Source organism: Akebia trifoliata, chromosome 12 (genome assembly GCF_017979445.1).
Source record: "Akebia trifoliata isolate Shusen 1 chromosome 12, ASM1797944v1, whole genome shotgun sequence".
Lineage (NCBI taxonomy): Eukaryota > Viridiplantae > Streptophyta > Magnoliopsida > Ranunculales > Lardizabalaceae > Akebia > Akebia trifoliata.
The window spans coordinates 23,851,030-23,923,118 of record NC_141386.1 but is presented as its reverse complement, the minus strand read 5'-3'; the positions used below and the strand labels follow the sequence as shown (position 1 = coordinate 23,923,118).

The following is a 72,089-nucleotide window of genomic DNA, read 5'->3' as shown; positions in this document are numbered from 1 at the left end:
AAGAGTAAACATCCTCAACTTGATTTCCAGCCTCAATGAGGGATTGAAAAATGGGAAGGTACTGAGGCATCAAGTACTTGGCATAATTTGGAGTGAGATTCATGAGGATAATCTTAACTTGTTTCTTTTCTTGAGGTCAGTCCCACAATTGAGCGGCTTTAGCTCTCCATCGAATAATAAACTCAGTGAAAGTTTTCCCGAGTTTTTGTTTAGTAGTTTCTAGGTCTCTTCTTGTGAGTTTAATATCCGTGTTGAATGAATATCGACCAATAAACTCTTTCATCAATTCATGCCATGTTCTTACCCGAGATATGTCTAATGACATTATCCAGTGTAGGGTAGGACCTGTAAGGGTTCTTTGAAAAAGTTGAGCCATCTGTTTTTCACTCAGACCCTGAAGTTGCATTATACCGACATATACTTTTAAGTGAGTCTTAGGGCATCTAATACCGTCAAACTTTTTCATATCTGGCATTGTGAACTTCTCTGGCAGACGGAACATGGGAAACAAGGTCATTGCTCCTAATCCAAGAGTAGATCGTCAGGGTCTTTAATATTCTTCAAATCAGTTTCAACCTGAGTTATTCGATGAGCTAAGATAGAGTCGACAGGTAAATGATCATCTTCTTGATTTTCGACAAAATCAAACACATCCTGAGGTTCTATAGCTTTATCTTTTACCTTTTCAATTTTCAAGAATTCAATTTATGTTTGGACTAAAGCAATAATCTGTGCTTGAAAAGATTCTAAAATCTAACGGAGCGCAGCTTCATCCATAATACTCATTTTTTCTTATGGCAAAAACTGACTACTTGGCAATGGTACTCTGGAAAGATGACTCTTTTCACGAACCCAAAGTGGTACAGATGGAGGTTTAGAGTGTTTGGGACCAATTATCACCTGACTGGACGTAAACCAAGGTTAACCGTTGACTCTTAACTACATAATTAAAATTTTGATATAGATTAGCCCAAGTCCAGTGGGAAATATCGAATCTAAATGCACTATAAGTCTATAGTGACCAAGAAAGTGAAAAATGTTAGTCACGGCTCTACCCTTGATTGGGATTGAACATTTGATCAAACAAATTAATTTGATCTTAAGATCGAATCTTTTTTATATAAAGTGGTCTAGATCTTTAAAAGTGAAACCAATTAGTCCAACTGATTTGGTATTGATCAATTTGATCCATTTGTCAATTGGGCCAATTGGTTTAATTGGTTCAAATTGATCGGTACATTTCATCGATTGGATCGGACTGATATTGTGGATCTAGTTTGAACGGTCTGGATCGGTCCGCCCACTTACCTGTTGGTTGGATTGATTAGAGCAACCCTGAAATACCCACGATAAGTTCGAGTCGTGATCTATAGGAAGGCTTCTAGACTCTAAGTTTACTATGTGCAATGTAATTTATCTAGCCACTCTTGCTCAAGTGCACCTATATACCTTTCGAGCGTACTCAATCACATGGTACGTGGTGACTTGGTTTCATATACCATATAGGTGATAATCTAAAATTTCAACTCACTTCTCTGAAGCCAAAAATAGTCAGTTTGATCCCCAGTTGAGAGTTGGTGCAAGATGCTGAGCAAGGGCCCACTTAAATACCTATCATCTAGAATAGACGTAGTCTATCCCCCTCGTACAATAGGGTACAACAGGACAGAATATTTCTTAGGCACTGGTTTTGACCAAGATGTGCAATTGATGTACTTGGATTATCTTTTATATACCTATGAATACGAGTCAAGAGTTGTAGCTTTTGTAATTGGTTTGGCATCCCACGAGGGGACCGATCACGTACTAGTACTACGTTTGCAAACGGGACATGTAACTGTGTGGCTTACAATAAGTCAAAAGCTCAAGTCGCTCCAACCTGGGTGCATCGATATACCTTTCAGAGTTACCTGATCAGACGGTACTGATGCCCCAGTTTGATATATCCTAAGGTACGTGACTGGAGTTTGATTTTCATGAATGACGTCGCATCTCCGAAGAGACCGAGCCACTAACTAGTGCCACGTTGACTATATTGGGACATGCAAGTGTGCAAAACAGTAAACGGACAAGTGGTGTGTGCAAAATAGGATAGGGTGTGCCTAGGGCATTTTTCAAACCAATGGGCATGAATATTAACCAAAACAAATATCAATCCAATCACATCATTAAGATCAAAATAAGCACATCAGGCATATAACTCAATCAAGATCATGGCAATGTTAGATAGGTAACCAACACAAAGACTAATAATCGGATTTGATCGTTGAAACCAACATACAATTCTTAGTCCAAAACACAAATATTTTTCTTATATGGTCCAATCAAGGATGCTTTCGGGTAACCCACGATAGATCAAGATTCTAACAATTATCGGATTGATGATAGATGATGGTTGTAAAGAGTGATGATCGCTCTTTTTAAAAAAATCAATTGACTTTTAAAAATAAAAAATAAATAAATTTTTTTATATTAATAAAAAAATCAAATTCTTTTTTTTTAAACCTATTACTGAATTCTATTTTATTAAAAAAAATTGAAATCTATTTTCGTAAAAAACTTTTGTTTTTTAGAAAAAAAAAACACTATCCACAAAGTTGAACAAACACGGTTATAAGATTGAAAGTTTGAAATTTCAAGTCTTTTACTCGTGATGAGGAAAAAATCTTGGGGCATGGAACGGGAGAGAAAGAGAGTTGTGCTTGAGTCTTTGGGCTGGTGGTGTGTCCATTATTGAATTATTTCTCGATGTAGATATGCTCGTACGTCTGCCTATATGAGATAATAAATGGGTCACACATGGGCCGCAATGAGATTGGATACTCTTGCTGGGCCCACTACATTCCTTAAAAGAACCCAAAACCTGGACAGTGGGGGAATAAGGAGTGAATGATCCCTATAAGTCATTGCCGTCTGAGATCTCACTTCTGAATAACTTGGAGCATCTTCTCATGAGAGGTAAAAGGTTAGCCACAATGATTGGCTCTTTGAAGAAGTTTCTTGAGAGCTCTTCTCTCTATAATAGTTGCTTTTGAAGAAGTGATTCCAAGACTTGAGGCTGCTTGGTTGAAGGTCTTGAGTTCATTATTTTCATTAGAATTATCGTAGATTTTCTCTCCTGGAGCAATTGAATCACTTCATCACCAATTTGCTTTTTCAAAGAATATTCAAAGCATCAATCGCTCCGTAGTAAGTTTTAGCACGATACAAACATTTTCCTCAAAATTCTCGAGCAATTACCATCATTGTCAACAACGAGAACTCTCATCCCGATCGGGAACCGATCTGAGACAGAATCGTTCACTTTGCAAGATCTAACTGCTAGCCGTTGTAGTCAAGATCGATACTTGTAATTTATGCACAGTTTCCATCTCCAAACCCCTAAAAAAACAAGTTATTCTCTGTTTTCCAAACCCAAAAAACTTCTATTAAACTAATGATTTGAAATTTTCAGATCATCAGCCATGGCCAAAAATTCCTTCGAATTCCATAACAAGATCTAACATCAAAATCACCGTTATTTCATGTCGGATCTGAAAAATCTGAACCTCAAACTCACCAAGAAACTCATTAAACCACTCATTCGGCTTCGAATCCCACTTTTGAAGTTCTTTCTTATCCGATTTGGATCAAATTTGGGATGAAATCACTGTAATTACTTCATTGATCTTCGATACTAGGTTGAGAACTGAGGTTTTTCATATTGACTTTCACTCAATTTCTTATTAGTTGTTGTCAGATTCGATCCAGTTAGGGCAGAATCATAGAGAGATGAGAGGGTTCAAATAGTTTAAAAAAATGAAGAGGGGTGAATCTAGCCATTAGGGACAGTTAGGAAGAGACGTGAAGGTGAAAGACTTTTTTTTTTTATACCCCTTATTCTCATGTAAGAAGAAGATAAAAAAAAGTAAAAAATATTTTTTTTTAATCACACACCAGCCATTTAAAAAACGTTGTTGTTCCTAAAGCACATATTTTATGAAAATTTTTCTTCTCTTTTTTTTTTTTAAACAAACAGCCCCACACCATCCTGAAACTTTTTTTCTTTTAAAAAAATTACTTGTTGCTATTGCTAACAGCATGTTGCTTACTCAATTTTTTTTTAAAACAACACACCATCCACCCTTTTATTGTTTAGTTAGCTACAACATAACACAAGCAATAATAAGAATAAAAAAAATGATTTGAAAAATAAGAAAGAGGGCTTGAACGCAAGAGAACAAATCTTTATTTTTTTTTCTTTGATGCCATCCATTATGTGCAGAATGAGAAAGGGGAAGAAAAATAAAAATAAAATAACCACACGGTGAAAAAAATTGATCACTCCCCATCCGAACCACCATCATTTCGTCCTCAATTCATATGTCAATTTGAATATTTCATTATTTAGGACTGTTCTAAATGACTCCCGATTGAATCATAAAAAAAAAAATATCTATCAAATCAAAATATCCAAAATTGAATTAACGAATACCAAGAAAGGAAAATACAAACCCAAAAGATAATCCAAATAAAAATGGTTCAACACCCATTATTTTAGGCCATTACCCTTTTGAAATCTTGCATGATTTAAGGTCATTCCGAATGACCCTTTAGGTTGAACCATAAAAAATGTGTCAAACAATATATTCAATATAACGATCAATAGTAGAGCCAAAAGAAAGATAAACCATAAAAATAAATAAATAAACTAAAATAAAAAAAATAAAAAAAGGTCTCTACTGGCAATGCTTCCCATACTTGGGGCTTTTTAAGTCTAATCCTCAATGATTCCCCAGTGGAATCGCCACTGAAAGCGCCCTCGATCCGCTGGATGCGCGGATCCGCTTTTGACCTTTGAGGTTTGGGAGTCGCCACCTAGTTATTACGGTCTAGGAATCGAATATCGACTCTAAAAGACCCAAAAAAAAACTAATCTACGAAAAATAAGAAACTAAGTCTGGGGATCACGTTACAGAGTTGGAAGGTGTTAGGCACCAACCCCGCCCGACAAACACCAGTATCTACTAATTTCCAAATATAACAACATTGCTAAAAAGACCTAATAAAAAAGTTAAATATTTACCTTTATGAACACAATGGTCTTGTTCCCTCAAATCGATAGAATAGTTTTTCGTAGAACACTCCTTGCTTCGTTTTGTCACCAGATTCGTTTCGGATCTCCAAAATAAAGTATCTCTTTCTAGATTTTTTTAATTTTTTATGGATTTCTAGGGTATTTTGGAAGGATTTCTAGGTATTTTTTGAGCTGAAATTGGGGTATGAATGTTAGGTAAGGAGTTGGGACTTCAAAATTAGGGTTTATGGGAGGCTAGGGAAGCTTTTTGACCTATTTTCTTAAGGTTTATTTTTTGATACGAAAATAGGTTGTAAGAACCCTTATTTATAGATTTTTTTAAGTACTTATTTTGATAAAGTTGGTGTTTAATTATAATTCTTTTAGAAAGAGTTATTGTTTAATTATAATTATTTTAGGTAAAATTATATTTTAATTAAATTTGTTTTAAATAGAGTTATTGTTTAATTAGGATTGTTTTAAATAGAGTTATTATTTAATTAGGATTATTTTAAATAGAGTTATTATTTAATTAAAATTCTATTAAGGTTTTGACTTTTAGTCTCACTTGATTGACTTTAAGATTTTGACTTTAGTCCTACTTGATTGACTTTAAGATTTTGACATTAGTCTTACTTGATTGACTTTAATCTTACTTGATTGACTTATAAGATTTTGACTTTAGTCTTACCTGATAGACTTTAATTTTAATTTGGATTTCACTTTACATTAATTAATATTTTTAGTTTTTAATTTTAGAATTTTTAATTATTAAAATTATAAAATTACCATTTTACCCTCGGAGAGAAATTTTTGCGTTTTAAGTCGATTTTTGATGTTCTACGATGTTTTAGAATCGATTTTTCATAAGAAATTAAATGGGAATATTGACTTGTGTCATTTATGAAATTTTTTATGCGAAATGGTCGTGAACTTTATGAAAGGCATTTTTGTAATTTTATCAAATTTTGTGAAAATTGACGAAATGATTTATTTAGTTTCGATTTGTTGTTTTATGTGTTTGAAAGGGTTTTCCTAAGCTTAATGTAAGCTCTAGGGATGTTTTGATGTTAGGAGTATTTTGGTCATTTGATCATTTTTTAGTGATTTTTACCGTGAGGCTTCTTTTTGTCGGCAAAATGATAATTTCTATGTTTTTGGAGTTATATTTTCCTAGCGTAGCGTGGTTTCTAAGGTTTTGTTTATTTGAGATACCTCATCCGAATTTTTGAAACATATCTAGTAACAAATAAAGCATTGGAATGATCGTCCATCATTGGGAACCGTTGCAATCGGGTTGACGAGTTGATTAATCAGGCGAGTGCAAAAATGGGTTGTCTACATCGACTGTCGAATTGATCCGTTGAATTGGGCTTTGTTGAAAAAAAAAATTCGACGACTAAAAACCATAGAATTTCATCAATTCGATGACTTGAGACCGTCAAATCTGGTATTTTACCATAATTTCGATGGCTTGAGGCCGTCGAATCTGGGATTTTACCATATTTTCAACCACTTGAGACCGTCGAATTATTTTAGAACTCAATCAGAACACTTTAATGTGCCCGAATGCCTTTGTCTTCAACTTATACCTGCAAAAAAAATCACACATTCATATCCATATCCCATCCACATCCACATCTACTATCCCATGCCATCCATTTGCATCACATCCCATCCACTCTCATCTCCATCTATTCACATCCCATCCAACCAATTAGTATTCAATTATAGTATCAAAGAATAATAAGATTTAAAAAAATGATTTAACATGTTACAAACAAAAATTACTTATCTAAGTAATATAAGTCAAAGTTATATGTGAAAATATATTATAAAAATGTTAACAAAACATGAGTTTCTCAAAAGACATGACAGTGGCTCCTAGGCCATCTAATACCTCACCACAAAGAATATCAAGTAAAGTCCCCTAGGGTCCAGTTCTATCCATTAGCTCCACCGAAGAGTTAATGATCTCATCGATACAAATTGAATAATACTCCATATCTGGTTTCTCAGGATCTACTAGTGCTCATTTGACGTAGATTATATTCATTCTAAAGTTTATCAATATGCATACCATACCATTATTCAATGATGGTAATGGTTCTGAGATTGGCTCTTTACCTCCTCACCTATTAGGAATTGTGGAATCTGATATCGCCTATAAAATAGAATTATTGTTTATGATTAGATATGTAAGTTGAAATCCATCATTTGTATGAATTAAATATTAATGCAAAATTAAATGATGAATCTCCAAAAGTAAAGTGTTTTTACATCTTACCTGAGTAGAAAGACCTCCAACGTCAACTGTAGATGATTTTTTCTTCTTGTGCTTATTCTTCTTCTTCTTTTTCTTGTTCTTACATTTCATTAGTGCATGAACTAGTTGAGTTAAGTTAACTATGCCACTTTCAAACTTATCCGTATAATTCCAACTTTGAGTTGTATAACGTAATAAAGTCTTTGAAATTCCATCCCTCTTAAATCATCCTTTATCTTTTTCATCTTTCTCAAACACCTATGCACAACTACGATTAATATAATATATGTAAATAAAAAATCAAACTTAAATAATACAAGTCATACATACGATGGAAATATGATCATGGTTGATATCTTTATGGGAAAAGTTAATATTTTTAATAAAACTATTTAATTGACCCTATAAAACAATGAAAATATCACGATGATAAGTAATTTTTTCAAAATAAAAAATAAAAAATTTGACCAAAAAAATGACATCCCTTACAAGGGATTTGACCAACTTAGAAGTGAGAGTACTATTATTACTCCTCGTATGACTATCGATGAAGAGCTCTATTCTTGTGGGCTACCGACCACCCATCTTATATTTTTTCTGTTTAGACCAAAAATGTGCCACAACAGATCTTATAAAAGTGAATTTAAAGAAAATCCTCAAATCAATAATGTGAAATAGGATTTACGCCTTCACACACACACACAATTGGCCAGAGTGTGAAACAGAAAAACCTCCAATCCCAAAGTTAAGAATTACAAACTTTAATTAAGGTAAAACATATATCTAACTAGGACAAATTTTATTCATGATTATAAAGTGAATGCACCCCTACAATCTATACTTGCTAGTAGAAAAAGATGGCAGCTCATGCACCAATATCACATTCATGTAAAGTAACAAATACAATACATCTTTATCATCTAGTTAACCCTCTTTAACTGTATATTTACAGTAAGTGGTCATCATTCAGAGGTAACCATGTCTTATAATAATCAAAACTTAAGGAGTAACTCTGTACCAACACCCCTTCCATAAAATTTACAGGGTATTGTTATATGTTTTACTAAAACAGTAACCAATTATTTAATCTTCATAGTTCATTTATTCACTTAAGAGATCCCACATCTAAAATAGACCCACATATATATGAAAATGGACATAAATCTGAGTTAATTGACTTATTTATTTTCATCTAAAATATAAAACATATATATATATATATATATGCTTGTACAAATATCACTGTGAGTGCTAACTCTTTTTGTAGACCATAAACACAGGTTAAGGGCATTTATGTCATTTTACATTTAATCTTTCATACAAAACATAGGTGAAGGTAGGAATTTGTTATGTTGTGCCTCGTCAATAAAAACTTGCCTAAAAAACCAAACTAATGGGCAAGTTCAATCCTCTTTGAGCAGATGTAGCTATAAACGATCACTACAAATATACCAAGGAAAAAAGAGAAAAAAATTAACCATAAATAGAATGATCACACAGTAATTAATTCTCAGGAAACTTGCAGCATATTTTATTTGCAGCGACATATAAACTAGAATGTAAACTAAGTAAGCTTACTATGCAAATGTGAGTACCTCGTAAAAGAAGGTTGGACCTGTTATGCGCCAAGATAATTTAAGAAATAACAGATCAATTGAGTCTATCGATGACCAAGCCGAATATGGCAAATCTATTTACAACCATGTCATGTCAGAAGTCTAAGTACACACTATAGGAGGAAGACACAACACCATCTTTCAGAAGGGTGTTTAGGGGGGGAATGATTTGGGGAACCAAAATTCCTCACCTTTAATGTTTTTAACAACCTTAACATGCAAGAAAAAATGTCAATCCCTGGTGAGTGTATCATTGAAGATTTATGATAAATATACCTATTAGCTGTCATTACGTAAAACAATAAAATGGCGTTAAGGATTAATCATTAATAAGAAAATTCACAGCTCTAGTCTTTAGTTTGAAATAAATGTGAAAATTACTTAAAATGTTAACTAGTTGTATGAGGAAAGAAGCCCCGTACTGACAAGAAATAACACTAGGGAGTGGTCTCAATCAATCAGGTTTGCATCAGCTATGAAATGGCTTGAATTCTCAGATTTAGCCCCATGCCTGCATAATGCCATATTATTCATTCACAATCAAAATTATAGCCCTTGTCCACATTATCAGGTTTGGATTTTTCCATAAACATTACAAAAGCCCTAAGAAAAAAAAAAACAAGAAAAAGGTTGCCACCAAAAAACCTTAAAATCCACAAAAGTTTCAAGTCAAAAGAAATTTATGATCAACGCATTCTTGATGTTTTCACATCACCCATAAAAAAAAGTTCACATTAGCTTCCAATTATAAAATTCTATGGAAGTTGCCTTTGAATCCATAAGAGGTTCATTTTATGGTGTAGAAAAGGCTATAGGTACACTATAAAGGAGTTTACTAAGATGGAATTCTATTGCAACTAGGGAACCAAAATTGCCTCTCAATACTAGGTGGATATGTGGTAAAGAATACACTTGACAAAACTGTTCTAGAAAATAGCAAAAAAAGAACTATTTAGATATAAGCTACAACCCATTAATAAATGTAACTCATCACAATATGAATATTAATAAAAGTAATACAAATTAATAAACATTTGAAATAGAGTATATAAATTAATAATTAGATTAATACTTACCATTTCATATGCCTTTTTTGTTATACCCTTTCTACCAGTTGTGTGTGGAGTTTTATTTTTCTTCGAAGCTTTTTCATTTTCTCACACTTTTTTTTGGTTAACCGATGTCAATTCTAAATTGACAAACTTCTCCCAATTATCATGCTTAATGCATCTACTTTTGGGCTTATTCAACCTTTGCTCTGTATCAGTACAACTTTGTAATATTCCTTTCCCAATCGATATTTCCAATATCTCCATGCATTACAGACTTTTTGTAGGCAAAACTTCTTGTAGTCTTCAGAAATGTTGTAACAGGACTGTCAAAATATGAACAAATAAATTAATTCTAATATAATGAAAATATTCATCATTATTACAAGTAATTAATAGAATATTTAAACTACCTAGGGAAGACGCCAAATAAATTCAAGCAACTCTGTCGATACCTTCCTCTAAGAAGAATATAAATGTGGCATGTGTGCCATTGCATAATGGCCTATATTTGTTGATAAGTCTGTCGAATTATCCCCAATGCATTATCCCATAGAATTGAATTTCAAATGGAGGCGTGAATCAAATAATCAATGTGGATCTGATGTCAGCGAGCTCTGATGACTATCTCATGTAAGAATCGAGGGTGCTGAGCTACCAGAATCCAATGTCAACGAGCTGTCAGAATTCTCTATCAACAATTATTAGAATCCTCTATTAACGACATAATGCATGTATAGAGTAACATTAAAAAATATTATAGATATTTGAAAGCAATAAGATTAAAAATGAAAGCAATAAACTAAATAGTAAGTTAAATAGCAACCAAAGCAAAACATATTACACAATATCAACAATGAATTTGCATTTGAAAGAAATAAAAATATATTATTAATATTACAACACATTACTTTTCATAAATATATACATAATGTACCAATATAGTTAGTTTTCATCATCGTTTTCAATGATGTCTTCTTTAATAACAGATGATAAAGTATTCACGTTACTTGCCACAAATGCTAGAGGAGATTCAAAACCGTCTACATCTTTGTTCAATCTCTTCAGAGCTTATAAAATCACGTGCCAAGCTTCTGTAGGCCGACTTTGATCCTTACAATAAAAAACTTGAACTACCTGTGAGACAAGAATAAACGGTCATCATCCACTTTTATATTTTTTATCAATCTTTCTAGGTTAACATATCGTAAATTTGTGTCTCAATTAACCATATACCCATTTGAATCTTCTATACGCACCCAATCACAATAAAATACTATCGCTTTGAAATCTAGGAAGTCTAGCTCAAGTATTTTCTTTACAATACCATAATAGGTAATTTCTTCATCTACATAATTTGTATCTTTAGCATTTGCTCGTAAACTAGTTACAACTTTCATTGACACCCCAGAGTTTTGTGTTGATAAATCCGTTTCATACTTCGCTGTATAAAAAATATACACATTTATTATATATGCGTTATATGAAATTGTAGAAGTATTTGGGCCGTTAGCAAGCTTTTTGTGATTGAGGAACTGAAATCATCATGTAATTGTTCCCTAACCCAATAAGCATATGACATTTCCTTCTCTGCTTGTAAACTGGTATTTCGACTATTAGCCCTTGACACAAGACTTTGAAGGTATTCATTATATTTTCTATAGAAGATACAATGATGTCGAAATTTTACTGTTTTGACACAGTGGAAGACATGACCATCCTTACAACAAACCATGTGTTGGCATAAAAAAAATTAGGGTATCTAATGAGGAGTGATCATCATTAGTCACATTCATCGTAAATGGGAGGTGTTTGCTATCCATGATCTTCCCAACTCTGACAGGACTTGGAATACTAAGCTAGTCAAAGTTTCTAGGCGAAGGCGAAAGATGAGAACCTCTTCCTAGTGCCTTCGATTTCCAATACTTCAAATAACCCATATCCCTATTATCATTACTTTTGTGCCAGAGTAATTTAGTTGTGCAATCATCTGCTCGCTTGGAAAAATTACCAATCTAAACCAAACCCCCCACCAAAAAAATAAAAAATGTACAAGGCCCAACCGAGTTGCCAACTTCCCTTTTACTAAAACTATTAGATTGTTCTTGGCCTTCATTACTTCACCCTCATCTCCTCTTGAGTGAATTCTCTCTCAACCTATATGTAATATTTGATAATGAAGCCTTCTCTTCTAGGTGCATCATTAATTCGACTTCATCCTCTTTCATACATAGGTTCATAACTTGCACAATGGATTTTTTAGGAACACTCATTGATAAATCTTCCACCTACTAATAGAGAAACAAATATCTTGCATCAGGTTTTTTGTACAACTCCTATTATTCTTGGAGTCATATGCCTAAGTCCTTCAATATCATTTCTAGTTCCCTAACTGAAGAGCATAATTCTCCACTCCACCTAACATCATCATTACCTTCAGTTTGCATTCAATTTTGACCTTGTAATTTGTCTCATTTCTTTATTTTTCAATATCTCCCACATATGATACCAACGATAGAGATAAATGTATCTACCCCTCCTCAAGATTTGTAATATTGAACAATAATCTTCTTCTATGACTTCAGTAAGGTGTAGTGCATGTAATTACATTCTAACAATCAAATCAATCAATAATTCAATAAAGTTTCAAGAATAATTCAAAAAATTTATGTGTTTTGACCTTTCCTAACATGATAGAAGAAGAGATAAGTGGCATATCTTATCCCGCCATCTTGTCTAAAAGGTAAGTGAGAAGTCATTTCATATTTTCTACTAGACTTGTAACCTCTCACCGTACCTTCCTTAGTAGGGCATGTCATTATTCTATGTTTTGAGGATTATGACAACGTTGCCTTGCACCATGCTTGTTTGTAATAAGGTACTTCCTTCAGATTTTCCTCTATCAAACTTCCCCTTCTATTCCAACCATGCACGATATTTCTATTAAGGAGTTGCCTACTGTGAATATGCGTTGTTCATTGCATTATTACAAGTTTCATCTCGACTCTAAGGAGTAAGAATTTGGCTTCTCATTAGTAAAATCAAATGCTGGTTGGGTTCATTCTAGGATATTGGAGTTGGTACAGATCATCCCATCTTTGATACTTACAGTCAAATTAGGTCCTAGCAATAGGCCTCAACTCATCTCTCAAGGTAACAAATGTCATTTTCTTACCAAGGGAATATTCTTGGAATATATCATTTAGTGTAATTTGATTTTTTTCTCATAGAAAGTGTAGACACATCATTTTTGCACTCACCTGATTAATCAATTCGTCAACCCGATTGTGACGATTCCCAATGATGGATGATTATTCCAATGTTATATCTATTACTAGATATGTTTCAAAAATTCAGATGAGGTATCTCAAACAAGCAAAACTTTAGAAACCACGCTACGCTAGAAAAATATGACTCACAACGTAGAAATCATCATTTTTAGACAAAAAGAAGTTTTACGATAAAATTCACTAAAAAATGATCAAATTATCAAAATACCCATAATATCAAAACATTCTTAGAGCCCACAGTACGCTTAGAAAAACTCTTTCAAATACATAAAATAACAAATTGAAATCAAATAAACCATTTCGCCAATTTTCACAAAATTTGATAAAATTACGAAAATGCCCTTCATAGGATCCTCTGTCATTTCACATCAAAAATTCATAAATGACACAAATTGATACTCCCATTAAATTTCTAGTGAAAAAATCAATTCCAAAACATCTCAAAACGTTAAAAAATAACCTCGAAACGTAAAAATCCTCTTCAGGGCAAAACGATAATTTTCTAATTTTATCAATTTAAAATTTTAAAATTAATAATGAAAATATTAATTAATGTAAAGTAAAATCCTAATTAATATTAAAAACTTTAACCAATCAATCAAGCTTTCAAGCAAAATTGTTGATGGTTGCCCACTTAATTAAGTGGAGCCCCTTGATATTTATTAAAAGACCCCTCCATCTGCGGGCCTAAAGAATTAAAATATAATTAAGGGGGGTTTTTCAAAAATCAAAAATATATTCTTTCATTGTACATAAGAATTACAACTCTAATCTAAAGAAATCTAGTAAATTAAATAAAACTTAAATCAAAATCATAATTAAAATCCTAATATAAAGAAACCTAGTCAATCAAATAAGACTTAAGTCAAAACCCTAATAATTAAAATCCTAATCTAAAGAAATCAAGTCAATCAAATAAGACTTAAGTCAAAACCTTAATTTATCTTATCTAAAAGAAACCTAATTAAACACCAACTCTTCCAAAAAAATCTATAAATAAGAACCTCCACAACTCAATCTCGCAGGTTAAAATAAATCCTAGGAAAAGTAGGTCAAAAAATCTCCCTAGCCTTCCCCAAACCCTAATTTTGGAGTCTTAACCCCCTAACTATCATCCAATCCATAATTTTTACTCAAAAAACTCCCATAAACCTTCCAAAAACACCTAAATTTTTTTAAAAAATATAGAAAACACTCAAATCTAAAAGAAAGATACTTCAATTTGGATATCATAAACATATCCAGTGACGAAGATATAGTAAGGACACTCTCCGCCAATACTGAGGGAACCGTTGTAATCTACCAGGTAATTATTTTATGTCTTTTTTTTTGTAATTTTTTAGGTTTATTTTATAATATAATGTTAGTTGGGAAATAGTAAAGATCGGCGTTTGCTGGACGGGGGTTAGTGCCTAACACCTTCCAACCCCGTAACGTGATCCCCAGACCATAATTTCTTTTTATTCGTAGATTAGTTGTTTTTATTTATTTAGAATCAATGTTCAACTCCTAGATCGTAATAACTAGGTGGCGACTCCCAAACACCCAAAAAAGGTGGATCTGCATACCCCGTGAATTAAGGACGCTTTTAGTGACGACTCCACTGAAAAATATTTTTGTGGATTAAACTTAAAAAATCCCAAATATTGATTTCTTTCCAAATAGGCCTAATTTTTATTTTATTTATGTGTTTATTTATTTTAATTTTTTAGATTTCATTATTTTTGTTCTTTTTGCATCATTTGATTGGATTTTGAATATGATATTATTTTCTATGGTTCAATCAAGGGTCGCTTGGGATGACCTTAAATAATTCAAGAGGTTAGTTTCATTGAAGATAGAATGATGGTAGTTGGGATGAGGAGTCACAGTTTTTTATGAAATTTTTTTAGCACATTATTATGCATGAGAGACGAGTTATGAAAATAAATTATTTGTAAGTGATGTGCTAATAAACAAAAAAAAAAAAAATTTAATGTTGTTCGTGATGAGGAGAGAATTCCAAGAAAAAAATTACAATATATATATATACGTGGTATGCCATTAGCAGAAAATGATTTTTTATTTTTCATCTTCTTCTCAAACAAATTATTTGTGAGTGATGTGGTAAGAAATAAAAAAATTATCTTTTTTAATGTTGTAAAAACGTTTTTTTTTCCTATTTCTATCTTCTTCTCCAATGAGAAAGAAGAAGACAAAAAAACAGTAAAATAAAAGAGAAAATAATATCTCCATACTTCATCCCTCTCTTTCTCTCTCATTTGTTTAGTTGCATCAATTGATTTATTTTGTTGATAAAAACATCAAAGCATATCCAAATCTGGTTAGGAGTTCTTTGGTTCAGATTGTTAATGATTTATTTACAGATTTATTTTTAGAAGATTATTATTGGACAACTTTGATTGATTCGTTGAGATTATGGAGTCTTTCAAAAATGAATCCGATTCACATCAGAGAGGTTTGGTTTGATAATTTTGAAGAAGGATTTGCTCTAATTAGGGAAATCATAGATGATTACCCATACATATAAAGTTTCTTGAAATTGTTTTTAGTAATGTTTGAAATTTCAGCAACAGTTCTGATTACCATTATTAGACATTGAAGGTGAATATCAATATGTTGAAATTAATCCAATTAGGGTTAACCTTTTCAAACGAGGAAGGAAATCTTCTTACGTGTGGAACTGAAATTCTTTATTTGGTAATTTGATTTTCATGATTTTAACGTTAATGACGACGTCTTCGCAAATGATTCCCTTGAGCTTTTAAGCCAGAACGAGATTGATTTCAGGAAGGACATCAAGATGGGCGTCGATGTGCATTGGTTTGGTGATCTATTGATGTCATTTGGGATCGTTTTGAACGATAACGTTCATTGGGTGACGTTTCATAGCAGATATGACATTGGATATTTGTTAATACTCTTTAACTTGCCAAAATTTGCCAAAAACTCAGTGAAACACCCCGTGTTTTTAACTCGTATCTCGAAGATATCATATAGTATTAATTCGAGAAATATTCTAAAAAGAAAACTTAGAGTAAAGTGCCCGGATTATGCCATATTCATTTTTGTTGAAAATCGACTTCGCCATTAGTTTCAAAACGATCGAAATATATACTTTAACCTATAAGCAAGTTTGAATTCAAGTTCGGGTGGAAAAGTTAACAAATCCTCGAATTTCGTGTTAAACGGGATCCAAAATAAAAAAATTTCGTTAAAGGGAGAATCAGGAAGATTCGACCACACCATTAGGACCGCAACAAAAACTTATTCGAAATGGTATACTCGTTTGTCATTTTTCGAGTCCAAATAGTTAAGTTACGATCGAAACTAGAAATGATGGGAAAATTACAAGTATGCCCTCAACTTTTTATAAAAGAAACAAACTTTCTTTCATCCTCATTGTAGACACCCCATTATTGCATACGCTTGACTTCGCGATCCGTCACCCGGTTGTTGTGAATTTCTAATGATGAGCACAAAGAACTCGAAAGCTTGAGAGAAGCATCCTTCTAATTCCCTTTTTTCTTCTAATTTTATTCATTTTTTTCTCCTTACCACGCAACATAGAATTACACACGCTTAGGATCGGTACACCATACACTCAACTTAGCAAGCACGTATGTTTAGGCTCATTACACATTTAGACAACTTAAAGACCTCGCTAAGCTAGGAAAACATGACCTCGAGACTCAAAAATAATCACGTTGCGACTGAAAGAAACTTCACGCCAATACCCCTCATAAATTTCAGACCTCCGAAAAGTCTGAAAAGTACCACCATTGCACTCATAATAAATTTTGAGTCTAACAAGGACCAAATCGATGAATTCAGAGAAATTTATAAAAAAATCAAAAAATGACCAAAATGCCCCTTGATGTCCAACGTGCACGTAGAGACCTTGATTATTAGGAAAATCAAAATAAAACAACCAATTTGAAGCCTTTTAAATCAAAACAAAAATTAAAAAATAAATTAAACAATTCAAATTTAAACAATTAAAAAGTAAAATTCAAATTAAAAATTAAACAATTAAGATCAAATATTTAAAATTAAACAATTAAAATTTAAATCAACATTCAATCCAAAATTTAATCAACCCATCAACATTTAAATTAAAATCCAATCAACTAATCAAATTGAAATTAAAACTCGATCAACCAATTAACATTAAAATTAAAACCCAATCGATCAATCAAATTGAATTTAAAATTTAATCGACCAATCAATATTCAAATTAAAACATAATCAACCAATCGAATTAAAATCTTAATTTAATCAATCAATCAAGATCGAAAAGTGAAACATAATTAACCCATCAAATTAAAATCAAACCAAAATTAAAAATTGTAACCTAAACCATCAACCAAAATTAAAAATCGAAATTTAATTAATAGTGATCCACCAATGTGCCACGTGTTGCGAAGTATGGGATCACGGTCATTTTCTTTCTAAACTCAAAGAAAGAGATATTCTCCCTATTAGTTCAGTCAAAGAAAGAAGTAAATAAAATAAAAAAGAAATTAAATTAAATTAAATCATAAAAAATGAAAGAAAGAAAAAGTTTAGAAAAGGAGAAAATAAAAAGTAAACATTATAAAAGGAGAATCCTATGTTCTCTTGAGGGGAGAGGATGACATTTTCTTTGAACCCATAAAAGAAGAAAATTGATGTTTTGGCAAAAAAATAGCAAGAAGTCTGACGATTGTTTTTTTGGAGTAACAAAAGGGGAGAGGCTTGTTGTTTTACAACAAGAAAAGGAACAACAAAGAGGGAGGACAGCAGCCCTCATTGTCTTCATCATCTCCCTTCTACTTTATCTTCTTCAGCCCTAATAATAGCCTCTACACGTCCCCAAGCCATAGCCCTCATTACTCTTTTTCAATCGATCTTCCTCTCCAACCATCATTACCTTCTCCAATCGCCCCAATCACTGTTCAAAACAGCATTCCTTTATCACATTTTCAGCCCCCCATTCTTTTGGTTTTTCAGACTGTAGATCAGCCCCATTATCACCTTCTCCAACAGCCCCAACTACCGTTCAATATAGCCCCAAACTCCCTCTATAAGCAGCCCCAAAATCTATCCATTACGACCATTAACAGCAGCCCTTCTTCACTATTGACAGCAGCCATCATCACCATTAACACCACCCATATTATCTATCATTTCCTCTTCAATAGCAACCCCATAGCATCAATGTCCCCGATCTCATTGTGATGCCTCAGTCTCACTATATTACAACCCTTGCAACACCCAAGTTCCCACTCCATTGCAGCCATTGCTGTAACATCATTTTTGTCAAGCACCCTCTCTAGTGTCACCCTCATAGCAGTTACCATTACTGTAATCAGCCTACCACATCCATTGTGCGTCATAGAAGGAACATATTTCCAATCTTGCAAGCGGTCTATTCGATCTCCTTACCTCTGAAAAATTCTACAGCAGCCGTCCATCCTCTTTTCCTCTCAAGAAGCCCAGAACTATCGTGCCGTTGAAGCTCTTATCCGTAGATTTTTGAAGCAACATTCACACAATCAGATTGTTGGCCTAATACTCTGAAGGAATCTCACAGAACTCGACCCTTGCAAGTGGTAAGTTCGGTTTTTTCTTTGTTTATTCTTACGCCTCTTTAATCGTTATTCTATGTGTAGGTTTTATTCATGAGTATTAATTCGTAAATTCTCATGAGTCAACTCGCTATCTTTTTATGTGATTAGAAGTTTCAAAATTGGATTTTTTATCAAAGTGACACACGAGTCGACTCACTATTTTTTATGTGCTTAGACGTCTGAAATTTGTTTTTTTATCAAAGTAACACGAGTCGACTCATTATTTTTCTATGTGCTTGGAAGTTTCAAAATTGGATTTTTCTATCAAAGTGACACGCAAGTCAACTCATAGTTTTTTATGTGCTTAGAAGTCCGAAATTTGTTTTTTTTTATCAAAGTGACACGGGAGTTGACTCACTGATTTTTGAGTATTTAAGAAATTTAAAATTGATTTTCTCAATAAAATAGGTGCGAGTTGACTCACTGATTTTCATGTATATGTGAATTAATTCATCAATCAATTTACTAATATTTGCAATGTATCCTTTGTTCAAAATTTTTTGCATATATGTGTGAATGATTGATTCCCTCATTGGCCCTATGTCACTAATGTTTTAATGTGAAATTTTGCATAATTGGATTATTGATGCGTCGACTTATTGATCTTCTACATGTTCGTGATTGGAATTGTCCTGATCACAATTCCCATTTTTGAGAGATTCGATTTTGGAACGTTCTAATCTTGAAATTTATAATTTTCTAATTTGGAAAATTTTTAATTATTATTTTTTACTTCGGAAAATTCATATTTGCTAATATCTAATTTAAAATTTGGCATATTCATGATTTTTTGATATGGATAATTTTGTATTTCTGAATTAGAAATCTCATAAAGTACCAATTTAGATGTTCCACATTGATGACTTTCCAATTTGGAAAATTTTCACGAATTCCTATTGTAGTCGATTTGAGAAAATATTTACACATTCGGATTCGTGATTGAAATATTGCCACATGGACATCGAAGCATAGGTTAAAATTAAGGTTTTTTCAAATATTTCCATTTTTATGCGAAATTTGAGAAATTATACGATATTTGGAAAATATTAGCCTTAAAATTCGTTTAGCACATGTGATATAATTTGATGATGATGATTGGACCATAATTTTGACTTTAGTCTCTACCCGTTGATCGTAGGATAGTTTGGATCGTAGTAGAGACCAATTATCTCGATAAGGCGGGTTTGATGCCTAACACGTTCCAAAATCCGTAATTTGACCCCTTACCCATTTCTCTGATCCGTGGACCAACCTGATCCATTTTGGAGTTATTTATGGTTCTTAGACCTAAACTAGGTGGCAACTCCTTATTCCTTAAAAATCTCCAATTTACCAATCGGACCCCTATTCACAATTTGGTGGAAAACGGGTCGAGGCGATTTCACTCATTTGTTTCCCTCTTCTCTAAAGAACCTAAATATCAGCCATTTTCTCAAACCTAGGATTCTCTTCTCTTCACCTCAAGATTCATTAAGAAGGAAGGACCGTTGAACCCTGACAAAGAAGACAAAGTTGTCATCTACGACGATAGCTACAACCTTACCCTCCTTGTTAACCCATTCACGTTCATTTTCCTCACCCTCTATCAAAAATCAGTAAGTAAATTAGGGTATCATCAAACTCAGAGCTTCACCTTGTTAGTAGAGACTCGTCTTCTTGTGTAGAAGTAAAAGAGAGTGTCGTCGTCGAGGGAGTTGCAAACCCTCGCTCACTTTGCACCAAACTCAACCTAACATCGACTCTTTTACCACCAACCTTGATTATTGTGCGAGTTCATCACTTTCAACGTCTACAAACCAAGTAGGGGACTTTCGATTCCTATTGATAACTTTAGATTTCGAAATGTGCATTTAGGTTTTTACAAAACTTGTTAGTTGTTTGTAAACAGTAGAAATATTTGTTAAATTTTCAATCCATGATTATGATTAAAGATTTGATGTTTAATTAGAGATTTGATGTTGTTTTATCAATTAGAAATGTTGAATTCATGGGTGGGTTGAAGGGTTTGAAGAACGGAAGAAGAATCCGAAAATTTGATCGAAAAAAAACCCAAAAATCGCGAAGTGTTCAGTTCTATCGGTAGATGCCGTCGGTCCTAGCGACACCTGCCGATGAGCATTCTGTCGGTTCCACGGACAAAATTCTTATGTCGGCAAGAACTGTCGGTTCCACCGATAGAATAACCTTCTCCCATCGACAATATTTTTTTTAGTCAAAAATGAGACTCTGACTTTTGCATTGGCATCCTCATTGCCTATACTGGATTTTCCCACCCTTCATTTCATTAAAATTCCATTTACTTTAGGTTCTTTAATGAAATTAAGATTTTACCCCCCGTTTCGGAACAATGGGAATGGTTTCGAGATCCAAATCTCAAATGATCAAATTCCAAATTTTGGTTTCAAGAACAAAATATAGATTTCGACGTTTTTGGCAAATTTTCAAAATGTAATAACTTTCGCGTTGCTTTGAATTAGGCTATAAAATTTATATGGTGTCGAATCTCGTGCTAGAGGCTTTCACTTCCAAAAACCCATTTTCAATTTCGAGAACTTTAAAATTTTGAATTTTTGACACTTAGCCAAATTTTCACCAGTTTTTCTTATTTTTAACAACTTTGATGGTTTTCGATGAAAAGACCAAAAATGAATTTAAAAGATTGAAAATGAATGGTTTAATTTGAAAAGACGAAAAGTGAGAATGTCGAGAGAATAGAAAAGGAGATGATCGGTAAAATGTTAGAGTCACACCCGAGGGGTGATGTCTGTCTTTTACATTGTATTTTGTGTGTAGGTTGGTGAAAGGATATCCAGGTTATTAATGAAAGGGTTGTATGTTTATTAAAGATTATGTTAATGCATGAGCTGAGTACTATTATTTATTTTTAGGTCGAGGGGGTCACAATTGCATGATAGGAACTGGATATCCATTCTCAACCCTGTTCTGTTAATTTCTCTTTTGTTTTAAATGAAAAACTATATACATATATATATATATATATATATATATATGTGTGTGTGAATGCCTAAAGAGATAGTGCGTCACATCATCTGGAGGGGTGCACTCTCTTGGGATGTATGATAAGGACCACCAAGCTCATACGTGGTATGGGACGCATATGAGAATGGAGTCACAATTGGAATCCGGGTCCATTTATATCTTATCTTTACCAGTGAACGTGTATTGTAAAGGTGGTCGTATACGAGTGGAGTGTTATTTTGGGAATCACATGCACGCCTGATAGGCATAGATGAAAATGATTGGTCAGTAGTCACTAATAATCTAGTAATAGTCGAACGTTCTGACACATCGAAAAGAGACCCATTGCTTACGGTCACGTCAAACGGCCCGCCTGAGCCAGATAAATGGTCACTAGTGCGATAAGCGCAGCGATCGACCACAAAATTAGGAACTAAAAGTCAGACTTATGTTGTAACATCATGTCCCGACTGGGAGCGATCCAGTCGTGAATCCCAAATCTCAAATTCTATTACTCTACCACTTATACTATGTATTTGTTGTTATATTTCGAATTGTAAATTGCAAAGCATGTCTATTATTTCAATGTTGTCAACTGTATTTGCATAAAAGGAAAAATGTATAATGAGTATGGATGATTGATGTTATGTGTAACTTTTAAACTATTTAGTTGCTCATCCCTGGCTATATGTATCAGTTAATCATAGTTTCAATTGTAAAATTTACATGTTTTAAAATGATTCAATATGATTATTCGATTACGTTAGGTGAGGTTATTAGTAGGAATTGTTTGTGGACCTACTGGGTAACCATTGTTACTCACCGTTTCCTTCCATTTTTTTAATTGTAGAGTCTGTGCTTGGGGAGGCGAGTGTTGAGCCATCAGTCGAGGAGCATCTGGTTGGTCAGATCGATGACCAGTGTCCATTACCCGGTGAGCATTGGGATTACTTCCCTTAGGAGTTTGTTCGTCTTAGGAGGTGTACATAGTGTTTTTGGCCGAGTGATAAGGCTATGTTAGAGTGAGGATAAATTTTTGTAATCTTGTATATCTTTATTCTTTTTGGGCAACTCTGACCTCGCTTATGATGTTCGTAAAATTTTTCGTCTTCCGCTTCTTATTCATTGTTGGTATGTTGCTTTATACAGGATTGTTTGGATTTGGTTTATCAGGTTTGAGTTCCGTGAAACGCTAACATAGATAAAGGAGACCATGCCAAAATTTTGAGGCGCCACCTAGTGCCTCAAGGTGGCCTTGGGATTTGGGTTAGCGTTTGGTGGGGCGTCACACTCAGGTTGGACTCCTTGATCTGATTAAAATGTATTTTCCAACTGTTTATGATATTAAGCATCTTATGAAATTATGCAATAATCTTCATGATGGATTAAACACACTTGCGGAGTTGTTGGAAGTTGAGAGGATTGGAATCTATAATCAAGCGGGTTCGAATAGTTTGCGTACAGCTTTTTCTTTCAAGAAATTGAAAGATTTTATCTTAAATGGATCAACTAAGAGATATGCAAGTGTGTTGTATGGTTTAGGTGTTGAGAATGGACGAAGTACTAATTGAAAATATAAAAAATATAAAAAAAGGTTTTGTTGAATTGTATGTTGCTGGCTCATATGATTTATATAGATAAAAAAAACTTGCTAGCGCTGTTGTTAAAGAAAGAATAAATTTCTTTTTTTTTTGGCACACCAATTTTTACATGTAATGCATCATTAGAATGCTTGTGAATTTTTCTCTCAAACGTGTAAATTGGTGTGGTAATAAAATTTTATTTTTGGTAGTTTTTTTTAGGTTTATTTAATTATTTAATAGTTAGTTTTTTTTTCTTTATTTTTTAAAAAAGAAAAAAAAAGAGTCATGACTCCTCATCTCAACAACTATCATTCTATCATCGATTCAATATTCTTTGAAATTTTGAATTAGTCTGGGTCACCCAAAGCAATCCTTGTTTGGACCACAAAAAAAAAATTTGTTCATTAAAAAAATAAGGGGGTTTTGTTCTTGTGATTAGTTGATGCTTAATTATGGATGTGTTATCTTTGTTGATTGATTATCTGAAATGCCATGATCTTAATTGATATACACATGAGACGTGCATGCTTTGATCTTGAACTGAATGATATGAATATTTTTTGTATTTCATGATCAATATCTATTTTTGCTTGTATGGTTTGATCTGGCCCATAGGCCCATTTATCCGAAATATGCCCTGAGCACACCCCACCGTACTTAGCACACACCACTAGCACGTTTATTTTATTGCATTGCACGCTTGCATATCCCTTATAGCCAACGTGACACTAGTGCGTGGCCTGGTCTCTTTAGAGATGCGACGTCATTCATGAAAATCACAACTCCAGTCACGTACCTTAGGGTATATAAAATTGGGGCGTCAATTCCATTTGATCAGGTGACTCTGAAAGTTATATCAATGCACCCACGCTAGAGCAACCTGAGCCTTTGTCCTATTATAACCCACAAAGTCACATGTTCTGATCACCAACCCTAAACTCGTACTTATACAGTATATCAAAGTTAATATAAGTTCACCAATTGCACTTCTTGGTCAAAATCTGTACCTAAGCGAGATCTTGCCCCGTTGTACCCTATTGTACGAGGGGGATAGACAACGTCTATTCTACACGAGAGGTATTTAAGTGAGCCCTTACTCAACATTGTGCGCTACCTCTCAATTGGGAATTAAACTGACTACTTTTGATTTCAGAGATTTGAGTTTGAGTCTTAGATTATCACCTATACGGTATATCAAACCAAGTCACCATATACCATCTGATTGAGTACCCTCGAGGGCATATAGGTGTACTTGGGTAAGGGTAGCCAGATAAATTGCATTGCACGTAGTATACCTAGAGTTTAGAAATCTTCTTATAGGTCACGACCCGAACTGACTATGGGTGTTCCCGGATTGCTCTAATCAATCCAACTAACAAGTAAATGGGCGGACCGATCCAGACTGTTCAAACTAGACCCGCAGTATCGGTCCAACCCAATGTGTGAAATGTAAATCAATTGGCCCAATCAACAAATGGATCAAATCGATCAACACTAAACCAGTTGGACCAATCGGTTTTACTTTCAAAAGACTCAGACTATTTTATACCAAAAAGATTTGATCTTAAAGTCAAATTAATTTATCTGATCAAAGGTTCTATCCCAGTTAGGGGTATACCCGTGACTAACCTTTCTAACATTCTTGGTTACTATAGACTTATAGTGCAATTGGATTCAATGTTTCCCACTAGACTTAGGCTAATCTCAAAATTTTAATCATGTGGTTAAGAATCAAACCTTTATAATCAATGATTAATCTTGGTGTACTTCCACTCAAGTGATAATTGGTCCCAAACGTTCTAAATCTCCATATGTACCACTTTGAGCCCGTGAAAAAAGTCGTATTTCCAAAGTACCATTGCCAAGTAGTCAGGCTTTGCCACAAGAAAAAATAAGTACCATGGATGAAGCAGCGCTCCGTCAGATTTATGAATCTTTTCAAGCACAAATTATCACTTCTGTCCAGATATAAATTGAAGCCTTGAAGATTGAAAAGAAAAAAAGATAAAGTTATAGAACCTCAGGATGTATTTGACCTCATCGAAAATCAAGAAGATGATCAATTACACGTTGACCATGTCTTAGCTCATTGAATAACTCAGGTTGAAATTGCTTTGAAGAATATCAAAGACCCTGATGATCTTACTCTTGGATTATGGGCAATGACGTTATTTCCCATGGTCCGTCTGTCAGAGAAGTTCACAATACCAGAGATGGAGAAGTTTGATGGGATTAGATGTCCTAGGACTTACTTAAAAGTATATGTCGGCATCATGCAATCTCAGGATTTGAGTGAAGAACATATGACACAACTTTTTCAAAGAACCCTTACAGGTCCTGCCCTACGCTGACTAATATCATTGGATTCATTTCGGGTAAGAACATGACATGAATTGATAAAAGAGTTTATTGGTCGATATTCATTCAACACGGATATTGAACTCATAAGAAAAGATCTAGAAACTACTAAACAAAAGCTCGAGAAAACTTTCACTGAGTTCATTGCTCGATGGAAAGTTAAAATCACTCAATTGTGGGATCGACATCAAAAGAAGAAACAAATCAAGATCATCCTTAGGAATCTCACTCCAAATTATGCCAAGTACTTGATGCCTTAGTACCTTTCCACTTTTCAATCCCTCCTTAAGGTTGGAAATCAAGTTGAGGATGCCTACTCTTCGATGCTTTTCAGTAACTCATCTGAATCAAAATCTAAACATTTCAAACCCAGTACCAATTCCTTACAAGTAGCTAACACTTCTTTTGCACTAGCTCCTCAAGCCACTCAATCCTTACAAGCCAAGTCTAGAAAATAATTCGCCAATCTTTGAATGTTCCTTAATATTGCCTATCAAAAGTTGATAAAAAGAGAATTGCTGACACCATTACAACCTAAGCCTTTGCCCAATCCTCTTCCTCCAAACAAGGATAATGGACAATTCTATGAATTTCATCAGATGTCTGGTCATGTTCTTGATAAATTCCTTAGTCTTCGCCATGCTATTCAAGACCTTATTGAGTAAGGAAAGGTCACCATACCCACTCTTACTGCGTCCAATGTTAAAATTAACCCTTTGCCTACATTTCAAAATCAACATCCTCATACTCTGAACCTAATATCTATAAGCAAACCCGAATTAATTAGCCCAGTTTTCTTCATTCACTCGATTAGTTTTAATAGTACATCCTCACCATGCAAGAATGAACCTATATACCCTGAGGCAGTAGCATAATTGAAAAGCAGAGAAAATATTGAAGAAACAGGATTTTAAGTATCAGATAAGCTTGAATCAGAACATGAAAATGTGGCAAAAGCGGACGAGCTCGAATCATCCATTATGAAGATATCTAAAGTGGCATAAACCCTAGCATTGTGTCCTCTCATTCAGAATCATATCCCCATTTTGATTTTTCTTTTAAGCGTCAGTTGCGTTAGTCTTTAAAATCAGTCAGTTAATTCCTTTATGTTAAGATTTATTAATTTTTAACTTTTAGTCAGGTTTGTTAGTCTATGTCTTTTTATTCCAATAAAAAAAGAAGCTTTCGATTATCAGGCGTGCAATAATGATGTAAACATAAAATTGGACATGAGGAATGCCTCAAAGCTCACTAATCAAATTTGATAAATAGTGGAATTAAAGTTTATACTCAAAAAGTGCAAATGGGTACTACATTATCCTCAAGGGAACATTAGAGAATAATAAATTTACTTTAAAAATTCAACAAAATTCCTGCATGGTCTCATGAGGATATATTGATGGATTGCACCAAAATAGATCAAGGCATAAAGTCTATGGTGAACTTCAAAATTAAAGTTGAAATCATCGATAAAGGTGCTAAGACCAACAAAAAAGGACCCATCATATTTTTCACTAAAATGAGAAAAGTTCTCATTCACAAAAGAATATGAGATATTCTTTGAAGTTTGAAAAGGGTTGAACAAGTCAATGTCAAATAGAAGTAACTCAATCAGATTCAATTTCGTAGAAGAAGACTAAAGATTACTCATTCTCAATTTCGTAGAAGAAGACTTTACTCGATAGAGTAATCAAGACATCGAGTTTCCTAAACTTTCACTAAATGAAGTAGCATTTCTCCAAAGGAGGCCTTCTTTAGTCGAATCATTTTCCTGTCTTACTAAGAAAGGATAACCTTCGTTAGTCCCTTGCAACCTCTGAAAAAAAAATCAATAGCCTTTTCTTTCTAAACCACACTAACTGACCTTGGGAGGAAAGTCTTGTATGAACTACGTTTTAACCTGATCCCAAAAGAGAAAAGAAATATTTTTAGTACGTAGGCAATCTGAGAAGTTACTTCAAGCCCGGTCACACACAAAAGAAAAAATGTATTTTCTTAAGAAAAGTGTCATCCAAAAGAAAATCCCTTATTAAAAGGTTCAAAAGAAAATAATGCCAAACTAGATGCATTAGAATAAAAAGAATAAAAAGAATTGATAGAAAAGAAAATAATGCCAAACTAGGGGCATTAAAAAAAAGTGTCAAAAGGATTTACAAAAAAAGAATGACAAACTAGAGGCACTAAAATTAAAAGAGAATCAAAAGAAAAATAGAGAATATCAAACTAAGGGCATTTTGGAGAAGTCGAGCCTTATACCTTTTCTTTCTAAACCATGTCCTAAGCCCACCTATTAAGTCCTTTTGAATGTTGATTGACTCAGTTAAGGTGCAGGGAACTAAGAAGTTGTCGAGTTGAATATTGAAGATCATCAAAAAGAAAAAGAAACCCGCTAAATTGAAAATCCAAAAGGATAACTTAGGCAAAAGTTATGGCATAACCATAAAAAAAAGGCATGCTAGGTTGAAAACCTGAAAAGGTGACCTAGGCAAAAATCAAGACATCATCAGAAAAAGAAAAATAAATCCCGCTAGATTGAAAACCTAAAGAGAAGATCTAGGAAAAAATTAGTGCATCATCAAATAAGGGAAAATATCCCATCAAGAAGAAAAATTCAGAAGGAAACTTGTGCAAAAACTAAGAAATGCAAGAAATTATTCAAGTCATAACATTCATTTTTCAACTGAAAGTTCACATCTAATAAAGATAGGATTGAAATCGAAGAAACTCAGAAGTCATCTTAAATATTGTAAGATCTTTAGGAGTATGTTTACTTGTCCAAGTGTTCGCCAAAGGAAAGTGTAGAACCATTGAAAAGAAATATCTATTCTAATAATCATCAAGAATTTAAGTTTGACTTAAGCATTTCTCAAAAGAAATTGATCAAATTCTTTATTGCACATATGATAATTTTAAGAGTCTTGAATTTAAGAAAATGTCGATTCTTCTGTCTGTCATATATCAGAGTCAATAGTTGCATGTTCATATTTTTCAAGTGCAATCCATTTCATCAGTTTCATAGTCAAGTATTAGTCGGGAAATAGTAGAGATCGGCGTTTATCGGGCAGGGTAGGTGCCTAATACCTTTTTTTATTTGTAGATTAGTTGTTTTTACCTATTTAGAGTCAATGTTCAGTTCCTAGACCGTAATAACTAGGTGGCGACTCCCAAACACCCAAAAAAGTTGATCCGCACACCCCGCGGATCGAGGGCTCTTTCAGAAAGCAGTGTTAAAAATATGTTATACGTGCACTCTCCTCAACAATAACTGTTCTTCATTTCCCTTGAAGACCGTTATATCAAGCTCTTCTTCCTTAGACCCAAAACATATCACAAAAGAAAGTATCTCCAAGCAAGTTTCCCTCCAAAAGAGAAAGCTCAAACATTCCAGTTTTGAAGAAGGTCAAACATAGGACAAGGCAAAACCAAACAAATATATAATTGGCAAAAAAAATCCAAAACTAATCAAATAAATCACAATGAATGAGATGGTTGACTGTTACACCGTAGTTGAACATGGCTCAAATCTAACCAAGCTCCTATGCTCAACAAATGTAGCTTGGTTACAAGAACCACTTATTGTTGGAGGTTGGATGTCGAAAATAATAAAACATTTTCCTAAGACAAATAGTTTTAGTAGGGCACATTCAAGAGAAAGTGACTGTTTAGAACAATCACAAACCCCTTCGTATTATTCATAAAAGGGATTTCTTTAAAGGGGGTTTTCTCTTTGTTAGAGAGTGAGAAAACAATTGAGTCTCTATGTATATATTTTTCTTCTCTTGTAAAACCTAAATGTTTAAGGTTGTTAAGGGTAATCTTTACATTGTAGTCACGGGCTTGTGATAATGGGAATGAGATCGATCTATTGTTTGGGTTCTTACTAGAGTTGGGGGTAGAGATTTGGTGTATTTCATCGGAAAGTTAGAGGTAAATATAAACCTCCATACTTGTAATTTCTTCTTTAAGTAGTGGGTTTCAACTTGCTGGCTTGCCCGTGGATATAGTCCCATTGTGGGTGAATCACGTATATCTTGTGTTGTGATTGTGTTCATTTCTCTACTTACTTTATTATTACTTGTTTTTACTTTACAACACATTCTTGGGATTTGATTGTTGAAATTGATTGCTTGGGTGTCAGAAGGGATTAGTTTCAATAATCTGGTGTCTGTGTATGGTTTGGGATCTAGCCACAACACTTTCTCAACAATATATTTGGCATTTGATTCAATAGTGTTTCATTAGATAGGAATAGGGCATAGACAAATGTAAAAGGAGAAGGATAATGACTACTGATGGGAATTAGGGGGAACAAGGAAAAAGATACCTTGATCCTTAGTAAGAAGCTTTTTTTTTAATCCATATTTCATTCATTTTCTTCTTCACCGTTAAATTCGACAATGGAATGACCAATTTTAAGGATTGGAGTATTTATAGCTTAGAATGGCCTTGATAACTACTACGACACACTAGTTGTGTTTGATGGCATAACAATCGAGCAAGAAATAAATCAGACAAATATGCAAACTTTATCATGTGAACAATTTAGATACACGTGGGCGTAGCTGTATTGACTCCTAGAACAAAAAGAGCAAAAACAATGCTAAATGATGATCCTATAATTGTCACCTTGAGATGCATGTAACTGACCTTGTGATGGGCAATAAAGTATCCTTGCAAGGATGCAGGATCCCTAATAATCTTGGTTTACGAAATTTAAAGGTGGATTGATTTACTCTTGAGTTCAACTAAGAGAAGTTGAAACTCATATGTGCAACTTTGTCCATTAATAGTAGAGATAGCAAAATCCCTCGTTTTTTTTAACTTTCTCAATTTGGACAAACTTATACACGACAACCGAAAATTTCAAGCAAATCATCTATGATGTTACATATTAGAATTTAAAATTCTGTCTCAAACCAATGTTTTGGTTAGTAGAAAATTCGAGATTGTTACATGTTATAAGACATGAATTCCCATTATCGAACCTATTTAATATTAATTACCTATTTTTCATAGATTTTTAATATCTTACGAAAGTCATATTAAAAATAAAGGATATTTTCCACACACAAAAATAGAATAATGCAACCAAGGTGTACATCAGCTGATGATTCACAACATATAAGTAAATCATACATAATTATCTTTTTTATTCATCAAAACAATTGCTGACAACGGATCGGTTCGATACCGGATCAATGCCACTCCAATACAGATCAGATTTTTTTAAAAGATTTACCCAATCCAATCGGATTAATGAATATGTGAACCAACTCCGATCCGAACTCATGACTTATTTGTAAATTATCAATGTTCAAAATTTTTAAAAACTCTACTTTCCTATCATAAATATAGAGGGAAATAAAAAAGACTAAAATGTTTTATCTATATGTATTTATATGAAATTAAGAATAATAAATAAAATTATTGAATATGTTCGGATTGGATTGGGATAGATCCTAAGTCGATCCAAAATTATTTCGAATCTAAGATTTCATTCAAAACCCACTGAAAATTTGATTTTTCATGTTTTTTTAGATCAAATTGGTTAGGATCGGTTTGGACATCAAGTATATTTCGGATCATTGCCAGCCCTAATTAAGACAATTGAGTTGTTCATTCAGAGACTCAAAATTGTGTAATGTGTTCTTTAGTTTTTGAATAATAATGAATGCATACGATAAATCATACGCAATCTGTACAGGGCTGATGTGGCAAAGGACACAAAATCACATTTTTTTTCCTTGTGTATACTGAAGAAAAAGATTTATGGTTTTGTGCCCTTACCACGTCAACTGCATACAAACCGTGTAGGATTGACCGTGTGCATTCATCACGACTCTTTTTTTATGCTTGATAAAAATTGATAGCACTTCGAGAAGCCAAGAAAAATTGGGAGTCCAAAGAACATCTGAAACCCCCCAAAACCTTGAACCTAAGGGATAAAAAAGGGTATAAGTTTTGAAGAGGGGTGTATTTGAAAAATGGGGATGGTTCAAGGGGTAAAATAAAAGTTATTTACCAAAAAGGACAATGGACACCTTTTGAACTAATTCCAAATCTGTCCACCATTGTTGAAATGCAAAAAAGTGTTGAACGACTTCCAAGACTATTCATCATTGCATATTAAGAGTTATGTTCTAAAGTACTCAAGTTTTAATTCCCTTTTTAATCCCCTGTTTATAGTTTTTTCCCAAAAAATGAACCGAACATGTTCTTCGCCAATGAGTTCCTAAAGCCTTCCCTTAAGAATGTGACCACCATTTCGAGAATTTACAAATACAACCATTGGCACTTATGGAGCTTCGCTCATCATCTGCTAAATTCGAATCCTTAAAATGAATTGCATCACGTATGTATTTAGGGATCAAAATTCTTCTCTTCAAATCTTCCTTATCGATTCGAATCGGATCCCAGACAGATTGAAGCCCATCAACGAGGATCAAGTACCAATCCAAGTTGAATCATCTCCGTAAAGGACGATGAATCCATATTCATGTTTCTTCTTAGTTCTAATTCTAACAAAAGAAAGGAGAATAATGAATTCAATTATTCAGTGGAAGGAAAGAATATGGGTAATTATAAAAGCACGCGACAAATTAATAAGGGCAACCCACACATAGTCGAATTGTTTTGTCTTATATGGGTTAAAGAGTTTCAGAATGAGCTGATTTTTTGTGAGGATGATCTCCTCGTCATTGAGATCATCCTCACCATTCAGCTCATTCCAAAACTTATAACCCATCAAAACAAGTCCAAGAACTCTAAATCGTCCATTTTTTAAAATTAATTTTAATGAAGTTAAAAACTTCTAAATAGACTGATTTTTGGTAAGGATGATCCCCTCATCATAGATATCATCCTCACCAAAATCAGCTTATTCCCAAACTTTTAACTCATGTAAGACAAAACAATTCGGCTATAGTGTGGGTTGCCTTTATTAATTCATGGAGTGCTTTAATAATTATCCCACTACATATTAAGAGTTGTTTTCTTAAGCCCTCAAGTTTTGATTCCCTTTTTCAAATCCATGCTTATGGTTTTTTCCCAAAAAGTAAACCTAACCGCTTCTTCGCCCATGAGTTCTTGAAGCCTCCCCTCAAGAATGTGACCACCACTTCAAGAATTTACAAATATAACCATTGGCGCCTATTGAGTTTCGCTCAACATTTGTTGTATTCAAATATTTTAACCAAATTGCCTCACATAAGTATTTAAGGATCAAAATTCTTCGCTTCAAATCGTCTTTATCGACTCGGATCAGGTCCCAAACAGATTGAAGCCCATCAACGAGGATCACAAGCCAATCCAAGTCAAACGGCCTCCTACAGAGGACAAGGAATTCATGTTCATGTTTCTTCTCAGTTCTAATTCTAAAAAAAGAAAGGATAATAATGAATTCAATTATTCAGTAGAAGGAAAGAATATGGGAAATTATAAAAGCATGCCACTAATTAATAAGGACAACCCACACATAACTGAATTATTTTGTCTTAAACGTGTTAAACATTTCGGAATGTGCTGATTTTTTTTTTTTTTAAGATGATCTTCTCATCATAGAGATCATCCTCACCAAAATTCAACTCATTATAAAATTTCTAACTCCATCAAAACAAGTTCAAGAACCGTAAATCATCTTTTTTTTTTTTTGTAAACTAGTTTTGATGGTATTAGAAGTTTCAGAATAAACTAATTTTTTGTGGAGATGATCTCTCCTCATCATAGAAATCACCCTCATCAAAAACTAGCTCATTCCCAAACTTTTAATCCATATAAGACAAAACAATTCGACTATGGTGTGGGTTGCCCTTATTAATTTTGGTGTGTTTTTATAATTACCCAAAGAATATTTGTTCTCAATTTCTTCTTTTTCTTTTTTTAAGGTCTTGTTAACGTGTGCCCTAAGGGTACAAGTTAAAGTTCAATAAATACACTATGGAAATTGGAATCCAAGGGATTTTGATAAAAAAAAAATTTTAAGGTATTTTTAATACAAAATCCAAATTCCAAAGTGTATTTATTGCACTTTAACGTGTGCATCTAAAAAAAAATTAAATTTGCAAATTTAGAGGTGCCTCCTCCATGTTATAGTAGATATTTGAGATAACCCTTGTTTTTCTAAACTGAAGATATGTTCCCTTGACCTTTGTGTTTGGATTTAGAGAAATGGAGAGAAGAGAAAATAAATGAGTTTTTCTTTATTTCTCTTGTTTGGATTGTTAAGTGGGCGAGAGCAGATAAAAGAAAAATGTGATTTTTCTTTTTATCCAAAAGTGAAGAGATTTAGAAAGAAACCCTTTAAAAATATTTTATGATTCCAACTCTGCCCCTAGATCTCTTTTAAGATATTTTAAAATTTCAAAGTTATACCAATTTCTCTCTTGCCAATCCAAACATGGTGGAGAGAAACTGAGTTTCTCTTCTCTTAATGAGTTTTGCTTCTCTCACTTCTTTCAATCCAAACATAGTTAAATAACTTGTCGTTATTTTTTCTTCAAAACTTGAATATAATTCAATCTATCATTTGGAAAATCCTTAATATTTCCACCCAAAATTACCGAACTTGGGCTAATCCAAACTCAACCCAATTTTAGAAGATCAAACTCGAGTTGAGCTTGGGTTAGTGAGCTTAGTCCCAATGGTCGAGTTGAGTTGAACCTAGGTTTACCCTCCAACCCCCCTAAGTTGCAGTTCTACTGTAAAGTGGTTTTTGGAGCATGAATGAGAAAGGGAAATGTGAAAATGTAAGTGGTAAGTGAAAAAGTGGGTTTGGGGGGAGAGACATGTGGAAAGGTAGTAGTTGTTTTTCACGTAAATATCTTTAGAAATATAGGTAAATGGATATTTTCAAAAGTGAACCTCGTAGATTGTGACATGTGGAAAGGTAATATTTGTTTTCATGTTAATAACTTAACAAAATATGGGTAACTGAATATTTTCAAAAATAACCTCTTGGATCATGACATGTAGCAAAAAGGACTAAGTACATGTACTTAGATACTTCTTCTTTTTTAACTTTTGAAGAGCAAAATGATTAATTCTTATTCTTACCAATATATTTACATGAATATTAAGTGTGATTACTTTAAGATTTTCTAGTAAAGTAACATGTACTAAAAGGATTTCTCACCCCAAATTAGGGTTTTTTTTTTTTTTTTTTGTGTTTTAGTTTAAGAAACAAGACATTTCTTTAACATGAAACAAACTCTAATACTTGACTCTCACATTTATGTAAATCTTGATGTGAATGCAAGTTCACACTATGTATGACATTCATACCTTCATTTGTAAATTTACTTAGTCTAGATGCTTCACGAATTAGGTTTTATCATATTTAGGCCTTATTAAACTCTAACAAAAAAACCTTTGATTCAATATGGGTAAATTATTTTAACATAATCAATTTGATCCTATCGTATTTTTTATGTTTAAAGAGACATAATTTCAAAGTTGAAAAACATTGTAAAAATCTTGACCTAGATGATAAGATTGGGGAGAAAATCAAGGGGCCTTTGCTAGGGATTAAAGATAAGGGCATTTAAGTTATTTCCGGTTAGTATTCACAAATAGACCAAGGTCAATAAGCATGTCATTAATTTGAAGATAGATGAGGTATCTCTAATTTTTGTCAAGATGTGAAAGCATATGTATAAATCACCCCAATCCATTTTATAGTTAAATTTTTTTTTTAAATAAATTATATTTTAACAACGTCATCTTATAATTGAAAGGAAATAAATATTCAAGGGGACTCACATGAAAAATCTCCAAGAAATTAAAGATTAGTCTCTACGTCTGATGTTAGACCCAATGATGTTAGAAAAGTCCATAAGAGTCAAATATTATTTAACTTAAGTATCATCCAACCTCACAACTTGTACAATAAATGCTATTTGATAATTTTCATGGATCAATTTAAAATAAATATTTCTTTTGATAAGCAATTTACAATAAATATTTGGTATTAAGGTATTGTTAACGGATTTTGTAACAACACATGCTAAGATGCATTAATTACACCTTGGAAATAAGCATTTGAGGTTCTTTTTGGTAGGAAAATATTTTTTGAGTATATTTTACATAGGAAAATGTTTTTTTGAGGTGTATGTAATGTATATTTTTCTTATGATGGAGGTGCCCAGAACTGTAGGCCCAACTAGCGGGGCAAGGCAACTGGCCTCTTGGAGTACCATATCTTGTCAAAATCCCTCAGGTACATGCATTGCCCCACCAACCACACATACCAAGTAAGATGGATAAATTCTTGTCGATGGCCAACAAGAGGGCTTAAACTCAAGACCTCTCCTTTTTTGGAAGGAGGCCCTGGCCACTACACTCAACTCTTGTTGATTTATTTAATGCATCTTAACGTGTGTCCATAGGCACATGCTAACAACACCCTTATTTATTTAAATTTGGTGGGAAATTCTTAACATCCAAAATTTTTATGGGACATTAACAACCTCTACATACAAGCATCTCATATACTTGTCTACATTAATTATGTAACATTTTTATAAATATTCTATGATATTATGTGATCTTTACAAAGATTTCATTTCATAATTACAGTGGAACTCCCTTATTTATTGAACTAAAACAGAAGAACATAATATTGTCTGAGGCAAAATGTTAAAAATTAATGTATATGTATGGAGATTACTAATATCGCATTGATGTTATGCTAGCACCTCATTAGTGAGTTTGTTATTTATTTTTTCTTTCTATTTGTAATGAATTGTTTCTAGACCGACCTTAATTACTTATATTAATTTTCATTAGAATGAGATTAACTTAATTGATATACAATTCGACAACAATTTAAGATAGTTGATATTTCATCGAATCATGTGATGAAGAGATTCAACTCGTACGTTGATCCAAACTGAAATTATACGAAACTGAATTATTCAGAGAAGATACAAATATTTATATTTTCAATGAGAATTTTGTATAATACATAGGAATAAATACTCAATCGTTTGTAAACAATCACGTATTATCTTATTAAATGTTTGTTTGATTACTTTCTTACCTATAAATGTAATCTAAATATCGAGTTCTCCAATAATAATGTCTCCCAACATACTAATTAGTCTTGTCACTGTTACGATAAAGGATTATCAGCAACTTATGATTATACATTGAAATGACAATTATAATACTTAAGCATATAAATATTACTCTTCATAAAATAATATATTAAAATTTAGAATCAATGCATTAACATCAAAATATTAAGATCTGGCAACATTAGTAATATATTGTATCAACATTGCTAATTGGAATTATCAACTTTACAATAAAGGATTGTTAATAGCATGTATTTACAAATTAAAATGACAATTATAATACTTAAACACACATACAGTAGTCTTTACAAAGCAATATAATAAAATTTAAAATTAATTTATAGAAAGGTGAAATTAATATATAACTTTTATGAAAAATATAATGTCAACATACAAATTAAATAAATCAAAGCAATGGGGATTTTTGACAATTAACAATAAATAAATTATAAACAAAATTAATAATTACTTTTGCTTTAATAAATTCATTACTTTTGGATCTGTCTTTGTTCTTGTATTTCCTTCTTTACTCTTCTTTGAATTGAATTGAATTGCTCGGAGATCTTATCTTTCTCATCGTCTGTTTGATTAAGCTTCGAAAGAATGTAGATACATTTTTTGAAATTTTTATCTTTCCTTTGTAATCTTAATTTTTCTGAAAATTTCCAACTCAACAACCTTGTGAATTTTTTATTATTAATTTTTTGAGCTCCTAGTCATGGTTGATACACAACCATAGACCAAGTATGATTTCCTCATCTTATAAGATTGAATATCTTTTATTGCATTGCTTATCAACTTTAAAAATAAATCATAAGTGATCGTTCCCTTCGAAAATGAATTGAAATTCTTCAAATTCTCCACTAAATCGACATATCTAATGTTGATATTTCTAATTGAATTGGGTAGAAGGAATATCGATAGAATATACAAAAGATTTAAGCATGTAAAATATCTAAATTAGTGTTTCCTCTCTCTCTTCGCAATCATTTTAACCTTCTTTATACTCTTTTCGATAATTCTATTATTTTTAAAGTACTTAATTCTAAAATTTGATATATGTGCATTTTTTGTATGAAAAGAATAGAGGATTCTATGAATGAAAATACCTATAATTAAAACCATATCAATAAGTTAGAATTCTATATCTTTTTTTTTTTTTTTTTAATTTTAAAAGATAAATTATCTAAATGACATTTTAACATACAATCAATTATTGTCACCTGTGTGTGGAATAGTTGTACCCGAAGAAATTATCCAAAACGCGAACCCTCAAAGGTTTTAATTTCTTTGGTATCAAATGTTGAATTTTTTATTTTATATATATTTTTTTCAATTTTTCAACTGATAATCGAGCTGTGACCATGAATTTTCTTTTGATATTTTCCTTCAACGTTGAAAAAAAAGTCATAAATTGCTTTTGTCAACATTAAGTTATAAATTTTTTTAACGTTAAGTTATACATATGTCAATTAAAGAATACACGGTTGTCAACATTAATATCACTTATGTCAATAAATAACTTCACAGATTCGACCAAATGCATATTATTATTAAAAATAAATTGATTCAAACGAGCAAGAAAGCTAACAATGACATCATCTTGCAGTTCTTTTAATTTTTCCTATAACCCCAAATCCATTGAAATATTTTTCAACATTAAGTTATAAATATTTCAACAGAAAACTATATATATATTGGTTAAAGAATGTAAAGTTGTTACCACTAATATAATTTATGTTAACAAATAATTTTACATGTTCAACAAAAATTTGATTCAAGACTAGTAAGAATATAGTCGGACCTAAATATTCACAATCTCATCATTCTAGGCCAATACAAGTACCATGAGTTATTTTGATTTCATAATTCTCTCTCAATTAATAATTATGAATTCTTCAATACATGTCTAAAGCTAAATCAATATTTGGGGTAGGTGAGTGGGTAAGGAATTAAATATTTGTAAAGTTTAATTCTTGGAAAATTTTGATTTTGTTCACAAAACTCAGTCATTTTCTTGACTAATTTGTTGACAAAACTCATATATGTTTTTGACAAAACCTATTATATTTACTCAAATTTTATTGACAAAATGCATACGTCTTATTGATAAAATCCATTCTTTTTTCCAAAACTCAGATTTTTGTTCGTAAAACTCATTCACTTTTTAGACAATATTTTATTTTTCAAAACTCTAATTTTATTAATAAAACACATACATTTTCTTCACAAATTTGTCGACATAACTTATATATTTTCTTGACAAAAGCCATTTTTTTTTTCACTACTCCAATTAATTTTTATAAGGAAATGAAAAACAATTATACCTTTTTTTGTTCTTCATCGCGTTTTCAAACCCCACCTTCCTTGGAATCCCCTTTGTTTTTACCATCCTTTTTGTTTTTTCCTTTTTCGCTATTTTTTTTTATTAAGTAGATTATGACTCAACAAAGTAAGTTATGTTTTTGTATGAAAAGAGAAGAAGTTGAAAAGTAATGGAAATGAGGAAGAAGTAATGGAACATAGGGAGATTAGAAGATGAGAGTAATTGAAGATAGAGTAATGAAAGATAGGGAGATCGAAGAACAATTGGTAAAGAAGATGAAGTTTCAGTTCAGTTACAAAATCGAAAATTCCTATTGATAAATTTGAACGTTTTTTGAATTTTATCAAGAGCTTAAATATCAACCTTTCGATGAAAATAGTTATCATCAAACGGACGACAATTACCACATCTAAATCAATTTTTAATTATCAAAATCCAACACTAATCTTGATAAAATTGGATAGTATGTAATATTCACAATAATATCAAATCGATTGTCATTCGTGTGAGTAAATATGTATGAAATGAGTATATGTGCAGTTATTTTTTGATGGTAAATATGTAAATGTTAAACAAGAAAATGTTATTTCAATCCAAGAGTAATAAAATAATAAATACAAAAGTTGAGTAACGTATTTTGGTAATAAATGAAAATATCGATAATTATTTGATAAATTATCTTAAAAAAATGATCATTTTTTTAATACTAAAAGGCATAAATTCAATATAATAAAAGTTGAGTAACGTATTTTAGTAATAAATGAAAATATTGATAATTATGTGATAAATTATCCTTAAAAAATAGTCATTTTTTTAAATACTAAAAGTCCTAAATTCAATATAATAAAAGTTATTTTGGTAAAACATGAAGAAAATTACAATCACACATCCTTAGAATCACGATTCTTAGTTTAAAAAAAATAAAAATAACAAAAAGATCTTTTTTTATTATGTTACCTTCAAAATTATCTTATATAATTAATATTTTACATTATAAATAAATCCTTGAGACAGGTACATTTGCACAAACCACCTTCTAATTTTATAAAATGTGAATTTTTTAATTGTTTACATAAAAATACGAGAGTCATGTTGAAGTGACTTTTTTTTTTTTTACAATGGACTGACTGTTAATCATAGATTATTTCATCGAGATACGAACAAAAAGCATCTACGGTTATGTGACCACCTCCACGTCAGAAATGTGAGAATCGCAGTTCGCTGTGTCACCGCAGCATTCATTACTCATACTTTTCACGTCTATCTCGATAAAATATACGTCTATGGTTCTAAACACAGTAAAAGTCAGTATAGGATTTTTTTTTTTTCAAATAAAAATTAATAAAATAATTATGAATCGAGTTTCAAGGGTTTCGTCCGTACCGAGTTTAAAGCGTGGGTTGGGAGGGACCTGGGACTGGGAGGCGGAGAGCAACAAATTTTCTCTTGTTAGGAGCAGTGAAGGGTACTTTGGGATTTGAAGGGAGTTGTGGAGTGAGTGGAATTGAAGAAAAAAGGAGAGAGAGAGAGAGATGAAGGGCGGGAGGAAGAAGAGCGAAGCAACACTGCAGCAGCAGATAATACCAAACAAAGGTGGTGAAGTGGAAGACAAAGGTGGTAACCCTGAGATCGAAGAGGTTCCATTAGTGATGGAGAGGGAGGAGGAATACGAGGAAGAAGAAGAAGAAGAATATGAACAAGGAGATGAAGAAGAAGACGAAGGAGAGCGACCAAAGCTTGATGAAGGATTTTATGAAATCGAAGACGTTAGGAGGAAAAGGGTTCGCAAGGTAACACTCACCTACCAGCCTACCACCTCCAGCATCATAATAAATCTTTCTTTCCTATCTCTCTCTCAACTCTGATTGATTCCTCTTTGTTGTTTCTATTGTTGTTTTGTTTTTGGCTTTGGATGGATGGGCCAAAAGGGGCAACTTCAATATCTCATCAAATGGTAAGCAAAGTAAAATCCCATCTCTTTCTCTCTCTTTCTTTCTTTCTTTGTGTATGTGGGTATGGTTGTGTTGTGTGCGTATGTGTGTGGTTGTGTTGTGAGTGTGCCGGTGTCTATATGGGTATGTTTGTGTGTGTGTTTGCGAGAGTGGGATGGTGGGCATGCGTATTTTGTTTGTGCGTTTGCGTGTGCGTGTATGGGTTATGTTTGTATGCGTATGTTTGGGTGTGCATGTGTGGGATAGTGGGTATGGGTGTTTTGTGTGTGTTTGTTGGGAATTCTTCCAAATGACAGTAATCTTCCTTTTCAGGCGTGGTTGGCCTGAGACAGCTAACACATGGGAACCAGTTGAGAATCTCCAAGCATGTTCAGACATTGTCCAAGCATTTGAAGATAGGTATTTCCTCCTCACCCTTTTTAAATTTTTGTTAATTTCTTGTCTACTTGTATTAGATACTTAGATTAAGATTAGAGAAAAACATTATGAATGATCAGATAAATAAATGATTGGACCTTCACACTCCATTTCTTCTTTTTTCCCTCTTTCGCTGATTGAAAGCTTGAGATCAGGCAAGCATAAGTCATCAAAGTCTTCTCGAAAGCGTAAGCGAAAGATTGGGGGTCCTCAAACCCAACTCAAGAGAAAACAGAATCCCATCTTCAATTTACCAAGAGATGAACCACTGCCCTCTACCACTCTCAATGACTCAATCCTCTCCCATCTTCCTCTATTTTCAAGAGTCGAAACAGTTGAGGGAATGGATCATGTGGATGATGAACTGAAGCTTGGGAGTGGTAACAATGTCGGTACAACTGAACAACCGAATGGGTATGGGTCCAAAGATCAACAGAGTAAAGCAAATGAAGTAGAGCTCAATGGAATACCCAATGACGGCATAAATGCTGGAAATTTTTCAATAAATTTTTCTGATTCCGGGACTTTAGACAAAGACGGTCTTGTGGGTGGTGGGCTTCCTAAGGTTGAATGTGGGGAACCTGTTCGAAGCAATCGTTTCACGGGAGCCAAAAAGAGGAAGTCTGGATCTGTGAGAAGGTTTAAACAGGATTCAACTCCTGTGAACCGGACCAAGCTCATATTGCAATAGCAAGAAACACCATGGAGTCTGGCGATAAATTTGAAGCTGTTGGAGTTAATGATGCTGAGTCCATGGGAGATGATGCAGATGATAGGAATAAGTTGGATGATTCAGCATATCCATCTTCTATTACCAAGATCATCAAGCCTATAGGCTATTCGGCTTCCATATCGAACAATGTACAAGATGTGTCGGTAACCTTTGAGGCTATGAGGTATGTTAATAACTTCATGCTTGTCAAGATTCAAATAAGACTGAAGTGTTGATTTAGGAGAAAAGGTGCAATTCGTAGAATTAGTAGTCCATTAATTCTGAATTTACTCACTTACATGTTCTTTGTAATGTTTCTTGTACTCTATGAAGAAAGAACCTACTCTTTTTTTAATTTACTTACTATACATATCACCATGTTATAAAATTTGGCTTGATACGACTTGACCTAGGTGTGTATAACATCCGCATAGAAGGGTGTCAATGTGTTAAGTCCATGTTAATGGGCATTGGTAGCGTATCACCAGAAATATTATCATATTGGTAATTTCTATGTGAGTAATTGTTGTGGTGGATCCTTCTAGGTTGACCATAGCTCTGTGATTGTGAGAAGTTTGGTCAAAGCTTCATCTCACCTCACCTAGGCCACTGCTTTACTTTGGTCGGACCCTTAACACCTGAAACATGGCTCACGAATGTGCTAGCTAAAGTTTATTTTCTGTTTTCAAGTTAATACAGTAGTTTGGTTAGTTTTGTAAATAACTTAATGTGATGTTAATGTATATCTTCCAAATATAGGGGACATGTCATTTCTTTACTTTAAAGAGAAATCCCTACTCCCTTTTCTCTACCTTACTCTTTTCACATCATCATATGAAGGCAAAGTAAGGAGCAAAAAACTTTGCTTTTGGCCATTTTTTTCTTCTTCGAATCGAGGTATCCGGGCTTCTTAGAGCACCTCACTAATCCTTGAGGACATGCTTCTTAGGTTTGTTTGAATAAGTTCCTATAGATCTAGATATTATTTCCTAGGTTTATGTAGTTTTCTTAAATACATTTATGAATGTAGTTGGGGATGGCTAGAAGTAGTTAGGAGTTGGCATGTTGTGTTTTATGTAGGTTCCAAGTTTTATAAGCCTTGCCTACTAAATCATGTAAGCCTATTAATCGGGGGAGGTGACGTTGGTTCCATAGAGGCAATTACTTTATTTTTTATTTGTTAAGCAAGCAAGGGATTAGTGGTTAATGGAGGTGAAGATCGGTTCAACGGGATTTGAACCTAGGTCACGGGATCAACTCTCCTCAAGCCTTTACCACTTAGTTGAGTGAAAAAGAAGTGTTTTAGAGATTTTTCTTAAAATCTTGAAATTAGAGATTTCTTTCTAAACCATGACAAGTTTCTTTCTAAATCTTAGGGGCTTTAGAGATTTCTCTCGAAAACCTTGACAAGTTTCTTGGTTTTCCTTTTTCAACCTTGCATATAGTCTTTCCTCCGTCATCTCTCAATTTTTGTTTTTTTTTTGTTTTCAATAATTCATCCACTACTAGTTGGTAACAAAGCAATCTTGTCTTTATCGATCTCCATTTCTGCTTCACATCAGTTCATCACCATTATCTCTTCTTCTTTGGGACATCAACGACTTATTTGTTGCTAAATCTTATGTTAACATTAGAAAAAAAAAATTGCATGCAACCATGTGTAAATTAGGGGCTACTTTTGATTGTCATGTACTAGCACTTAATTTTTTTTTTCTTTTCCTTGGGTTGTTATTTGAAGAAAACTATAGTTAAATCCAGTTGGTATTTGAATTTCTTTAATTGCTGCAAATTTAATAAATATTATTAAGCTTTGGTTGAGTATGACATCCTTATATTATGAATGGGCTTTGTGGCTCCTGAAGAAACCTTCCTATCCCTGCTGCCAAGCAACTTTTGGTATTGGACCGGAAGATTAGCATATTTTCTCCTCCCTCTGCCTTGGATTTAAGGAAACTAGACTAGGATTGAGATGAGAATGGGTTCTCCCTGAAGAAGGCTATGGTTAGATTAAGCTTTTGGTCTGTTTATATGGGTGAAGCTAAGCTGTGGAAAACTGGATCAAAATTTTTTATGCATAGTTATATTGGGTTCTATTAGGGTTCCAAGAAAAATGGATTTTAGAAGGATTCAATTAGGGTTGGTTAAAAACTGATTTGGAAATCTTTTTAGGTTTGGCTAAATGTATTGAAGAACTTTTAGTTGAAATGTATGGAGTGAAGAAGAAAATAAAATAAATGGAAGAGGAGAAGAAAAGAGAAAAGAAAAAAAGGGCTGGTCTATTTGCACCCACCAAAACAGCTCATTGCACTCACTTAAGTGACTTTTATAATAAAAAACGCCTATTACCATTTTATTCTTTCATTTTGGCTTATTGCACACACTACTATCCACCGAACAAAAAACCCAAAACCCATTTTTCTTCTTCTCCTGAGTTTTATGAGAGATTGAATAAATGGAGGTTAGGTTTTAGGTTTTTTTTTCTTCAAGTTATCTTACTTCTTTGAAGTTTCTTTTACTTTTTTGCATTTAATCATCAAGGAAGATGAAAAAACCACTATTAAAACATCAAAACGATGATTTCGAATCAAAGTCGTAGAAATTTTTTTTGACAATTTTGTTCGGTAGGTTCAGACCGAATTTGTTTTAGCACATTCGGTAGGTACCTACCGAATATTACCTAACAGATTTGGTAGGTAGGTACTGAACAAAACTTTCTATCAAACATTACAAAATCGATTCGGTAGATACCTATTGAACAAAATTTTCTCATGTCAATGACTTCGACTTGATTAAAAGTGTCAGGGTAAGAAAAATAAATAAGATCAAAGCTTAAAACTCTCATTGAAATCTTTCTAGATGCAAAGAAAAAGAAGAAGAAGATTAAACGAGAGAGAGAGTAAGAAGAAGAAGAAGAAGAAAAATGGTTTGGTACCTTTAGGTGGGAGAAATAAGCAATTTAGGTTAAAGTACATTTGTAGGTGTGTGTAGATAATTATTTTAAAGTTACGGGGGGTATCGCAGTGTATGCAAATACACCCACTCAAAGAAAAAAGGTGTACACAAATAAGGGATTGTGTGCTATATTCCATTACCCCTGAGGATTTTGTATTTTGAAATAAAATATACTAAGGATGACAATATTATCCTTAAACAAAAGAGAGAATGACAATTGTGCATAATAAGGATAAAAAAAACTATTCTACCCCTACAATACCCTCTTAAGAGAAGAATTTTAGAAGAGAAAAATAAAGTCTCATAATGAGAGCTTGGTATATATTTATAACCCAAAAGAAGGGAATGGACATAAATGCCCTTACATAGAAAGAATAACAGAAATAAAACCATATAAATCAAACTAGAACTAACTATCTATTCTAATATTTCCAATACTTTCCCTCAAGCTGGGGAAAATATATCAATTAGGCCCAGCTTGGCGAGATGAGAGTTTGTGACAGAAGGTCCAACAGACTTTGTAAGTATATCGGCTAGTTGATCTGAAGAAGAAACAAAGATTGTCTTAAGTACACCAGATCGAACTTTCTCCCTGATAAAGTGAATATCAACCTCAATGTGCTTAGTTCTTTCGTGAAGGACCGAGTCAGATGCAAGCATGATAGCAGACTTGTAGTCACAGAATAGTGAAGAGGAACCAATAGTATGAAATCCCAACTCTGTTAGCAAAGATCTAAGCCAAATAATCTCACATGTGCCAAGGGTCATAGCACGATACTCAGGTTCAGCAGAAGAACGAGAAAGCATACTCTGTTTTTTACTTTTCCACGAGATAAGATTACCGTCATAGAAAGTACAAAAATCAGATGTAGATCTCCTATCTATAAGAGAATCCGTATAATCGGCATCAGTGAAACATGACAGATGTGGCTGAGCAGTAGATGAATAAAATAAGCCTAGACCCGGATGAGACTTCAAGTAACGAAGGATACGATATACGGCATCAAGATGAGAGGTACGCGGAGCATGCATAAACTGACTGACTACACTAACTGCGAAGGTCAAATCCGATCTAGTGTTAGTCAGATAAATCAAACGGCCTACGAGTCTCTGGTAAGATGAGGGATCAGATAAAAGTTCCCTAAATTCAGCATGAAGGCGATGATTCTAATCCATTGGGGAAGAGGCAGGACGACAATCAAGCATACCAGTATCCTGAAGAAGATCCAATGTGTATTTACGTTGAGATAACGAAATACCAAGGTGTGAGCGCGCTATCTCTAACCCTAAAAAGTATTTGAGAGGACCTAAGTCCTTAACCTTAAAAGTACTACCCAACTGCCTCTTAACCCTGTCAATCCACTGTGTATCATCTCCAGTTACTATAATATCATCTACATAAACCAAGACAATGGTATTGCGGCCATCTACTCCTCGTCGAATAAAACAAGTATGGTCAGAGTGGCATCTGAAAAACCCCATAGATAAAGTGACCTCAGAGAAACATTGGAGCTAGGCTCGCGGAGATTGCTTTAAGCCATAAAGAGATTTAAGAAGACGACATACTTTCTCAGAATACTCCCGCTGAAGACGAAATCCAGGAGGAGGATCCATATAAATAATCTATGTCAGATCACCATTTAGAAAAGCATTCTTCACATCAAGCTGGTGAAGATGCTATGAATGACAAGCCGCTAAAGAGACAAGTAAACGGACAGTAGACAGTTTGACTACAGGGGAAAATGTGGCTCCAAAGTCCTTTCCCGGAGTCTTCGTAAATCCCTTAGCAACGAGTCGAGCTTTGTAGCGATCAACAGTACCATCTACGAGATTCTTGACTATGAAAACCCATTTACAACCAACAGTTCGTTCCCCAGAAGGAAGAGAAACAAGATCCCAGGTGTGATTCTTCTACAATGCATACATCTCAGTAATCATGACTCTAGTCCACATAGGATCACGTAAAGCTTCAGAAACAGACCGAGGAACCTGAATAGAGTCTATGGTGACAAGATAGGCTCGATAGGAAGGAGAAAGACCCTGATAAGAAACAAACTGGGTGATAGAGTGATCAGTTGCGAAGTGCAATAGGTAAGTGAGAGTCAGAAATAGAAGGGACAGGCGTAAATGTAGAAGGAGATATACCTGAATCTAAGGAGGAGGTTGACAAAGTCTGAGAGGGGGGAGGGCGACGAGAGTAAACTTGCAGCGACGGCGACGAAGATGAAGATGGAGAGAAAATTGGAGATGGTAGCACTATTGGAGAAGAATCATGTAAAGGAGAAGAATCCTGCAAAGAAGATGAAGTACGAAAATATGAAACATTGTCAAATTTTTTTATAAAGTGACATCTAGAGAATGAATAATATGATGAGAGAGGGGATCATAGCACCGATACCCCTTTGACATAGAAGAGTAACCCAAGAAGACACAACGGGTAGCTTTGTCATCTAATTTGGTGCGATGAGGAGTTCTATCCTGAACAAAGCAAGTACGCGCAAAAAACTCTAGGTGTAATAGGGAAGATAGTGCTATCAGGTCGAAGAACATGAAGAGGCACCTGTCCCCCTAAAGTGCGGCTCGGAACACGATTTAGGAGGAAAGCAACAGTAAGAACTGCCATATTCCAATATGACTTGGGAACATGCATCCCTCGTAGAAGGCAACGGACGATGTTCATGAGGTGGTGATTTTTACGTTCCGCCACCCCGTTTTGCTCAGGAGTATAAGGGCAGGTTAACTGATGAAGCATACCACGCTCATGGAGATCGGAGCGAAGCCCATCAGAAATATATTCCCCGTCATTATTTGTTCCAAGAAATTTGATAGTAATGTTGTATTGGGTTTGAATCATTTTAAGGAAATTAACAAAAATAGGTAAAACGTCAGAGCGAGAATGCATTAAATAAACCCAAGTACAACGAGAATAGTCATCAATAAATGTAATATAATATCTATGACTATTAAAAGCAGTAATAGGGGAAGGCCCCCACACATCAGAATGAACCAAAAAAAATAACATTAACTCTATGCATGCGAGGAATATAAGAGGTACGTGTGTGTTTAGAAAGTTCACACACAGAAAACTGAAATTTGTGTCTACTACAAGATTGTTTTAAAGTAGGAAATAATGAACATAAGTGCTGAAAATTAGCATGTTCTAAGCGAGCATGCCATAAGTCTAAAGTCTGAAAAGAAAAAGTATGATTTCCGGTGAGTGAGAGCACCGAAGTTGGAGCAGCAGTAGGTGGAGCTTCAAACAGGTACAGCCCATCCCTCTCATATCCCTTGCCAAAAATCCTCATCGAATTCAGGTCTTGAAAAACACAGTGAGTAGGAAAAAATGTTACAGAACAATTAAGCGATTTTGTAATATTACTCACAGACAGAAGGTTAAGAGATAAGTGTGGAACATGGAGAACAGAATCAAGAAGAAAACCTGGGGTTAGAGATATAGAACCCTTATTGTGAACAGGGGTAAGAGACCTATCAGAAAGGTAAACCTCCTTATGAGTAATAGGAAAAATAGTAGAAATAAAATGATTGGACTCACCGGTCATGTGATTAAAGGCACCAGAATCAATGACCTAAGTCAGAGGAGCAGAGCTAGACTAAGTGACATGAAATGCAGAAGAGGTACCTGGAGGAGTGGTAACAGATGCGACTGTCGAGGATGAGGGAGTCTGAGCCAGGAGCTGATCTCGTTCAATAGCTGTAATCTGTGTCTGAAGATGTTGCAAATCAATAGTACCAAGGAAAACATGATCAACAGAGGTAGATTCCACATCAGCAGCACGGGGCTGTCCTCCAGAAGATCGCAACAGGTGGGGATAGAGCTGAAAGCAGCGAGCTTTCTCATGGCCAATCTTTCCACAATGACTACATGTAAGACCACTTCTTTTACCATGCCCACGGCTTCCACGGCCTCGATTCCCGGATTCTTGAGTATGGGAATTAGAAAAATCCAAATTGGCTGCAAGAGCCATCTGCTCTGGAGCGGAGATAGTGATAAGAGGCTGAGTCTGTGAGGGAATGACACGGCGACGACGCTCATCATTATCAATAGTCGCAAATGTCTCAAATAATGAAGGTAGAGGAGTGGTATTAAGGATTTGGGTCCGCAGTGCCTCAAACTCAGGGCGTAAACCCATGAGGAACTGGTATGTCTGATGTCGAGCAATCCTCTTGACCACATATCCGGCTGCCTCTGCAGATAACTCAGCCATAGACTCGTAGTGTGAGAGCCCCTCCCAACGTGACTGGAGAAATCCAAAATAATCTGCAACACTCTGATTTCCTTGGGTAGCTTGAGCAATATTCCGGTAGAGTTCATAAATCCTTAAATTGTTGCGAGCATGCGCATATGGCTGAGTGAGGGCTAACCACAAAGAAGTGACAGTCTCATGATACATAAACATAGTGTAAATGCGTCGCTCCATGGAATTGAATAACCAACCAAGAATAGTGCAATTATCAATTTCCCACTGTTCAAATTTGGGATCAGTGGGGGGTGGTTTAGGAATACTGCCTAACAGCCAACCGGATTTTCCTCGACTACCCAAATAAAGACGTACAGACGAGACCAGCTCTGAAAGTTACGACCATTTAATGGGGCATTGGTGATACGTTGGACGGAGAAATTAGCCCCAAGAGTGGTGGTAGAGTCCTTAGTCTCGTGAGTCGTAGTCATTGCAAACTATTAGTACTGTATTTGGATTGAAGAGAGATCTCCCGTATTAGTATTGTTTAAGGCCAAATAAACCTACTAATTGCTTGGCAACACTAGAAACAGCCCCTATTGCTGTCGTGAGTTTGATCTAATCAAAGTAGTTGCTATAGCATGTCTTTGCACAGTCTTAGAAGTATTGTAGGGCTGATTGTTAACTACCCAACAACTGTGTTGTGTCGTAGAGCAGAGTAGGCCCTGTATAGTGCTATAGGGCTGATCGTAAGTAAGATACAAACCTGAGGAGGTCTACTGCTGCTGTCGCAAGGCACTCTATAGAGTGTAGATGGAATCGCAACACAGGTAAGCACCTGTTGTAGGAACACAGGCCTGTAAAAAACTTGTTGTTGCTGCCGCGGAGTGCTTTAGGACTTGTAGGTCTGATCGCAGATGAGATTCAGACACTCTAGAGCATGTAAGTTAAATCGCAGCACATGTATGGACCTATTGTTGCTGTCGCAAGTCACTGAAGAACATTTAAATCTGATCGTAGGTGGGATACAGCCTTGTAAGAACCAGCTGTTGCTATCGCACAACACTTTAGGACTTGTAGGTCTGATCGTAAATGAGATTCAGACCTACTGCTACTGTCACAAGGTATTATAAGGACCTGAGGGCTGAACGCAGGACAGATTTTGATCTATAGTTGGCCTACTGAAGCTGTCGAAAAGATGTGTGGGCTGATTGCCAACAGAAACCCTAACGTAGGGTAAAAAAAAATTAATCACAGCGCAAATCTCTATTGCAGCATGTGAAGGATTAATAAAGTCTCTATCGCAACATGCGATTAAGAATACAAGAATCAAAGAAGAAAAGAGAAAAAAAAAAAAAGAACCCCGAAAGGGAGAAACTCCGGATGAGTGAAGTAAGAGAGGAGGAACGGAGAGGGGTTGAGTTAAGTTTTTTCTTTTTGGCTCTGATACCAAGAAGAAATTTAGAAGAGAAAAATCAAGTCATAATGAGAGCTTGGTATATATTTATAACCCAAAAGAAGGGAATGGACATAAATGTCCTTACATAGAAAGAAAAACAGAAATAAAACCATATAAATCAAACTAGAACTAACTATCTATTCTAATATTTCCAATAGCAAGTTGGCTCATTGATATCATGTTATCAACCCTGACCCACTTTCTTAAAAACTCATAAAGTCGAGTACCACTAACAGCTTTTGTAAGAATGCTCATGAGTGCTCTTTTTTCCTTCACAAATGAAATACGCACCGCACCTTGGCACATTTTTTTATCTAATGAAATGTTGATCTACTATTATGTGTTTGGTCATCTCATGCTGGATTGGGTTATTAGCAATACTTATTACTGCTTTGTTATTACAATATAAAATCATTGGCCCAACTATAAAAAGATCTAGTTCATGAAGGACAACCTTCAATCATTTCACACAACCTATGAGCCATGGACTTGAACTTTGCCTCTTTTATAGTTGTATATGTGATCATATATGTGCCTATACAATTTTCAATCATAAAATAAAACTGGATATGCCACAATGGAATATGTGATGTTATGATCATTGGTCATTATGACATTGCTTACTTTAAGTTATGTGATGGCATATGTGAGCGTATGGTTCTGATGTCTTTTGTATTTTTTACCATTGGGCAAAATCATAATTTTGCATGTTTTCAATCCTTTGACCTCTATAAATACCTCATTTCCAACTCCACACCCCCCCCCCCTCTCCGAGTACTTCTTTCATTTAGGCTCACTTGTACTCTCATTTTAGCTCTCCCTCTAAGTTCTAATATAATATTTTTTTTTTAAACAATCTAACGACATTTGTTACTTTTCTACTCCCCAAATCATCTATGTCAAGCTCAAGAATCATCAATCAAGGATCAAGATTTAGATTTTTTTGCAACACTCAATATTCAAGATTATGAATACGTCAATAAAGAATTTCATGTTTTGTTTTCAAATTTGCTAGTTTATGCAATCTTAAATACTTGTTAAACATGAAAATATAATAAACTATAATATAATTTGTAATAAAAGATTTTCAAATGTTATTTATTAGTTTTTATAATAATTATAATATTCTCATTTTTTTAATCTTTTCTTTTCTTTTTTCTTTTTTAAATTGGGAAAAATATTTTTGTTGATATGATTGATCAAAAAAAAATATATTTTTGTTGATATGCGACCACACATGCTATTGTGCAGCCGTATTTGCACACACTCATATGTTGATTGCATAATATAGCATTTGCAATTTAACAACATTAGTCTCTGCATTTGAATTAGTTATAACATGTTTTTTTTTTTTTACTCTACTTCTCCATTTCATAAGGTTATAACACTCACAAAGATACAATATCATAATGTAGTTCTTCTATCATCCAAAGAGTCTGTTTGATCTGCATCCTTGTAGATTTTCATCATAACATGTTCATTCCTTTTAAACTAAAGACCTCTACCATATGAGAATTTGTTATGCCTCAAGATCCGATGCGCTGCTTGAAGATGTGGAGTTAAAGGAGTATTCATATACTAATTTAGCATGCTAATTGCTTACATAATATCAGGTCTAGTAAGGGAAGAAAAATTAATCGTTCAACCAACCACTGAAAAATGCCAACATTGTGCATGGTATCACCACTCTGCTTATGGTTTTTCTCTATGGGGTTATCTATCGGTTTACCAACTATCCAGTCTCATGTAGCAAAGTCCAACACATACTTTCTTTGAGTTATAAATTTTCCGTCACAAGATCTTGCCATTTCTACTTTAAACGTCCAAGATTGTTGATTTCAAACTCATTGGCTCTATAATTCTTTAGCCATTCAATCTCGTACCCATTTTTTTGTCATGATAATGTTGTCTACGTAGACAATAAGAATTCTAGTGCTACCTCCAATACGTCCAATGAACAATCTGTGATCTGCCTGACTTTGTGTGTACTTTAAATCTAGCATTGCATTGTTGATTCTCTCAAAGCATTCACAGGAGACTGTTTGTCTATACAAGGACTTCTTCAACCTGCACAGTTTCTTTTCATCCCCAAAGAACTGAAAACTCGGTGGAGGATACGTGTATACCTTTCACTTTAATTCTCTTAAAGGAATGCATTTTTCACATCAGGTTGGTACAATGGCCATGACTGATTTGCTACTTTTATGGAGTTCAACTTTGCTACTGGTGTAAATGTCTCATTATAATGAATTCCATTGGCCTGAATATAGCCTTTATCAACTAATCTTACCGTGTACATTTTTTATTGACCCATCTACCTTATTGACAATGTGTACTCTAGGGCTTTGATACTAAGTTGATAAGTAAGGATTGGAAAATAAAAGATGAGAAATAGAAGAAGAGAGAACAAGAAATCATGTGTTATATTCCATGACTCTTAGGGGTCTCTTAATTATTATATGAACTTGGGGCAGCAATATTACACAGAAGAGAAAAAGACAATTGTGCGTAATCTCAACACATTTTTGAAGGTTATTGAAGAAGGGTTAATGTGGTAAAATATCTTTGTTCTCAATCCTTGCAAAGGTAATGGATTTCATGGAAGGGATGGTAAAGAGATGCTTATGGGCTAAGTGGCTGGAGTATCTAAAATTACATTTAGTAAAGAGCGGCTGGGGTGTGTGTTCCTAAAAAGAATGGAGGGCTTGTGATTCGAAGGATAAGGTTCTTGAGCAAAGCGTTTTGGGCAAATATTTGTGAAAATTTGGTGAAGAGTCTAGTGTATGAAGATAGTAATAGTTGAATTGAGAGAACTCAATAATAATTTAATTACTAAGTCCTCATTAGGTTTTAAAGGTGAGTACATATTCTCATAAGTGGAAAAGACTAAAAAGGACAACAAAAATAAAAACACTAATAAATAGAGTTATTCAACACTCCCCCTCAAGTTGGTGCGTGAATATCGGTAACACCCAACTTGGACAAGACACCTTTAGAGGCGGTTTTGTTAATACCTTTTGTAAGAAAATTGACAAGTTGAGATGTAGGAAGAAAGGGAGTACAAAAACAATTTTCTCTCGAATGAAATATCGATCAACTTCGATATGCTTCGTTCTGTAATGCTGAATCGGATTTGTTAGTATGTTAATAGCTAATTTATTATCACAATATAGTGAAAATGGGGTTGTGAAGACACAAATCAACTAGTAAGTTCTTAAGCCACAACAACTCACACACTCCAAGTGCCATAACTCTGTACTCTGACTCAACACTAGACCAAGAAACCACATCCTGCTTCTTACTATGCCAAGTTATCAAGTTGTCACCAATTTTAGTACAGTATACAGAAGTGGACCGTTTATCAGTCACTGAATTAGCATAATCTGCATTAGTCTATGTCTCAACGCGAAGATGACCATGATTACCAAACAAAATATCCCGATCAGGATATCTCTTACGATATCTAAGAATACGATAGACAATAGTAAGATGAGATATGCGATGAGAGTGCATAAACTGACTTACAACACTAACAACATAGGTAATGTCGGAACGAGTCCTAGACAAGTAGATCAATTTTTCTTCAAGACGTTGATACTGAACAATATCCAGCAAACACTCCCCCTCAGAATCAACCAACCTGTGATTTTGCTTAATAGGAGTATCGGCGGGACGATAACCAAGTTGACCGGAGTCACTGAGTAAATCAATGACATATTTACGTTGAGAGATAAAGATACCAGAGTGGGACCGTGCAACCTCAATGCCTAAAAAATAGTGAAGATGTCCAAGGTCCTTATTCTCAAATTGACAACCTAAGTAAGATTTTACTTCTGTAATGCCGTCATAATCATCTCCAATAAGGACAATATCATTCACATAAACAATCAGAGCGACAATTTTGCCTTGGGAGTGACGCAAGGAAAATGTATGATCAACAGAACTCTGATGGAAACCAAATTGATACATTGCCTTAGTAAAACGCTCAGATTATGCGCGAGGAGACTGCTTCAGTCCATAAAAAGAACGGTGAAGACGACAGACATGTCTAGAGGAAATAGATGTAATAAAACTAGGAGATTGGACCATATAGACTTTTTCCTGAAGATCACTATTAAGAAATGCATTCTTGACATCTAACTAAAAGAGGGATCACCTTCTGATAGTAGCAATAAAAAAGAGAACTCAAATGGTGATCATCATGGCAACAAGAGCAAATGTCTCTTGGTAATTAATTCCATAAGTTTGAATATAATCTTTAGCCACCAGACGGGCCTTGTAATGAGCTATAGAACCATCAGAATTATGTTTAATGGCAAACACCCAGCGGTATCCCACAACTTCTCTCCTAAGCGGAAGAGGAATTTCAAGTCTGAGTTTTTTTAAGAGCATTCAATTCATTAATCATAGCTGTTCGTCACTCATGATGTACAATAGCCTCTACAACAGTATTAGGTAGAGAAACAGTGAAAACATAAGTAAGAAAACTCCGATAAGAGGGTAAGAGAATAGAATCAGATACATAATTAGAAATGAGATAAGTACAAGTGTGCTTTCCCTTGCAAGTGGCGATAGGATGATTATCACAAGGGACAGTAGGAGGCGGAATTGAAGGTGAGGAGGCGAGTTGGTCTGGCATAGAAGTGATAGCAGTATTGTGGGGCCGCCGAGAGTAAACCTGCAATCGAGGAGGTGACGGACTGATAGGAGATGTAGGAGGAATATGCATGGGAAGAGGAAATAACAAGGAAAAGATGTCATCATCAGGAGAATCTAGAGGAAATCACTCAGACTGAATATCAACTGACCCAATGTAGTATGTGGAATGCTCAAAGAAAGAGACATCCCGAGAAATGAAACGCCTTCGAGAGGGAAGATGATAACAACGATATCCTTTTTGGGTAGAGTAATAACCCAAAAAATACATTTTACGGTCTTAGGGTCAAGTTTAGTACGAGTTTGGCTAAGAATTTGAACAAAGCAGACGTACTCAAACATATGCGGAGAAAGTGAAAACGAAAGACGATCTGGATGGAACTGCAGGAATGGAGTAAGAATTGCATCGACCCAATAGGATTGTGGCACGTTCATGCCAATAGAGAGGGCATGGGCTAATTTCAGAATATGGCGATTTTTCCTTTCTGATCAATCATTCTGTTGAGGACTCTTAATGTTGGACATTTGATGTTCAATGCCAGACTCTAAACAAAGCTTTAATACTTCACTATAAGTGTATTTCGTACCATGATCAGAATGGAAAGTCTTAACGGTATGACCAAACTGAGTATGAATCATAACAAGAAATTACTTGAAAAACCCATATACTTCACTCTTGTGTTTTTCATTAAACAGTCCTAAGTGCTACGATTGTGGTCATTGATAAACATGAAAAATATTGAAAACCATAGTGGATGTGATGGGGGAAGGACCCCACACATCAAAATGTATTAGGTCAAATAGAGCAGGTGCAGTAGTATTCATACTAATATAGGATAATGAGAACGAACATGTTTAGCTAATTGACAAGTCTCACAAGAAAAAACAAGCAAATTGACATTATTAAATAAAACAGGGAACATTTGTTTCAAATATCTAAAGGAAATATGGCCTAAGCGTAAGTGCCAACGCATTACAAGTGCTTATTAGACTGACTACTACTACTAAGCTGAGAAACATAATGAGTGTTAGGTAAAACAAGTGCGTCCAAGAGATATAAGCCATTCATTTCACGTCCAGTGCTACTCGTCATTTTTGACTCCAAATCCTGAAAAACCCAATGAGTGGGATAAAAGATTATATTGCAATTCAAATGTTTGGTAATGCTACCAATAGAGATAAGATTAGTTGCAAGTTGAGGAACATGCAATGTATTAGTTAAGGATAAAGAAGGTGTAAAAGAAAAATGATCTTGACCAGCGATGGTAGATAAAGAACTATCAGCAAGGTGAACCTTGCGATGACTAAAACAAACACTATAGGTTTTGAACAAGGAGGATGTACTGGTCATGTAATCTGAGACACCAGAATCAATGGTCCATGGTGAAAAAGTGGTGGAAACATTGTGTACAGATGCAAAGGTACTTGAGTGAGTGAAAGTAGAGACCCAGTTGAGATAAAGTTCTCATTTGATTGAAGAATTGCCTGAACTTGTCAATTTCAACTTGGGACATAGATACCGAATCCGATGAGGTAATAGCTGAAGGAAGTGCCTGATCGGTAGTCGATTGTGAGATTGCATAAGTTGAGGACGTTGAGACAATTAATGTTGCTGATTAGGACGACCATGAAATGCATAGCAACGAGTCTTCACATGACCTAACTTTGTACAATGATAACACTTATGTTGCTGACGTGTAGGCAGAGATAGACTGGGAGGCTGTGGAGAAGGTATGCGAGCAAGCATAATAGAGTGGTCTCTAGAAGAGGGGTAGAACATTTGTACGACGACTCTCATCAGCTAAGACATAAGAATAAGTAGTCTATAGGGATGGAAAATGATCCATCCCTAATAAATGAACTCTCGCATACTCAAACTCATCTTGGAGACTGATTAGAAACTGAAAGACTTGATCCAGAATCGATGCATATAATGCCTCATCAAGAGGTTCCTTCCAAGCATAGGACGAAGAATAGAAGGTCAACTTTTCCCATCGAGCACGAAGCTGTGATATATAGGTGGTGACTAAAGAGTTATCTTGTGAAAGGTGGGAAATCTCACGCTCTAAGTTAAAGATTCGAACATTGTTTTGATGTTGCGAGTGGATACTCTTTGCGGACTCCCATATCTGATTTGCGATCTTGGAGAACATAAAATCAGTCGCAATGTGTGGTTGCATAGATGTAACAATCTAAGAACGGACCATAGAGTCATTAGCAAACCATTGGGGGTAAGTAGTGTCAGTCGGTACAGGTTGATTGCCCGTCCTTATGAGGTAATTGATTTTTTCCTTTTCCACCAATAAACATTTCAACTGGTCGTGTCCAAAGAAGATAATTAGGATCATCTAATTTCATGGTGGTAATTTGGATGCCTGGAAAGTCGGTTGAATGAGAGGGAAAAGCACCAGATCCATTATTATTACCGGTGATCGAGGAAAAAGATGTCTCGGAGGCCATCAAATAGTTGATGTGCTTTGGTTTGAAGGGAGTTCAAATAAGAAACTGATCGCAGCACCCTAAAGGTGGCAATACACGATCGTAAAAGGTGTGGAAGGTGATCAAACACTGCTGTAGGTGACTAGAGTAGTCATTAATTCAATCGTAGGGCACCAAGGGACAGTTCTACCGCTGCCGTAAGCTTCAAACAACAACTTATTGTTGTTGTTACCTTCAAACAACCACACTGATGTGAGCACAGCCTCGAAACAGCCTTGCTGCTGTGATCACGGCCCCCAAACAGCCTTGGTGCTGCTATCGCAACTCCCAAACAGCCTTGGTGCTGTGATCGTGGCCCCCAAACAGCAACTTACTGTTGTTGTACACCCCAAACAGCACAACTGCTGTGATCACAAACCTCCAAAGGCACCCCAGGTGCTGTCGCAAGCCTCCACAAGCTATGCAGTTGCTGTCACAGGTCTTCAAGGGCACCCCAGGTGTTGTCGCAAGCCTCCACAGACTAATCAGTTGCTATCGCAGGTCACCAAAGGCATCCACAGACTTTGATGTTGTCGCAAGTATTGTCGCAAGGTTCTATGGATGATTTAAGGGTCATTGTTTTGGCCTAACAACAACTTTGTTGTTGCCGTAGGGCTTTAATGTATTCTAACGACTCTATTGCATGGTGCGATAAAACCCTCTTAGGGACGATGTTCTAATCTAATAAGACGAGAAGTGTCTTTCAGGATCTATTGAATATGGATTTAAGAGAGGAGGGGAACGATAGGGTTTGTAGCAAGAAGGACGGGGAGGGGGGGGGGGGGGGCGATGGAGGTATGCTTTGATACCAAGTTGAATTGAGAGAACTCAATAATAATTTAATTACTAAGCCCTAATTAGGTTTTAAAGGTGATTACATATTCTCATAAGTGGAAAAGACTAAAAAGGACAACAGAAATAAAAACACTAATAAATAGAGTTATTCAATAGTAATTGACATATATGGGTGTGAGGAAATGGGATTGGGATAGTTGGCAGTCAAGAAGAAAGAAGATGTCAAAAATTTGCATCTAATGTCTAATTTTAAATTCTTCTGCCAAGCTTGTTCTATGGAACATTCTCTTCGATTGGGCGAAGAAAATACTAGCGAAGCCGTCCACTTTGATTTTCCTTCCAAGACTCGGATTATTCACCACATTGTTGGCTGGCATTTTCGAAACCTACCTTGAATTGGATGGCTTTTCTTTCTTTCATCCTTTTTTTTTTTTTTAAAGTTTCGTAATATTATATATACCTCGCAATACTCCAGGTTTGAAAGAATTACAGCTGTAGTTTTTATTTTCAAACTTTCTACTGTTAATCATCCTCTAAAGTCTTATGGTCTCCTTTATAGACTTCCCAATCCAATTGATGGGGATCAATCTCAACCCCTTACACCTTAAAATTTGCAAGTGGCATAGAAAGGGGTTTAGCAGTCAAGCCCAAACCTTGATTTGGTGGGACGATTATGAAGCGGGTCTCCATATGTGACCGTGTTTAGTTGATGAGGGGCCCCCATGGGTAGTTTGGACATTGCAAATAATAGTTGGCAGCTGTATTAATTAGATATCTAATTACTTCTTATAAATAAAAAATTGGAATATCTAATTACTTGTCCAAAAAATATATAGAATATCTAGTTATTATTTTCTGTTTTATTGGTTCTCTTTTTTTTAATATTTTATGCAATAGTGGTACTTTGGTCATCTGTGTTTTAATTTATGGGAGTAAAGTAGGGTTGGACTATGAGACACTATATAAATCTTATTTTGTTTTCAAAGTTGTAGCTTGCTCTTTTCTCTCTTGGATGTGTGGGGCTTTCAAGAAATCCTAGGTGTGATTCCTAGGATTATATTAGTGTGACATCGATAGATCTATCTACTTTTATTCTTTTCCACTGTTATTCTTCTTAATCTCTATTGTTCATCTCTGATATATACTCATCAACCAATGCTGATATTAGGTTTGTTTTTTCTTCCCAAATCCTCGATTATTCACCTATTTCTTGATCACACGGAAATTCTGAAAGCGTTTTCTTACTTCTTCCTTACTTGTTTTAGCCACTGAAATTCTTAATTCTTATTTCTTCCAGAATTGTACCCTCTTTCTCTAAGCCCTTTACTATTTCCTTAATTCTAATATTTGGAAATCCTGACCCCATGCCTTCAAAACCTTCTCTCTTTTGAAGGTACTTCATCATCAATTTTACAACAAGGCCTTTTTTATGTCCTTGAAGGTTCTAAGACCATGGCCGCTGAGCTCCTTCAATGTACGTAGTCTTCCACTCAATTAGATAATACTTGGGAGAGCCCTTTGTGCATTCGAAAGGCAACCTGCCTCATGCTTTTCTAGTCTTTTGTCAATAGAGATCAACATGGTAAAGAGAGAATACGGACTCTAGAAAGAGTGCTCCGGAGTTATGTGATTCGACCACCCTTTGAAAGATGAGCCTTTTTTTCCTAAATGTTAACTTTTCAAAACTTGGATCTTGTCAAGTCCTTTATTTTTTTCATATTGAAAACTTTATTAGAAGTGCTGGTTGAGATATCCAGCAAGTGAGAATACAAGGAAAAGGACCCAAACAAACAAATTAAACATTTGATATGCAACAAGCCCTATCCCAACGATCTAGAAAGTTCTCAAAGAAGGCCCCTTTTAACTCATTAAATGTCTTACACCAAAAGAAAAGAAGACTCAAGACCGAAATGAAGAGTTCTTGCGATGTCTGTTCCATCCCCTCAAACGTCCCGCTATTTCGCTCCTTCCAAATCCCCCAAGAAATGGTGAATGGAGTAATGCTCCATAACAATCTTTTTGCATCATGAAAGGTGTATCCCAGCTCAGCCCATGAGTCAAAAAGTGATCTGACGGACAACGACAAACAACACTTCATGCTGAAAGGAAAATAAAGTGGGACCAAATATGCATTGCTACACGACAATGAATAATAAGGTGATTAATGGTTCTTCATCTTCTTTATAATTATAGCAGAAAGTTGCCCCACAGAAACCCCTTCTTTGCAGCTGATCCAAAGTAAGAATCATTCCTCACACCGTCACCCACACGAAGAAAGAAACCATAGAAGGGACTCTAGATCCCCATTGTGCCACATGAGGAAATGAAGAAGGGCCAACTCGCACCAATTCGTGGTAAGAGGCCCTCACGGAAAACAACCCATTTTTTACTACCAGCTCAAATCCTCATCTTCTCTATCTATGCTAGGAACAATACCGTCTAAGAATGACCACATATTAGCCATCTCCAGGATCTCCCAATCATTCGTGCATGTCTAAAGACAAGATTCTAACTATTATCTCCAACAAGCTGGCTGAAGAAGCTTAACACGGGTGTGTTTTCCTTTCTAGAGATGGCAAATAAATCAGGAAACTGATCTTTTAAAGGAATCTCACCTCACCACACTTTCTCTGAGAATCTTACCTTGTCTCCCCTCCCTAATTTGAATTTGATTCTCTTCCTAAAGTTGGGCAACACGCTAAGAGCACCTTTCCAAACTCTCACTTGTACGCTTCCATTGCCCTCCAACAACCCTTCATTCAAAATCTATACTAATCTTAAAACCCAAGGTTTTGGCCAACCCTTCGATGGATTTGGCATCACTTACACTATAGACTTAATATTTAGAAAGGTTAATGCTTAAACTCAACATGACTTCAACATACTTGAGGATGGCAAGGTTATATAGAATGGAGCTCACATTCAGACTTCATGCAAATTTTCTTTCTTATTTTTGGGAAGACTTTACTATTTGTATATCAGGCAACTGTGTGAAACTTTTGTTCTGGAACTGTTCTCCTTATGCTTTGTGAAATGAACAATGTTTCCTACTGTATTTGATTATGCAAGTTAACCAAATTGCACTGTTACTCCAAATCAAAACTTCATGTGAAATACGACATCTAACGATTTAGCAGTGTTGAGATCAATCTACTAGCCTTCTTAACATCTTTTTTCATGTTGTCTTTGATGAGGCATGCTACTAAATGCCATTTCTTCTTCCTCTATTGTCAGAGGAACTCTTTGGTTTAATTCCCACTTCATCCTCTCCGTCGTGTCCTGTTCCTTCATCTCCATGTTTGATTCCTCGAGCACAGTCTCATCTGACATTGTCTTCCAATCCTGTTGTTACCCTATGCTTACATGATCTAATCTCTGTTAGACATGCAATCTAGTTCTGTTGTCAGCTATCGAATGATCTGTCAGAATTTCATGATCTAACCAGACGTTGTCACGTCTGTTCATCCCAATTCTCGTAGAAGTATTAGAATTCTCCCAATACCTTTGCACTTGAAGAATAGCATGTAAGGCAGGATTCTTATAGCCAAACTAAATAGTTAGGAAAAGGCTTTGATGACAATGACGATAATGGTTAATGAAGCTGCGACTGGTTCAAGACATTAACATGAATGTTTAAGATCATGCAAGACACTTGAGCATTGCACTAAACTCTCGAATACCAATGCAAACAGTTACTTGTTCAAAGTAATATCATAGATTTTATTATTGTAGTTGATTAGTTTTAAGAATCACCCTAGTTAGGCATGAGAATCATAGTATTTTATGATGCTGATATAGCATCACATCATCCAACAAAAATCCCCAATGAGGGTGGCAACTTGGCATACATTGCTGTTGGGTGTAGAATATAACTTAGTACCACAAGATTTTTCTTTTCTCTTCCCAAATCACTAGCCCCTTTCTGTCCATTTCATATACAAAAAAAGTTAAATTCAACAGGTTGCAAGAACCTGTTACCCAATTTGTTGCTACTAGTCTGAACCACGAACCTGTACTAAGCAAACCAGTTCGTGGTACAGTTCGTACTGGGTTCATAAATCAAGTGAACCACGAACCCACTGAGTTTTGATTGGGTTCGGTGGGCCAAACCTATTTATAAAAAATTTCATTATTTATATTTAAATTTTGGATTATTATATTAGTTTATTTCTATATAACTTAGAATTTTTTAATGTTATATTTGTACTTAAATACTTGAATTATATATATGCACAATTGAACCAAGCTAGGAAACCAAAGCGAGCCAAGAAATGAATTATCTCTACATACCCCTATGAATCGGGTTCATTCTAGAGTGACGAACCCGAATTCGAAGAGCAAACCGACAAACCAGGTAATGGAGGCAAGAACTACAGCTTTTCTGTACCATTGCTATGTCTAGCCATTTTACAATAAGCAACCTCGTTGGATTTAGTTACAATAAGCGACCTTGTTGGATTTAGCTATACTATTGATTTTATAAATGATCATTTCTCTGATTGGAACTTGCCTGGCATCCAAGTTAACCTTACAAGTAATGGTTGTAGATTGGAAGCCATTTATTTTCACCTTAAATATGTGTTACGACCATTCTGTTGGTAAATACTGGTTGCTAAATTTAACTACCTATATTTTCTTAAATTTCATTTAGTTGATGACATTGTTATTTGTGATCGCCAATTTATAGGTCTGACGGGAAAGAAGTGGTGGTGGATAACAAATTTCTGAAGGTTAACAACCCGCTTCTGGTATTTCCTCCCATTGCTCCTAATGATTACCTCTTCACCTACAATACTGCAATTTCAAGCTATAATACTGGATCTGTTTTTCTAATGTGACAGTTGATCAGCTTTTATGAGCAACATCTTCGTTATTGCCCTCCTACATGAGATGACTTAAGCTCTCACAAGGTATGGAAAGTGATTGCAATGTTGGTTATTAAGTATAGTGACGTAAATTGTTGCTGTTGAGGCGTCTTGATCGTTTATTAGCTCCCCAAACATGATCCTTTCTTCAGCTACATGTACCAATTTGCAGTTTAGTGTATTGGCAGAGCATAACTAACACATTACTAACTGTATTGGCAAAAAACATATATTTTTGTTTGAGTATTTTGACCGCTTTATTGTATGGTGATTGTGGTATTATGCTTTCGAAGGTGATTTGTTTAATACTGTCTCTGTTCATTAGGTTTGGCACGGGGATGCCTGGGAAAACTCACATTGGTTACCATCCAACTTCAGTTACAACTTCAGCTATGTTAGATCTCTTAAACTCTTACTTAGTTTCCTGTACTTTTTTCTTTTTCTAGATCTCTCTCTCTCTTGTGTTTTTTGCTCAGAAAGTTCAAAAACATTTCAGCATATGCAGAATTGTTTCATCCAAGATATGGCCTCTAGGGCCCTTGTAATTGCAGACACATTCCTTCCGTAGTTTCTATTGGCCTGAAGGTTTTTTAGATAACTTTTTGAATTACTTTTTTTGTTTTTATTTTGAAAAGTATAGAATTTATTCAAATATAAATCGAGTGATGACTGAGATGACCACGTATTCAAGTTAGAATACACATAATTAGACCTCTAATTTACTAATTGAATACCTTTTGAATAAAAGGTCTTCGAAGAGTCCAACCTTAAAACTCCTCAAACATAGTGCTTCAACAGGAAATAATAACCAAAATGTTAATAATAAACTCCTGCAAGTTAAACCTTACATATTGATAATTTTGAGTTATGATTTATCTTTGCATTAGAATTTGCCCGTCCCTACGACGTGGCATCCTCTTTGGAGTTAAGGGGGACGTAAGGATGTTAAATAATCAATTGGACGGGTATTATTAAAAAGTAATTGGGGTTAAGGGGTAAAAGAGAAAAAAATAATGGAGTAGGACAGATATTATTAAGAAAGGGGGAGAAGAGGAAAGACAATAAAGTTGAAGGGGAGGGGTAATATTGAGAAATAAAAAAAAAAGGAAGATAATAAAGTTAGGGGTAATTTTGGAAAGAAGAGAAAAGGTAAAACATATCTTCTGAGATACGTTCCATATGAGATATAAATCTTGAGACAGAGTGAGGGATCCACCGTTGTGTTTTATTATATAGATTTTGTCTATATTCACGTTCCTTACTAAAAAGAAATAAAGATTGTTGTTTAGACAAAAGATCTTTTTTGATAACCCATAGACTAATGTTGGGTGGAACGATCACTCGCCTTATGCCATACTTTTGATTTTACAGTGGGGGAGGGGGTTGTGCTTTAGTCGATCACTTATTCTACTGCATTTGCCACATCGACTGAGTGAAAATTTTCGTCGGTCGTAATTTCTCTCTCTCTCTCTCTCTCTCATTGAGTGTTCTAGTAGTGGAAATTACTAGGGGTGCAACTTAATTTGGTTCAAACCGAGAATCGAACCAAACCGTGAGATTTGGATTGGTTTGGTTGGTTTAGATTGAATTCAGTTTGGTTTCGGATTAAAAAAATAAAAAACCGATGAATTTGGTTCGGTTCTCGGTTCAGATAATATAAAAAATCGAACCAAACCGAAAATCGAATTAATTAATTTAAAATAAAATATTATAAATATATATATTTGTTTTTTAATTTTTTTTATACAATCTCATTCGTTCGTCTCTTTCATCTCTCTTTCGTCTCTGCGCTCTCTCTCTCTCGTCTCTGCGATCCACCGCCAGCGGTTACCAGTGCCACCAACTGTTTTCTCTCTCTCTCTCTCCCGTCTCTGCGCTCTCTCTCCCGTCTCTGCAATCCGCCGCCAGCGACTGCCAGTGCCAACCGCTCGTCTCTCTCTCTCTCTCTCTCTCTCTGCGACTTGATCGGTGATCTACGACTGCGTCTAGATCGGTGACCTGAGGCGCGATCTGCGACTGTGACCTCTGGCTACGACTGTGACAGGTTCGTCCCCCCCCCCCCCCCCTCTCTCTCTCTCTCTTTCCGTGGCTGCGATTTACGACCAAACCGTAAATTTCATAGAACCGAACCAAACCAAACCGAATTAAGATCGGTTTGGGTTGGTTCGCTTTTAGAATACTTCGGTTCGGTTTTGGTTCTTATATGGTGGAACCGATCTTGATCGGTTCGGTTCTAATTTTGCTCTGACCTGAACCAAGTTGCACCCCTAGAAATTACTATCCAATCACAATATTTTGGTAAAACAATAAATTTTGGTTGAAATAATGAACTACACAAATAAAAATAAAGATTTTGGTGGAAATATTCGATAAAGAATAAAAATGGATTGAAATATATTTTTTTTAATATTATAAAATGGTGAGGGTCGATAACTCAAGTAAAATAACCCTTGGGAAAGAACATGATCTTGACCGTGTAACATTGAAATCCAATGGTTGGGATTTGTGTATCCCGATATTACATTTATCGAGAATATTGGATTTTGCTTTTAAAAAGTTAGGATCATGTGTTTTTACACGAGTCGTTTACCATGACTGACCAGAATTTCACAAAACAAAATCACTAAAAATATAATTTCCTTATAGAACAGAGTTTAAATTACACATACTAATTTTAGAAAAGAAATTGTGATTAGTTAGATAACACCATATATCTTATTTGATGCATTTTAAGCATCTTATCTCGATGAAAAGCATCCATGGTTCCCATACACTTTCACGTGAAGAAGTGCGATATGAGGTTTCGGCCTGAGGCCACTTTAGCATAATTCCTCTTTGAAATTAGCAAAGCTCGTTTAATTATTCTATTCGTGTTTCAATTTGTTAAACTTGAATATACACAAGTATTATGAAAAGTAGGATTTATGTTAGATTAAATTTGTTTAATAATTAATTTTCAAATATATAATTATATTTTAGGGAAAAAGGTTGCATGGACTGAGAGGTCATGTAGAGCATGGATCGAGGTCCACATTTGAGCCATGTGGACTGTCACATTGGTCCAAATGACTCATCTTCCCTCTTGATTTATGGTCTAGATTGGGTTTGAAAAAAAAAATCCTAAAAAGATTATTATTATTATTATATTTTTTTGCTAGAGCTTGAGTTTGACAATGGATGGCCATTGAATTCCCAAGATTTAAATTTAAATCCAACAGTGAAAATTTCTGTTTTTTCAATTTTATTTTATTAGAAGTTGATAAAATTTCATGCTCTACATACAAGTGGCACTTGTTGGTGGTTTTCGGAGTCACGTTGGCATGTGATTCATGGAGATAGATGATCCTTCAGTCTGTATAACCCTATCTCTATATTTTATATCATATCTCATCGTTTAATATGTTATAAATTTAATATTTTTATCATTTTATGAGATTAGGCGAATGGCCTTACAGGAGTATTAATTTTGTAATTTTATTCCTTCATATGAAAATGACTTAGTAATATCTTTACTATTACAATGAGAGAAGCTGGAGTTGAAAAGGTTCGGCACCAAAATTTGGATTTCAAAAATGCTTCCATCTTAACATTTAAACTTAATATAATCAATCATTTTAATCAAAAATCAAGAATATACTAGTTCACGTCCCTAAAACCACATCAAACCATTCTTTAATTAATATTTTAAATTAGAAAATATTACTTTAAAGGACCCTCGCAAAAGGATTTCTTTCTAAATAGTCCCTAAGTTTTGTGCGTTAGCTTGAGAGGAGATATTATGAACTTTTCCCTTCTTAATGGTCCCTCGTTCTATCAAGTTCATAATTTTTATTGTTGAACTCGATGCTTTTTTATTTAGTGTTGAGTTCACCGCTTTTTATTTATTGTCGAACTTGATGTTTTTTTAATTATTGTCGAGTTCATCATTTTTTTAAATAAGAGTGGTGAATTTGACACTTGTAAAACCCACCCATTTTCAATTTTCAAATTTTTTTGATTAAAATACATGGACAGATCGACTAAAAATTTGAGATAATGACTTGTTTAAATGATTTAAACCCAAAAAAATCATTATTGATCAATTTTCATCTAAAAACTAAGAAAAAAAAACCCTTGTTTTTTAAATACATCTTCAAAATGATTGAAAAACCCTTGAAAATGACTTATTTTTTCTTAAATACTTTCTAACGGAATGGAATCTTCGAAATTCAATTGAGATGTCAAAATATCATTTTTTGAATAGAAATGATGAGTTTGATCAATTACGACATTCAATTGTGAAAAATGTTAAAAATGAGGTCCAGAGACCATTTAGTAGGGTGCACATGGTTCGGATTTCTGCAAAATTGGAATCGAACCAAACATGATCGGTTTTACAAATTTGGAACCGAACCAATCCAAACCAACCTTGGTTCAGATCGATTCTCGGTTCTCATACTTTCAAAATAGAAAAATTAATATTTTTTCTTTCAAAAGAGGAATTTTTTGGATCAAATCATAAATAATGCCTATTTTTCAAATGAAAATGATTTTATAATTAAATTTTGACTGAAATTTGTATAAATTGAAAATTAGAGGAAGCTCAATGAGACTAAAAAAAAAATTACAATTTTAAAATTGATATTTTGGATGGATTAGTGAGAAAACTAATCCGTAAATGGTAGAATAACGAATCCAAGTCTAAGTTCGTCTAGTATATTTCATCTAATGAACATGACATAAAGGTTATCGTAAAAAAACAATGAATCAAACTTTTTGAATTTTTTTTCTATAAATGGATTAATCCATTTGAGAGTTGAGAGAGAGATTTGTGTATATTTTTTATGAGTTTTTATTAGAAAAAAATAGAGGAGATGAAGTTAAAGAAGAGAAAAATAGATAATAGAAAAATGAAACTAAGAAAGGGTTTTAGTTTTAAATAAATAAACATATATATATAATAGATACTTCGGATTAGTTCGGTTCTCGGATTGATTCGGTTCTATTATACCTCTAATCCGAACCGAATCAAATCAATCGGATTTTTTTATATACAATCCGTACCCGAACCAAACCATGCTCAATCCGAACCAATCCAATCCAAAAGACTTCAGATTGGTTGGTTCTCGGATTTATCCAATCCAATGTGCACCCCTACCATTTAGAAAGAAAAAGTTTACTAAATATCGTGCCAAACAACCTTTGAAAACTTTAAAAATCATAAGGGTCGTTTAAGTAATTTTCCCTTTAAATTATAAATAAAAGCCCTTCAGATACATGCACGGTTGCAGTTTGCATGTGCCACCTATTTACATTTAATACAAGAACATTTTTGTGATTTTAAAATTGGCTGTCAACCATCCTTTATTCTGCTTTCTCTCATTATAATAGTAAAGATATAGTTAAGGTAACATTATTTTTAATAAAATATAGTTGATTTTGTCAATTGGACTTAGATACCCGAGTCAAAATAGGTAGTAAAAAATGATTAATATTCCATTCCACTCTCCATTTGTTTGCTTCTTTTATCAATTTTTTTTTTAAATAATTTTTTTTTGATAGGTAAAGATAATTATTTCATAAAAATAGAGAGACCAACTGAAAGAAAAAAGTACAAGCCTTTCAAAAGGCAGATAAGCCGTCAAAGATAAAAGAAACACAAGATTACCCCATATCTACATTACACCCATTTTTCAACTAACAAGAAAATCTTTGAAGAATATACCCTTAAATTCTTTAAACCTTTTATGTCAAAAGAATAACAAAGCTAACACCTCCAAAGCTAACTCATGCTCTTCCTTAGTTTTGTTCTTGAACACTAGGTTGTTCCTTCCCTTCCAAATCAGCCAACACATTGCAAAGGGAACTAAATCCCAAAGCATCCACTTTGCCTTGAGTAAAATACCTCCCTCAATCAATCCAACTCTCCATCGAAACCTTCACTGAGCTTGGTTGACATTCCACCACTCCCAAATAATTTAAGATAAAAGGTTCCAAACGTTAGAAGCGTAGCGGCAATGCAAAAGCAAATGATTTGCTGTCTCCCCATCAAATTCACAAAAGCAACAAAACTTTGTTAAATAAAACTCTTTTTTCTCAATATGTCAATGGTTGGCACTCTTTTATCATTTCTATGATTGTATTACTTCCACATTGATCAAATTTTTTTTATTTCTAGATTGACCGAAATAGACACTAAAAGAAATTTAATACTCTGCTATTAAGTAATAAAATCTCCTCTTCATACAAATTCTTTCCGACTGTTCTCTTCAATGAGTGGATCTCGAGGAGTTGAGGATAACGCTTAAGTCACTTTGGGGGAAGTTAACATAAGTATCGCACCAAAGTGATAGCTAATTAATTAGCAATGAGAGTTACGTCCGTGACAAGTGGGGGTTATTAGAGAGCAACAATTTAAAGGAAGTCCCTCATAGTAGCAATTCTGAGGATGGGTAAATGGCCTATCGAGAGAATACATTGGATGTAGAGGTAAACACTTCGAAGTTAACCAAAACCATGCAAGCTAAAGACCATTAGCACAATAAAACTATGCAAGTATGTTGGAAAAATATAATGCACACAAAACTATTTTCTCATTTTATGTAAATTCTATCATCCGTTATTAGTACACATAGATAGGCATTCGTGGTGGCCTTGGTGGTGCCTACAAAGTCACTAATGGCACACCTAAAATTATATTGACAGCATTTACACGGTGCCCTACTAGCACCCGTGACAACTTTGAGGTTGTTCACATGAATATCTCACAAGCGCCTATTGAGGCACTGATGGCATCCAAACGATGGGCGTGACTTGAATTCTACTTTCCAAGAATACCAGATTGAAGAGAGGCAGTTAGAGAAGAATTGGTAGCTTGACAGAACAGTGAGGTGACCTGAATTCTTTTGCCTTTTACATTAGTGCCATGACGTCTCTCTTCTCCTTCTCAAGATGCTTGTGACTTGTCATGAATCAAGTATAGATACCCAAAGAAGTGCCACTTAGTTAAGTGGTAAGACATGTGAAGAGTTGTCACAACATCCTAGGTTCAAACCCCCTTGAACTCATACTCTTCTTATGCTAACCACTAACCATATTACCTATCATTAACCACTAATCAAGCATTTACCAATAAAAAAAAGGTATAGATACCCAGATCAAGAATAATCATTTATGAAAGTGATAAGCACTTGTAGGGGATGGACCACATATATCCCTATGTATCACCTCTATGAAGATTCATAACACCTAATGGAACCTAACTTTTTTACATATGGTTGGTTGTTTGCAATTATAATAACAATCAATAAAAAATTGAAGTTTGTAAAATCAACAGCGCCAAAGACTCCAACGTTCACAAACCTCTTGATTCTCTCTCTAGAGATATGTCTTAAGACGTTGGAATTCCTTAATCAGCTGTGATTTCTTTCTTTTACCCTGATCCTCAAACTATCCCACATCTCCCTACCATGCTCACCACCCCACCCATGCCCAATGAGTGCAATCCTTAGCCACTGTCTTTCGATTCCTCAAAAATACCACTATTGGTGTTCTTTTTAAAGCACAACCCTATTTTCTTTCCTTAACCCAACACAATCTTGATCAGGACCTTGGCTTCCTCCCCTCCAGTGAGACTAACCTCCAGTATTCGCTCAAGGAGCCTACCTGATATCTCCTCTAAATCTAAAATCATCTATTGGATCTCCCCTGTTCCATAAAGCTCATATTAATTCTGTAAACATAGACACGACAATAAAATCCTCCCAATTAAAGATACAGGCTGCCTGCCCATCATCCCCACCTTTGAGACCACCCACTCGGACCAATCTTACATCAATATCGATAACACCAATCTGGCCAAACAGAACCAAGAAGAACGGGATTCCAGCCAGACCCTGAATCCCATATAAGCATGTTGAGGTGCAGGTAGAGAGATCTTGAAGGGAACCAATCTAGGACAACAACTCATGGCACCCCCGAGGATTTGTTATGCACCAAAAGCCCTTCAGATCCACCTGCCTCCTCTCGGACGACAAGGAGGAATGAGGATCTGAAGATTTATTCACACATATCGGTTATTTTTATATTTTTAAAAAGAAAAAAAAAAAAAAAAAACACTACTAGTTTGTTCAATTATGCAAGTGTGACAAATTTTATGGTGGATTAGTTAATGCAACATAATTATTTCATATCCATTAGAATAGTTTTATCTATGTATTTATTGTTGGACTCTCAAATACCTATGTCAAATTATAGAAAGCTACTAATCTTTATTTCCACAATTCATGTGGTTATTTATTATAATTTTATGACTTATAACAACGTTTTATAATGTCCGTATCTATTTTCAGGCCAACTGAAATGGACAATGAATTCCAATATTCAATAACTTGCATGCAAATGGCCTCTTGGCAAGGT

At 34.5% G+C, this 72,089-nt stretch overlaps 1 protein-coding gene and 1 pseudogene across 1 annotated transcript; both read left to right on the top strand.

The window, feature by feature from the left end:
- The first annotated feature begins 15,699 nt into the window (after window positions 1-15,699).
- Window positions 15,700-23,439, top strand: LOC147389103 (putative CCR4-associated factor 1 homolog 6 pseudogene; annotated as a pseudogene).
- Window positions 23,440-40,601: 17,162 nt separating this feature from the next.
- LOC147389102 (chromo domain-containing protein LHP1) lies at window positions 40,602-64,302 on the top strand. The gene is given in 8 exon segments (XM_086417616.1): window positions 40,602-40,997; window positions 41,136-41,161; window positions 41,472-41,558; window positions 41,721-42,226; window positions 42,229-42,472; window positions 63,515-63,575; window positions 63,669-63,737; window positions 64,018-64,302. Coding segments are annotated over 7 exon segments (1,230 nt in total). The 5' UTR covers window positions 40,602-40,739; the 3' UTR covers window positions 63,717-63,737; window positions 64,018-64,302.
- Window positions 64,303-72,089: the final 7,787 nt, after the last annotated feature.